General features: G+C 33.6%; 7 protein-coding genes and 5 non-coding genes across 21 annotated transcripts; 10 read left to right on the top strand and 2 right to left on the bottom strand.

Moving 5' to 3' along the window:
* Positions 1-838: 838 nt before the first annotated feature.
* On the bottom strand, positions 839-11,366 carry LOC129305700 (uncharacterized). Of its 2 annotated transcripts, XM_054945688.1 has the most exons (15): positions 10,971-11,366; positions 10,341-10,475; positions 10,102-10,181; positions 9,810-9,893; positions 9,576-9,663; positions 9,012-9,172; positions 6,964-8,902; positions 6,536-6,846; positions 5,372-5,687; positions 5,046-5,201; positions 4,267-4,405; positions 2,951-3,027; positions 2,271-2,410; positions 1,891-1,999; positions 839-1,474 (listed from the first exon to the last, which is right to left on the bottom strand). In XM_054945688.1, exons 1-15 carry the CDS (start codon positions 11,136-11,138, stop codon positions 1,280-1,282), a joined length of 4,098 nt encoding a protein of 1,365 aa, XP_054801663.1. In that variant the 5' UTR covers positions 11,139-11,366; the 3' UTR covers positions 839-1,279. The 2 variants fall into 2 exon arrangements, with proteins under 2 accessions (XP_054801663.1, XP_054801664.1); XM_054945689.1 differs by lacking the exons at positions 10,341-10,475; positions 10,971-11,366 and having other exon boundaries at positions 9,810-9,868.
* Positions 11,367-16,818: 5,452 nt separating this feature from the next.
* Positions 16,819-20,921, top strand: LOC129304654 (uncharacterized). Of its 3 annotated transcripts, none has more exons than XM_054944379.1 (3): positions 16,819-17,048; positions 17,662-18,597; positions 19,457-20,921. In XM_054944379.1, the coding sequence occupies exons 2-3, from the start codon at positions 17,674-17,676 to the stop codon at positions 19,595-19,597; spliced, it is 1,065 nt and encodes a 354-aa protein (XP_054800354.1). In that variant the 5' UTR covers positions 16,819-17,048; positions 17,662-17,673; the 3' UTR covers positions 19,598-20,921. The 3 variants fall into 3 exon arrangements, with proteins under 3 accessions (XP_054800354.1, XP_054800352.1, XP_054800353.1); XM_054944377.1 differs by lacking the exon at positions 16,819-17,048 and adding an exon at positions 17,086-17,254; XM_054944378.1 differs by lacking the exon at positions 16,819-17,048 and adding an exon at positions 17,091-17,254 and having other exon boundaries at positions 17,662-18,585.
* Positions 20,922-21,210: 289 nt separating this feature from the next.
* Positions 21,211-26,319, bottom strand: LOC129304653 (eukaryotic translation initiation factor 3 subunit C-like). Of its 3 annotated transcripts, none has more exons than XM_054944373.1 (4): positions 26,162-26,319; positions 25,198-25,265; positions 23,301-25,088; positions 21,211-22,419 (listed from the first exon to the last, which is right to left on the bottom strand). In XM_054944373.1, the coding sequence occupies exons 2-4, from the start codon at positions 25,219-25,221 to the stop codon at positions 21,430-21,432; spliced, it is 2,802 nt and encodes a 933-aa protein (XP_054800348.1). In that variant the 5' UTR covers positions 25,222-25,265; positions 26,162-26,319; the 3' UTR covers positions 21,211-21,429. The 3 variants fall into 3 exon arrangements, with proteins under 3 accessions (XP_054800348.1, XP_054800351.1, XP_054800349.1); XM_054944376.1 differs by lacking the exon at positions 26,162-26,319 and adding an exon at positions 26,086-26,105; XM_054944374.1 differs by lacking the exon at positions 26,162-26,319 and adding an exon at positions 25,838-26,062.
* Positions 26,320-30,029: 3,710 nt separating this feature from the next.
* Positions 30,030-31,797, top strand: LOC129304567 (IQ domain-containing protein IQM6-like). Its single transcript, XM_054944266.1, has 7 exons — positions 30,030-30,426; positions 30,504-30,618; positions 30,727-30,792; positions 30,873-30,961; positions 31,091-31,178; positions 31,259-31,492; positions 31,588-31,797. The coding sequence occupies exons 1-7, from the start codon at positions 30,131-30,133 to the stop codon at positions 31,738-31,740; spliced, it is 1,041 nt and encodes a 346-aa protein (XP_054800241.1). The 5' UTR covers positions 30,030-30,130; the 3' UTR covers positions 31,741-31,797.
* A 3,371-nt stretch (positions 31,798-35,168) lies between these two features.
* On the top strand, positions 35,169-37,229 carry LOC129306792 (40S ribosomal protein S28-1). Of its 2 annotated transcripts, none has more exons than XM_054947522.1 (2): positions 35,169-35,296; positions 36,807-37,229. In XM_054947522.1, the coding sequence occupies exon 2, from the start codon at positions 36,808-36,810 to the stop codon at positions 37,003-37,005; it is 198 nt and encodes a 65-aa protein (XP_054803497.1). In that variant the 5' UTR covers positions 35,169-35,296; position 36,807; the 3' UTR covers positions 37,006-37,229. The 2 variants fall into 2 exon arrangements, with proteins under 2 accessions (XP_054803497.1, XP_054803498.1); XM_054947523.1 differs by having other exon boundaries at positions 35,196-35,301.
* A 1,209-nt stretch (positions 37,230-38,438) lies between these two features.
* Positions 38,439-43,081, top strand: LOC129306791 (uncharacterized). 3 transcript variants are annotated; one of them, XM_054947520.1, is made up of 3 exons: positions 38,439-39,547; positions 41,737-42,477; positions 42,558-43,081. In XM_054947520.1, the coding sequence occupies exons 2-3, from the start codon at positions 41,742-41,744 to the stop codon at positions 42,737-42,739; spliced, it is 918 nt and encodes a 305-aa protein (XP_054803495.1). In that variant the 5' UTR covers positions 38,439-39,547; positions 41,737-41,741; the 3' UTR covers positions 42,740-43,081. The 3 variants fall into 3 exon arrangements, 1 of the variants encoding a protein (XP_054803495.1); XR_008592258.1 differs by lacking the exons at positions 41,737-42,477; positions 42,558-43,081 and adding exons at positions 40,567-40,883; positions 40,965-41,723 and having other exon boundaries at positions 38,445-39,547; XR_008592257.1 differs by lacking the exons at positions 41,737-42,477; positions 42,558-43,081 and adding exons at positions 40,630-40,883; positions 40,965-41,723 and having other exon boundaries at positions 38,452-39,547.
* Positions 43,082-45,790: 2,709 nt separating this feature from the next.
* Positions 45,791-49,582, top strand: LOC129306322 (40S ribosomal protein S5-like). Of its 2 annotated transcripts, XM_054946849.1 has the most exons (5): positions 45,791-46,003; positions 46,094-46,197; positions 46,596-46,867; positions 48,985-49,278; positions 49,407-49,582. In XM_054946849.1, exons 2-4 carry the CDS (start codon positions 46,096-46,098, stop codon positions 49,241-49,243), a joined length of 633 nt encoding a protein of 210 aa, XP_054802824.1. In that variant the 5' UTR covers positions 45,791-46,003; positions 46,094-46,095; the 3' UTR covers positions 49,244-49,278; positions 49,407-49,582. The 2 variants fall into 2 exon arrangements, with proteins under 2 accessions (XP_054802824.1, XP_054802823.1); XM_054946848.1 differs by having other exon boundaries at positions 45,792-46,003; positions 48,985-49,423.
* On the top strand, positions 47,188-47,270 carry LOC129307515 (small nucleolar RNA Z102/R77). The gene has a single exon (XR_008592408.1). It is a non-coding gene; the product is annotated as a small nucleolar RNA Z102/R77 (small nucleolar RNA).
* Positions 47,389-47,471, top strand: LOC129307513 (small nucleolar RNA Z102/R77). Its single transcript, XR_008592406.1, has one exon. It is a non-coding gene; the product is annotated as a small nucleolar RNA Z102/R77 (small nucleolar RNA).
* Positions 47,596-47,677, top strand: LOC129307510 (small nucleolar RNA Z102/R77). The gene has a single exon (XR_008592403.1). It is a non-coding gene; the product is annotated as a small nucleolar RNA Z102/R77 (small nucleolar RNA).
* On the top strand, positions 48,037-48,119 carry LOC129307511 (small nucleolar RNA Z102/R77). The gene has a single exon (XR_008592404.1). It is a non-coding gene; the product is annotated as a small nucleolar RNA Z102/R77 (small nucleolar RNA).
* LOC129307512 (small nucleolar RNA Z102/R77) lies at positions 48,599-48,682 on the top strand. The gene has a single exon (XR_008592405.1). It is a non-coding gene; the product is annotated as a small nucleolar RNA Z102/R77 (small nucleolar RNA).
* Positions 49,583-67,030: the final 17,448 nt, after the last annotated feature.

A 67,030-nucleotide genomic window follows, 5' to 3' on the forward strand; every position in this document is an offset into this window, starting at 1 on the left:
ACAGGTTTCAACTACCGAACAGCTTGGGTCTTTTTTTTATTTGAAAACAACCCCCAGCCCAAAACCAAATGCATCTCAAACCCAGTCCAGCCAACACTTTTTTTTAATATAAACGGGCGGGTATAGGCCACCCGTAGCCTTACCCATCACTCGCCCATTTATTGATATACGGGCTTATACCCGCCCATACCCGTTTATTTTTCTTAAATAACGGGTATGGATTAACCCATTTAATCACTGGTCGGGCGAGTATGGGCGGGTATACGGGTTACCGGATAAATTGCACAGTCCTAGGTGAGGCCCATAGGGTGGGCAAAAACGTATTTCACGGAGACTTCATTACAAATTTATAAGTATAATTTATATATAATCTATAATAATTACTGTTATCAATTATTAATTACTAATCAAAATAATATGCAATAATTTCTTTAACATTTTCAACTTATTAACTTATCATTCCATTCAATCTCTTTTCCTTTCTCTATGTTGTTTGATTTGATTTTTACGTTTGCTGGTTGTGTGGAACATATGAATTACTGAGCTCCTCAAGCTTCCATTTGTTATGAATCTAATCTAATTGCTCTGTGTTTTATGCTTGACGATTAATGGTATTGCACTTTTGCTTACTCAATTCAATGTTTCTTGTTACTGTATTTTTGCGGTCAATTTATATGAATTTTTCTGCTCCCTTTCCTTCTAACAAACTTTGAAAATCCACCACAGCAAGTAACAACGGGCCAAGGAATGCCGGGTGATGAAAAATATGACCTCAATGCGAAGCGCCGAGTTTCTTTTATTAAGAAATATACAAGGATTGTTTCTATCACCCAAAAAAAAAAAAAATATATATATATATATATATATAAATATATTTAAAAAAATATGCTAGTCACTAATTTTACTATTGTACAATTTCTAGCAACAAAGCAATGTGAATGCTACTAATACATGGAAATACAAGAGATTATAGCTTAGAGGAAGAGGACTGCAACCTTGCACAAGCATTGTATTCCCCTTGCAGCTGTCGAATCTCTCACTGACAAGCCACAATGTTGAATAGAACTCCAGTCCTTTCCACAAGATTATTAACTTTGAACAAGCATCCGTCGGAAACGTAAAGTGTAAGCGTAAGTCCACAGTTGACCTTACATTACGTCAACTGGTTTATATTCCAGGCCAGACAAGAAATGAACAGAGTATCCAACTCTTCCACTGAAGCTTGGAAGCCCTTTCATGTCCCATGCGGGAAAAAAAGGTCGAGGACATAAAAGGGGATCTAGTTGAGTGCATAATGAACTCGCTCAAGAAGTTGGACCACCTGGTTGACCTGAAAATGTGAAGGTGGGAGTGACTTCAATCTTGATTTCACCATTTCCGGTGGTTCAGAGGATAGAATGGCCTCTTGCTGCATACTTGTTAGCTCCAAAAACTGAGTCAGCATGTCACCATCAAGCATCTTTGGTGTTCCAACCTATCCATAAGATGATAACAAGAGAGTAAAATTAATGACTGAAGGTACAAGAGTAGACTCTTTTGTTCTTGGAATTAGAGAATAGAAACAAAAGTTTGAATCTGTCATAAGGTGAAAACCAATCCTTCTATTATCAAGTTTCCTGAAATGCTTGATAAAAAACTAAACCCGTAATCATAGTCACGAAAATATGAGGGAGATGCAAGAAAGTAAAATACCTGAGTTGAACAGGTATGGAAAAGAAAACGTATTTTAACAAGCTGAACGACTTTATAATCAGAACATGGTCACAAGAAGTCGAGGGCGAAGAGAAGTACCATGAACAGACTTTCTCAAGCAACTACAAATTAGAGCCAGAAAGAGGCCACACCAAAAACTCAACTAAAATTAAGTAAATGAATCCAGTTAGTGCTTACTGGATTTTCACGGCCACGAAACTCAAAATGATTGTTTCCTAAAATAGGTGCAGTCAATGGATGGACAACGAGTCTAGCTTGCACAGCTTCTAGGAGCTCATATTCTTCCCTACAAAAAGACAAATGATGTTTCTCAGACATGCCAGGCCTTTAAATTAAAAAGCGACGCTAATCTGCACTAGAGAATCGCCCCAAATTCACCAATCCAATGAAAGTTGAAGACTGCAGATGTGAATGTGTAGGGTCTAAATATCTGTACAGAACTCTAAGAGAAAAGAGTCGCATAATATGGATTGAGGAGGGTAACGTTTATGTTCTAGTTACAAAAATTATTCATCTTAATATTAGTAGAGAGAGCAACCGCCAAAATTAATTGGTACCTTGACAAGCGAATGAAGATCATAATGCTTCCTAACAAAGTAGTAGCAACTACAGTATGTTGTAATGAATCGACATTTGTCTTAGGGCCATCACCACCTTGCAAAATATCATCCGCTGGAAGTCTGTATGAATATGAGCCCTGAAATAACCATAAGCTATAAAGGTGATTTCTGCGCAGCAAATGCAAAGGGTGGGAGACAAGAAGGGCAAGGAGGAAGAAAAAGCAACATATGGGAACCAAAGAACAAATAAGCAGCAGCTTGAAACCGATCAACCACAGGCATACAATAAATGAAAGCAACATCCTTTTTCCTCATTCATTCACGTTTACAATACAACACACATGGGCCAAGGAACAAGTCAAAACATGAGGCTAGGGTGGAAGGGTAGCAATGACCTGCCACCAATCATTGTAAAAGTTCAGAAACATTGCAGTTTTTTCTTTTCTTTTATTTATTTTTTTTTTTTGGTTTGAAACTTTAGGTATTTCCTCTAGAAGTCAGCATACATTGATGAAAAACAAGTGTGACCCAAAGATATGTCTTCTCCTGTAGAGGAATCATCTTTACCAAATCAGGCGATGAATTTCAGCATATTGGATCTGCAACCTATATCTTCAAATTTCTCCAAAGAAATGCAAATAAACAACTTTTCATGCATGAAATTTTTAAGGATTTACCTTCTGAATGCTCATGGCTACCTCACCCATATAATAAGCACATCTTAGCTTCAAGTTGCATTCTGGACTGGCATTGTCTGAGGCAGGAGCACCATAACAAATAAGGTTACAACCTTGTTTCTTTCTTTCTTTTTTTTTGGGGGGGGGGGATTCAACAAATAATTAATCCAAGAGCTTCTTCAACAATAAAGTACAGTAATAGAATAAAAATATATTCTTAAAAATTAATAAATAAGGGATCACACTAATGGAGACCAAGGAAGTTTGAGATTCCCACTCCGATATTGAGTAGAATGGGAAACTCTATTTAGTACATAAATGGATTCATTCTCTTGCCTCAACAGTGTTTTTGGAGGAGAACTCTCCACCCTGTTTTGGTGCCCATAACAAGGTAAGACAAACACCTTCAGCAACGATTCAAACAGCACATCCTTTATAGGAAAAAGGGGAGGCTCCTATTGCTTTACATACAATGCAGAAACGTAGCAACCATACATAAATTATAAGGTTTTTAAATGTTTTCCAACAAACATGTAATTGTTGAACTAGTAAAACAGATGATTACTCTGTCTGGATTAACTTTCATAAAGGCAGTACTGTATGGAAACAATTTTAACTAAAACTAATACACAAAAAAATTTGATAGCTTCAAGCTATCTGCATGCAATTATATTATTTAATCAACACCAATCCCTTCATAATAACCCTTACTTAGCACCCGTTTATTTTAGTTTTTTTTTTTTATGAAAATATCACCTTTTTAAAGAAAAAGTACCCTAAGAATGTTAAAATGTTTGTTTAAAGCTTTTAAAAATAATTAGAATATTAAAAAAATCATATTTCTAATCATATTTCAAATAAAAAGTGCTTTTATGATTGTAACCAAAGACAAAGTAACTTAAATCAGTTATTCAGACAATCTGAAAATTACTTTGTTTTTGTTTTTGTTTTTTTTTTAAGGTTTAAACAAATGGACCTTTAGTTAGTTATAATGGTTAGTAACAACTAAATGCTCAATCGGCTAATAACGACACTAAATAACCTCCTTTATTAACTGACAGTGAAAACTGAGTAACTACTAATCCTACGTAACACAATCAAAATGTTAGGGTAATCCAGTATTGGGCATAATTCTATCACAACCATAAGCAAGCCATGAAACACTTTGCCGCAAAACCAATTAGTTCATATTTTAAAAGCCTGAGGCCTGAGAACATAAAAAGTTCAAAAAGATAGACAATGATTCACACAATAAAAGGTGGTAATTGACAGCTAAATACATGACTTGAAACCCAAGCGGCTTAGTTCAGCCTTACCTTCCAGATGATCAGAACATAAAACAGAAATGTTGCCTTTACGATCTGATACAACAGCAGTATCAGAATCCAAGAGAATGCAATCAGCGACTAACCGCTGCAATGGATCGCAATAAAGTTGCTCCAACTTTCTTGCTTCCTACAATTGAAGATGCAAGTAATTATATATTATATGTAACATGAATACATGATATTTATTAATTGACTCCAATATTGCTTCTAACATCACCCAATTTTTTATCTCATTTTTATACAGTAATTGTACATATCACATATCCTTATTTTGCATTTTAGTCAAATGTGACTCTGCAAAAAAGAAAAAAAAAATTCATTATCTATCTCCGAAAATTGATGTCATGCCCTTTTGTTAAGTCTTGACTTTTTTTTTTTATTATTACCATGTTTAATCTCATTCTTCATCTTATTAACATTCTGTGTCTATTCTTTGTTCTTCCTATTTGCATTCTCTGCCCCAAGTCCTAGCATCTCATCATCTCCCTTTATCTTCTTGCAGCCAACATCCCACTCCATCACTAATTAAAGCAGTATCGTGACTAGAGAACCATGATCCAGAATGTCCAATCATACACATCACAAAATATGGAGGGCAAAGAGCTCCAAAAGTAAAAAAGTTTTATAAGAAACAGAATACAGAAAAGCATGAAGATAAGTTTCACATAAAATAACCACAATTAAACAAAAAAAAAATACAGAATAGACATCCAGTCTCTGCATTTTCCTTCGTTGATTTATATGAGAATAAGGTCATTGTCACTCACCTCATGGTAAGAATAGAAAAGGATACCATCACGACAATCACCAACAGCAATTCTAGTAAAATGGGCAGTCAAAGATGTTATCATAAAACGCGTCCTTCCAACAGCAAATTTTCTCACTCTTTGAGGATTGTCGTTTGGAAAACCACAAACATAGAACTGGAAGGGGGGGAAGAAAATAAATTAATCAGCAGAGAATGGGAAAGAAATGTTGTAAAATAAACATGTATTGAGCATACATACAGAACTTTCTGATGTTGAAAGAGAGAGATTGTGATATGATAAACAAGACATAATGAAAGAAGAAAAGCCAAGACTTTACAACTTACAGCATTGCCAGCAGAAGCCAAGAAGTAGCGATCAAGATATGGACAGATGGCAAGGACCATTCCCTGCCATGTAGTTGCATAAGCCAATCGCAACTGCCACACATCATTTTCATCATATTTAACACCATCAGAGCTATTATCATCAGGGCTACTCCCAAGGCTACTGCTTGATAGCTGTTCAGGGGCAGATCCAACAATTTCACAGAACGGAGAAGTTCTTTGTGATAATGACCCTGCCTTGGAGCACAATATCATTGAACCACTATCTGAATTTTGCACATGCTCAAGGCAGAGAACAAGAAGACGGCCACTGGTACTGCCAAAGAAGGATCCAAATATTACATAGCTACCATATGACAGAAAATAAAAGACTTTATTGACATTCTTTCTCCTACAGGTCTGCAGAAAAATATAGTAGGGACCTCTTGTAAAAGTAGGCAACATGAAATTTGTTGGCAATGTACTAATATTTTCATACTTAACAAGATAAAAAGATAAAGGAAAACAGGGTAAGATAACAAATTTACTAAAAACGATAGCTTCATACTATAGGCAGAATTGAGGAGTTAAACTTTTTGACTAAGCCTATCTTGGAAGCCAAACGACTACTTATATGCATCTATTGCTAAAATGCAGCTAAGGATGCCCTAACTTTAAACATGTTCATTATTTGAAGATAATGATAGCAGCATTGTGACAAAAATATTCAAAGCTGTACATGCCATATAGTGAAAAGTCTGGGTGTCCTTCAGTTTTAGATCTATCATGGAAGGAGAATGGAACATAGCACTCCTTGTGAACATCTCTTCCAAACAAGACTTTCATAGATCACGAGTAAAAGAAAATTCAGAGGTCCTATTTTGGTTGGTGAAGCATGCTCTGGAGATAGATGTATCCCAATGAAGTTTACTTTTGCATGTTCAAAATCAATGGGATGTGCTCGTATGAGCACCTGTGTGTGCGTACACATCTGTATAGATCATTTTGGCATGGTCCCGAAGAAACATTTTGCAAGTTGCTGAATGGAGATTCAGGCTATTTAACTTATACAACCCATAATGCAACTTAGAAGAGGTAAGTCATTGGCAAGTCAATAATTGGAAGGAAACCAAACTTGTCAATTAGATTGTGACTAAAACGAGGAATAAAAGATAGATGTGAAACCTCTCAGCTTCACCGTTTGGCATTATGGCAGGACCAGAAGAAAGACTAGTTCCAACCACGAGCACCTGATCACCTCCAACCTTTACTAGTTCCATGGATTTTCCTATTTCTCCAAGTTCAAGTTTATAAGAAGACAGTATTGAACCACTTAGGGGATCGACACAGCATATGTCAGATAAACATGTATCACAATTCAATTCAGTTCTTAACACAATCAATATCCGGCTTTCATTGTGATATAAAACCTTCCGTGGAGTGCCCTCCAAATGAAACTTATGAACGTTGAGTCTCTTGCTATGCACCATCTCCACCTAATGCATCACATAACTAAAGCGCATAAATAATGACAGAACAATGAAGGCATAATAAAAAAAGAGCTAAAAGAAAAAAGAAAGCAGTAAATATTACATAAGTATGACTTTTTTTACCAGATGTAAACAGTTATTGGCAACAAATAACATTCCTTTTGGACACTCAGCAGAGAAGACAGGAGTGACATGTGTGGAAGGCTGAAATGAGATGGAAGTATATGAAAGACTGTGTCTTGCACTATGCAACAACCACGGCCTATCACTTAGTGCAATTATATCAGCATCAAGTGTGTCACCCAGAGGCACCAAGAAAACAGGAGTAATACCAATGCGACGGATAGCAATCAATTGAAGAGTGGCAGGAAAGTCCTCTTCCTTGTTAGATATATTTTCCTCAGAATGTACCAAATTTATATTAAACAAAGCAGCATCCATGTTTAATAGTGGTGAAGCAGGTCGATCTGATGGCCACTGAAAGCGAAGAAGCATCCCATTCCTTAATCCAGCAAGAACATAAAACCTATCAACACAAACAAGCCGTACATCCTGAGGTATACAGCCACTTATAGCTGTACCCATTGTACTCGTATATGAAATTGTCCCACACGCTATAATTGTAACCCCTCTGTCATGTGTAAAGGACAAAATTTCCACTGAAGGCCTATGTGTGCCAATAACAAAATAGTTACCAATGTCGCCACTAGGAAAGGAAGCAGTGAAGTTGCTATGTGTTGAAATGGATAAATCTGACTGTTTTTGCTCAAATTTTTGTCTAGGAATGGAAATGCAAGATAATTCATTTTGCAACTCCAAATGTTGCATTTCATAAATTTCATAATGATAAGCCGATACCAACCTAACCCCAAGGATCAGCAAAAAACAGGGATTAGAGGTTGATACAACCACAAAATTATGCCCAACAGCCCCTAAATTGATATTTACATTGCCTGGTGACCAGGATGTGCAAATAGGAGAGGGCATAGGAATGCCTTCATAGTGTGCAGTCTTTGTAGGCAAACATAACCTCACTGCACATTGGTGAATCTGAACAAGCACACCATCACTCACAAGGCCACAAGACAAAGTACAGACATTAGGTTCAAAACCAACAGAATCAGTCACATCAGTAAAACTTAAGCCAACTGACAATATTCTGGTCTCTTCAACAAATGATAGCACAAGAAAAGAATGATATGAATCAATAGCTTTCATATTAAGTGTCCAAGTACCAGTGACTCCTTGATATATAGGAGCAGTCCTCAAAAGCTGTTCTACACAGATACCACTTCGGATAAGCCTTAATGACCCCTCAGGTGCCACACCACAGCAGGCAAACATTTGATCATGCTTCTCATCATGATGATCCACAACTACCATATCCAAGATTGGGGCAATGTTTTGGACAGGACAACTATAGCATAGCCTTCCATCTTTGAATTTCAAGACCATGCCATCCCCCATTTCTACAAGTGCAGCTAAATATCCACCCACGACCCACAAAAGTTCCTTACAGGCTAAACCTTTGTACAGACATTCTGAGAGATTGACTTTAAGGTCATCAGAATCGAAACAAATCTCAATCATGAAAAATTCTCCACTATCTAAGCAAAAGATCATCTTAGAATCTTTATTATTTTCAGGCTCCCAACTCCATGAACATATATACTTGTAACAAGAATTAGAACAGCCACTGTCACTGTCTATACACATGGGATCAAAATCACTCAGCACCAAAGAAGCGCAAGCAGCAGCATTAAAGTGCTCATCATCAACGTCTTGTAATTTACAAGAATCATCTACAAAAGTCTGGTCTTCCACAGCACTGGATAAAAAATTTAAGCTAGTCCTGTAGACACAAAGTGGGTTACAAGCATCTCTGAGATCCATTAAGAGAATGTCCCCAGCTCTGAAAAGAAATGCAAGTCCATGATAATTGGGAACCTCAACAATGTCATGTGCTAGAGGTCCAGCTTCAACAAACTGAGAAATAACATATACTGCACGTGCTTTAATATTCCATTCTAATAGAAGCAACTCATTTAGCGACTCTCCCCTCCTGTAGGATATAATTTTTTGTTAGTGCACTTCATCCACGACACATAATAACAAAAGAGATTTTTCCAATCATAGAACCCAGTCTTAAAATAAACTCTTAATTATCATACCTATTTAGAAGAATAGCTAGTACAGGATTATGCTCCTTGTTTAGTTGCCTAGAATCTTGTGATATAAAGCACATGCTCCAAATGGTACCATTTATGCTGCGTCTTTGGATGCTTCTATGAGAATTTGCAGCCCCTTCACTTTCAGCAGAGTAAGTTATTCTCTAGAGTTACACAACAAGAAAATCTCATAAGAATTCTTTTTTCCTGAAAAAGAAGAAATGTTCCAACCAAAGTAGACCCAAAAAAAAAAGGACTTACAATAAAGGAGGATAAAATACAATGCTACAAGTCTAGGACGTTGAAAAAAACGAAGAAAAAAGATGCCAAAAAAATAATAATAATAATGAAAGACACAAAGCTGCTGACAAAGCCAACTAATATATTTGAAGATATATCAAGCCTTATCAACAAAATAGCTAAAAGCATGCCCAGAGAGATTACTTTATCCAATAATGTATGTCTGTGTTCTGGAAAGAATCCCTATCCTATACATAAAAACATGTGTGCTAATATGCAATCACATCTAGATTTTCGAAAATGGAAAATGTTACAGTAGTTCTGGACCTCATCAATGATATCACTGCTTTTAGACATTGACATTGAAAAGAGAGCTAGCTGATCTTCATATGCACTGACAGCAAAAAAACAACCACTGCAGAAATGAAACCAAGAGTCAATACAACCAGTATAGAGTGAAATTGAAATATGCTTACAAATAAAACATAAAACAGATCGTGGACATGACCAGAAGGCAAGTATGGATGCTTTCAAAAAATTTCTGTCCGGAAAAGGCATCACCTGGTATCAACTGCTAGCATTCTTCCAGGAATATGCCTTGTGCTTCCAGCATTAGATAGCTGAACATGTGTGACAGGAAAAAACCTAAATTGATGCATATAGAAAGAAGGAGGAAGCTGAGTAGAGAATAATTCAAGAACTTCACAAATTCAGTAGCAGCTAACTCAAATATTTCCACTTTGAATCATACAAAGTGGTTATTGGTTATTGTTACAAAAGGCGGTCACTGAATTTCAATAGTATATTGCTCAAAACCAACAAATTACCAAGAAAAAGGGAAGACAAAGCAAACCTGTGCATTTCATTGCAAAATGTAAGCAATGTCAGCTTCCCAGAATCAGATATAACAACCAAAAGGTCTTTACCCCACATCTATAGAACAAAGAAGGATCAAAAAAGATTCAATCTTGGTGGGAAAAAAATCTCAACAACTGCTTTGATCCAACATAGATAGTTGTTTTTCAGGGAAACAAGCAGCTCTACTATCAGCCCTTGGTTAGTTAAGCCAAAAAGAATTTCCACTGCACACACCTTTGGATCCCACGCATGAAAATTCCCATTCCACGGTAACATGGCCAGATCTTTAATCGTGCCAAAAACGGGCTGATCACAGATAGATTGTACAACCCCATCCTCGCCAATTATCACCAATTCTAATGACGTTTCCTGAAAGTACAAATCAATAGCAACAGCATGATACTAATCCAATAATACTAGTCATAACAAAAGCATAAAATAGTAAGATAAAGCTAGTTATACGAGCGGGAAGAAGTCCGTTCCAACTTCCAACCCAGACCAAGCATTAGATATACAGAGTTTACATCCTTGATTGAGGAGAAGTATTCATACAAGAAACAAAACACACAAGGAACAATTTTAACAATCAGTTGATTCTCCAAGTCATCACTTTCTTCGTATAGCATAGTGACAAGCAGTGAAGAGTGTGCCAGCAATGAATTAAAAGTCTTAAAAGGGTCCAGTCGGAGCCAAAGTTAACCAAATGAACAAAAAAAAAAAAAAATACTCGAGAGGTTCCATCCCTAAAACCCACCCCTCACGGAATGGAAGCCTGATTTGAAGCTTGATTTGAATAGTAGCACCAGGAAATTCTACAAATTAGTTCTACTAAAAAAAAAAAAAGAACATGGATAAAAGAAGAACCTTGCCAAACACAACGTCCCTGGAGGAGGGGGAACGGATGTGACCATATAGGACCTGAAGAACGACACTTCCTCTGAGAACGCACTTGGCAAGGTAGTGGGCGGTGCTGGAGGAAGACGATGAGGGCCCGCACTTAGCAGACGAGCACTCTTCCTCCGAAACAGCCATTGGCAATAACTTAGAACTCACCAGTGTGTGACGTTTAGGTTAATCTTAACGGTTGTTTCCGAGAAAACTATAAAGACGACAGCGTTGAATGGTGTTTGGTGGTTCTTCTTGCTTCCATTGGAACACTAAAGACGCATGCTACATCGTGTAGGAGGCAACGAGAAGACTTGAAAAGTGCTTCGCATTTCTCACCCAGGCGAGATGGGAAGAATCATTGATGCATTCACCACCGGTTTTTCATTTTTAATTTATTATCTATCTATTGTATTAGTCATTAATTTCTTCTAACCTCTCCCACCGGCAACACGACCTGAAAAGTAAATGCATTAGCCAATATACACTCGATATTAGTCATTAACCAATATACACTCGATACTCCATAACGTCTATAAAATAAATGCATTAAATTAAATTATTTATAATTACAAGCAGTCTGACTTATCTTCAACTAGAAAGCAATACTGTGCAACGGCATTAAGAAATAACAATTTTTGTATTAAAACATTATAAAGTGAAAATATTTTACTTCAAAAAAACTCATGAAAAATAAATTTATAAAATGACAACACTATAATAACCGCCAACTCCATCGTAATTTTTTTTTATCATAATAATAGGTTTGTTCAATATAAAATGATAGTATTGCAAGAATTACAAGGTCCTTGGGGATTGGCTTAAACATGCCAGTGAAGACATCAAGAAAATCTCACCCACTACTATCATTAAATATTAGTGAATGAAAGTAATATAACATGGCTAAGGATTTTTAAAATTGATATTCTGGAATATTTTTCTATATACTAGATTGACAGTAGTATTTGTCTTCAAGTTGTTTTTAAAATCATGAATCAATCTCTTGCGTCTTTCAACATTTCTTACCTTTGAGATAGCAACATATAACTAACCACGAGGGATTACTGGCCGTTTAGGAAGATATAAACCAATGTTGCTGGGAGGCTGTCCCCTGGCTCCTGTTAATTGTTGTTGCAAAGGATATGATAACAAGAAATTGCCTCCTCTTTGCCGTAAATGGGAGTCTTGAACCTTTCATACCATTCAATGAATTAGAACTTCACGTCCAACATTGGAACGTTTTCATGCTCGGCCTTGATGAAATTTTTGCTTCAGAATGTTATCCCCAACCCAGTGCCATTACAAAGTGCTGAAACTTTATCAATGTTTTTTATAAGCATTACAGGGACTCCTGCCTTCAGTGTCAACTTATGTGGTGGTAAACCTGAATTGCTAATGGTATTTAGAAATTCAAGGGTGTATAGATCCTATAAAGTATCTTAATCCTGACATGTTCTACAAATAAATCCAAACTTAAGTATTCAACAACTTCTCCAGATAGAATAGAGCATGCATAATCATTTATTCTATCAACAATCTCAATGATTGGAATCAATATAGCTCGATTGATAAATGAGTGTGCATCATTTAAGTGTAATAACAATCCTGGATAAGCTGAAGACATAATATACACCTTTTTGTACATCATTGTCCATTTCATTCTCAAATCTTTTGGCCTCATTTGATTCATCTGAAATTGAAGTTATTAGTTTCTCTTAATGTTTATAGGATTTAATTATTTGAAATTTTATATTAAATTACAGCACTATAGATGTATACATTACAAATAATCCTTGCATGAAGAAGATGAAGGGCCAATTGTTCTCGTTTCATTTCTAAAGCCTTTTTTTTTTAATTTGCCCTCGCAGCTTTTTTTTTTTTTTAATGCAAGATGGATTTTAAATTTGACGTTGATGCCTCTTCATTATTCTGAACAGAAAATGCAATCATCATTGAGATAGAACCAATATTAAACATTTGTTTTGTGAATAGATTGATAGAAGATGGAAATAGGAATAAAAACGTATAATATAATAATATATACACGTATGACATATAAATAACAACAATAATAACAAGGTAAAAATGCATGCCATAACTAAGATTTTGAGATGTAAAATTCACTCACAAGATTTGAAAATATCATGGATGATTGATTGATTGTTTGATGTATGGAAGCAAAAGACACATAGTCGAGTTCATAATTAATTAGAAGTTTAATATTATTTATTAATCATATTACTAAATGACATCTTTGCCAGAAAAGGTGTTGGTGAGATTATAATGCCTCTATATATTAATTCTAAGGTTGTGGTTATTATAACTGATTACTTTTTTTACCAGCATATTATTACTAACTACGTTACTAATTTATTAAAAATTAAATGTGGATAAAGGAAAAGAACACACTATTTATGTTAGATAATTTATCTTGTTAGAATTTTTATGTTTAAATATCGATGATTTAGCTCTAGCAAATAGTGAATATTATAAATTTAAATTTCAAACAACTGAGCACAAAATTTAACAGCTTTTTTTTTTGAAAAATTATAATCAAGTCACATAGAAGAAACTTAAATATAACTAGATCCCACAAAATAGATAAATTATTCTACAGTCCCTCAGTTCTTTGGTGTAAATAATTTCATAAGTAAAATTATTCATTTGTTCTAATTGAATCAGAAGCAAAGAACAAAGAAAGAGAAGCCATTTTCGCACAGTGAAGGTAACGAGTTGAGCTCTTGCAATCGTCTTTGAAAAAGTAAGCCAAGTATGATCATTCTGTAGCTAAAATACAAACCCATTGTTATCCTCCCATCTCATATTACTACATTTTCGATCTTTTAAGCACGTTTGGTGTTTGTGACTATAAGAGTTCATCAAGGAAGAAAAGCCCCGCTTTGACCTTCAGTTTTATTGTTATTGTGACTATACCGAATAAGGTAAATGATAAGATCGATTTGCATGTGTTCTTTTCTAATCATTTAATTTAGTCTTTTATTATTTGTTGGTCGAATAAAGTCATGTGGGTTATATCTTACTCTCTCTATGAGTATATTAGTTTGGGTGGTCTCTCTTTACGTGGTGTATCTGTGGTGAGCAATCACAAGCCTTGCATTTGTAATGATGTATTCGAGATTAATATGCTATTTAGTTGAGTTAATAAACTCGTTATCAAATGGCAAGATATACTATTAATAGTCTAAGCATAAGTTGTCAATATGTTATAAGTTGTTATCAATGTGTTTTGTGTGGTTCAAGTTATAAAAAGTAGGTTAAGTTAATGAATCTATTACAAAATGGCAAGACGTATTGTTAATAGTCTAAACGTAAGTTGTTAATATGTTATGAGTAGTTATCAATATATTCTGTGTAATTCAAATTGAGTTGAAAAATTTGTTATAAAAAATAGCTGATAAATCTATTATGAAGTGGCAAGATATGCTATTAATAGCCTAAGCGTAAGTTATCAATATGTTATATATAGTTATTAATATGTTGTGCGATGCAGGTTGATCTGACAAATCTATTGCTCACTTACTTTTTTAGGGCCACAATTTCTTTTTTGATTTGTTTATTTAGAATGACCTCCAAAAGATGAAAGTTAAATGTGTGTGGTGGGTTTTCAATCATCGTAACGATGAAAAAGAATTTACTATCATGTTTATATTATCAAGATCGAACCAAAGAAAAAATGAAAGATAGAAGGAATATTTAAGTTGTGCATATCATTTTAAGATAAAACTTTTTTGCACTTTATGTACTTACCTTGTTGCACAATATTTTGAAATTTTCATTTTAAATGTACATGAGTGTTACAGACCAACCATTTATACTTGGGGAAAGGGTAATAACAATAAGGCAAAGAGAAATTACTACTTCATGCTCGTTCATTGACAAAAAAAAAAGGAGAATAAGACTTACATCCTTATTTACAAGTTCACATATAAGATATAGTACAGCTTTAGAAACATCTTTCATGTCATTACATGATATTCACAACTTATTCCAAAAAAAAAAACAACTGGGTTGCATGGATATTTAATAATTCTATTTGAGTCTAATAACTTTTTACAAAAAATACCATATGCATTTGCAAAAAAATAACAGCTACATAAATAAAAAAAAATGCATGTCTCTAACATTAATTAGCACATATTCAAGTTCTTCCAAGTTTTGAAAGTATGATTGGTCTTGTAACACCTTCTACAACGATAAAACTTCTTGTTTTAAAATTGATATTCACATCCTAGGCCTTCTAGTCTTTGATTGTTTCAAGAATATTCGAGTTAACATATTTGTGACTGTTAAACCTAGACGTGGATTATCATATGTAAATACTAGCCTCAAGCATTGTCCACTTTCTTTACTTGCTTTCATGTCCTATAACTGATGATAACGTTCTTCTCAACTTTTCTTATATTAGCCATTCCTTTATTGTTCTTGTTCTTACACTCTCCCTATGTATTTCATAACAGATTTATCAGCTAAATCTGCACCACACACAACATATTAACAATTATTCATAACATATTAACAACTTATACTTAGACTATTAACAATACACTTTGTCATTTTATAATAAATTTATTAGCTCAACCTGCTCTTTATAATAGATTATTAGCTCAACCTGAACTATACATAACATATTAATAGCTACTCATAATATATTGATAACTGACGCTTAGACTATTAACAACACATCTTGTCATTTGATAACAAATTTATCAACTCAACCAAGTAATACTATAATCTCAAATATACCATTGCAAATGTAAGGTCTGTGACTGCTCATCACAGATATATCACATAAAGAGAGAGAGAGATCACCCAAACTAATATACTCATAGATATATATATATATATATATAACCCACTTGGCTTTATCTGACTAACAAACAATAAAAGACTGAATTAAATTATTAGCAAATAACACATGCAAATCGATCTCATCATTTACTTTGTTCGGCGCAGTTACAATAACAGTAAAACCAAAGGTCAAAGTTGGGCTTTTCTTCTTCGTGAGCTCCTACAGTCTCAAACACCAAACGTACTTACAAGATCAAAGATATAGTAATATGGGATGGGAGGATAACAGTGGGCTCACATTTTAACTACAAAACAATCCTACCTGACTCACTTTTTTAAAGATGATTACGAGAGCTCAGCTCATTACCTCCATTGCGCGAAAATGGCTTTTCCTTCTTCGTTCTTTCCTTTTGATTTAGTCAAGGCAAATGAGTAATTTTACTTATAGAATTATTCACACCAAAGGACTAAGAGATTACAGAATAATTTTTCTATTTTATGGGACCTAATTGTAATTGTTTCTATTTTTTTCTGGCCAATGGAAAATTTAACAATATTTAAACCATTAGAAAACAGAAGGAAAAAGTAGTCCATACCTTTTAAGTTTTTATATTAACTTTTATTTTGTTCGAACTAACTATTTATTTATCTATTTCCATCTATTTACTAATTTTATTTATCTTATACTTTCTGTTATTTATTTTTCTTAATAATTGTTTTTTATTTATCCAATTCATTAATTTTATTTTTCTTTTACTTTTTTCTTCACTCTATGTCTATATCTCCGATTCTATACAATATTTTTGTTACATTTTTTTATGTCATATATGGATTTTTATTTGTTTTTATAATATATTAAATTTAATTGTTTTAATTTTAAAATTTGAATAATGCTTTCTTATTACTTGGGAACTTAACGTAAATTACAAATGATCAATGTCAAAAATAGTTACCGTGCATTGACATCTAATTCCCCAGAGACGTAGGAAGTAGTCCAAAGTTGCTTGGCAAAGAAACATAGCTGTAAATGGTGTCCTGAAGAATCAGAAACCGCAAATAAAGCACCTGACATGTTGAAGTTTGAACTCTCTCTCTCTCAAACGAAGTATACTATATGTTAATTCTTTATTTTAATCCGTGATCATATATAATGCTAAAATGCAACAGTAAGGAGCATACGACGGGCTGAGCACCCGAGCTCCACCGACCTTGTTCGTAGTCGCAGAACAGTTTGGGCATATTTCTAGAGCCCAAATTCCATATATATATATATATATATAACTTCGGTAACCTTTCGATTTCGTGAGTGAGAGGCGAAATTCAACATCAACGGACTGGTTAAGTTGGATGCAATAGCTTCGTGATGAATAATGACGGTTTAATTTACTGATCAATCGGGTTATTATGTGATATATATTAATATCCTTTAAGAATCTGGTCTTCGAATGCACAAGGTTGGTTCGTTTTAGCTTATGAACGCTTAGAGTGAAGGAGGAGGTGAAGTGGGGGGGGGGGAATTTGAGATCCATTGGATGTTTGGAAACTATATGTTAGGTTTCCTTTGATATCTGATGACAACTATCGGTAGCTGAGGCGAGATTAATTATGTTCTTGTTTCCTCGTTCTGGCTCCTGAGACGATGATGTTTTCCTGTCTGAAGTCCATTAGATCGTCAATATTGTGCACTAAATGCTGAAATCTTTTTTGTATCCTATCTCGTGGAAATCTTTTTTACATCGTTCGTGATCTAGAATAGAAGTCACTGCTAGTATTATAAAGTAATTTTATGAAGAAATTCAAAATGATGTCAAATGTATTGGAGGGCATAGAATGACGCTTTTTGTCTGAAACTTGTTTGCAGGTGTTATCAGGCATGGACCTGCCTACAAGTGATGTGGATCCTGGGCTTGAGAAGATTGAAGTTGAGAAAAAGAAAAGTCCCTTGTTCCATTGTGATCTTTTTGATACAGAAGTAGTTTACAAGTTGGCTCAAATGTTACTTCCAGGATTAGCCACTGCCTGTGTTGATAACACATCAGGAGATCTCTTCAAGACTCCTGGTTCAGTGGCTGTTGATTTGAGAAAAGAAATGATAGATTATCTTACCCAAAGAAGTGAATCGTTTGTTGCCGAGTCTGTCATCGTAGAAGGTGAACTACGGGATCATCCGTTTGATATCATTTCATGTTTTGTTGATGACTTTGCAAGTTCAAAAAGAAACTTGTTTAGTCGGGTTTCAGGATGGCTGCTGAGTGAATCAAGAGAAGACAAAATAGATGATTTTTTACAAGATATGGAAATGGATGGGTTTTGGTTGCTAGAAAGGAGAAAAACACTTGCACAAACTTTGCTTAAAAATGTTGACTTGAAGAACTTAATCAAGTGCGGCATGAAATTTAATTATGCACAAGAGCTTGCCAATCACGTTCAACATTGCAGCTTTAGATCTACGATCTGCCAAAATCAGGGATGTGATGCCAGGTTGTGTGCAAGTCATTTGGAGAAGCATGATTCAACTTGTCCTTTCAAGATAATTCCATGTGAGCAGATTTGTTCAGGCAGCGTTATGAGACGTGAAATGGATAGACACTGCATAACTGTTTGCCCAATGAAGCTTGTAAGCTGTCCTTTCTATGCAGTGGGTTGTCCGTCTGCGATTGCGCAAAGCAGGATTAATGAACATTGTTCTGACAATCTTCATAGCCACTTGTTGTACTGTCTTCAAGGCATCCACAGAGAAGCATCTGAAGAAGATCTCAAACAACGAATGGAGCAAATTCTCCAGGTTAGTTTGCAGGTATATTAATGATCAGGACATAAATTGTGTGTGATAGAACTTAAAACTTAGTACCGAAGCACATTATTATAATTTCAGAAAGGCTAATTTTAAAAACAAAAATCTTTAGTGTTTTAGAAGACTTTAAGAGCTGAATTAGAAATATATAATTTTTATATTATATATTAAAAAATAAAAATATGTTAGAGGAATTGTCTTTGCTGAAAGTTTTCATGGCCCGCTCCATTGTCAAACTGAAAGCATTCTACTTAAATTCTTTGTTGTCTTATTAAACACCATTGAGAAAGTCTAATGCAAAACAAAATCCTTTTTCAGCCTGTTAATAATTTTGATACAGCCTATGGTTCCACATATCTTTTACTGTTCCTGTGAGCAAACCAACATTTTGTTTGGTTATTTGAAAACATCCTTGTAAGAATTTTGATGAGATAAAGTTTTGTTTTCCACCCAAAAAAAAAAAAAAACACAGATCAAGTTTTACGCATGCCTCAATCAAGCTCTATTCAATTTCATTTCATAAGTTAGTTCCTAGGGAAGGAAATTATGGGAGATGTTTTCAAGTAAACAGAGTAGTACTAGAAATATGTATTTCTCCCCTGCTGTTGATATGCTTTGTTTGAGAAAATGCTTTCAAGTAAATAGTGTAGTTCGCTGAAAAGTTTGAGAAAATGAATTTATTTTTCCCACGCAGTTGATATGTTATATTTGTGCCTGTACATCAATGAAACGTGCAATTGTAGCTTTTAGCATTATTCACTATTCAGTTGCCATAACATTTGTTGGGCTTGTCACATGCTCTCTGGAAGAGATGTTTCAATCACCTTATAATCAACATTAGGCTTGTAATTTCTTTGTATAGGCATCATCAAACAGCCAGTTAGCTGAGGCTCAAGGTGTGAGATCTTTACAGTTGATTGTAAGAGATATCGAATCAAAACTGGGGGCCTTAGAAGTCGGTGCCAAGAAGAAAAAGAGTGCAGTCAATATTGCCGTGAAATAAAATAATGAAAATATTAATATCATAACAAGAGGCAATGAGCAGCGCTCACAGACTTCAAATGAGGTAAATTCATCAGCTAAAGTTGAAGTCAGTGTCATCATGAAAAAGAGCTGTGCAGAGAATAATCCCAAGAATGTAGACAGTGAATGTAGTCGCAATAAAACCAAGGGCGGTAACCAAAATACAGACTTCAGAGATGGCAATTTTATCAGTTGAAGCTGAACTTAGTTCTTTGAACAAGGAGAATGAAGAGATTTATAACAAAAATGAAGTGATCACAGATATTAACACATCAAGTCGATTGGATAAAGTGGAATGCTGAGATTAACATTAAAGACAATTGTGTTGAAGATGATCATTTTGAGGTTAAGGATAATGAAGATACCATACAGACTTCAAAATAAGTGTAGCGCAGTGCCGTATGGGATGAGTAACGAACAAAACTATATGAATTGATAACTTAAAAGGGTTCAGACTTCAAAGGTGGAACATTTATCAGATAGAATGCACTCAAAGCTACATAAAAAATGATGGTGCAGAGAATGGACATGCAGCAAACACATTAAAGTTGTCTGACAAAAGTGAAGGCTGACTTCAAATTTATATGGAATCTTTACATGTTCGAGAGTTTTTGTTATTATTTTTTATTTTGCTAGTGAATGACCACACATGCCATTTCACAATAGGAAAAAAAAAAAAAAATCGAGAGAGAGAGAACTGTGGTTACTTCTTGCGATGTCGCAACTTCTTGGCTGCTATGGGTAGAGCGTGGTTCCTTTCCTATTGTTGATGAATTATAACATACTTCTGCATGCAAGTATCGTCTGAAGGTGTTCGGTCGTAAAAGGGACATGCAAGATGTTCTCAAGAAAATCCGTTCTTCAAGCATGTTGGCTGAGGACTTTTTTTAAAAAAAATATATATATATAATTTTAAGTCCTTATACTTAGTTTGCATTTTATTATCGATCTCTATATTTTTTTTCTTTTTTCTTTTTGGTGTTTTTAGTCCTGTACTTTTGTTTTTCATAGTACAAGGACCTAAAATTCTGTTTTTCCTTTTCTTGCTTTAAATGTACAAGCTAAGTTGCTAAATGAAGACTGCACAGAAACAAAACCAGAAAAAAAAACATCAAGCAAACCGAAAAGCTATCAACCCCTCTCAAATGCGGTCCACACCTCTCTGCTAAACACAATAGCCTAAGCCTCTGCACCGGTTGGTTCATCAATACATGAAATGCCACTAGTAGCTCCGGGCTATCAGTGATGCTTAAATTGTGAATCTATCATTCTGCCAAGTGCCAATGAATTATGTTATGTCGTCATTAAGGAAATGAGATTTCGGTTGTGAACCCCACCACACTAACGTGAAATTCAAGACCCTTTTTTTTTGGGAATAAAACTGAATACCATTCATAACAGAAAATCTGGAACGACAAAAAGACTACAAGAGAGTCCAAATCAATATCATACACCCCTTACATTAGTTTAAGGTGGTGGATGATCAAAGATGCAAAAACAACTTTTCTCAAAATGAGCTTTCCTAGCTAGAATTCTAGACCCTATTGAAATCTGTCATCAACTCGCTTTGAATCTAAAGAAACACAATCAAAATGACGAATAACAAGAAGCAACAATTTGCATAGTATTGAAAATCATGCCTCTCACTGTGGCCTCAGCAAATACAAATTAAGCATTAAAGGTAAAAAATAAAATAAAAAAATCCATTGCAGTAAGCAACAGAATTATCAAAACTAAAAGATCCGGATCCGGCTAATTTAAACGCTGCAAGCATAAAACACATACTGTGGTACTAGGTGGTGCTTCAATACTTTAAGCGCGAACTCCTTTAAGGCTAACCATGCGAGTGGATGCATCCACCTGCGCTCCCCTAAGTGCTGAACCCTGAGTTGTCCTCCCAGAACCACCATAGGCAGAGTCTTGATATCTCGTGCTCTGATAGCCTCCACCTGCTCCTCTTCCTGTTCGGTCCCTTGAATAGCCATTTTGGCTAAATGTTAACGGCCTTCCTCCACCAATACTATATCCTGCACGTCCACTACTGCCTTGCCTTGTCTGAGTAAGTGACAAGTCTTGCCACCTACCACCAACAGTAGATGTTGCAGCAGCAGCAGCATAGTCCTGACTATCTCGCCGCCTTAGGGGAAGATCCAACCCACCACCACCTATCCTTGCCTCTATTGCTCTTTCATTACTCTCCACAAGAATAGACAACTTCTCTGTCAACTGGAATGCCAAAGCCTGCAATCTAGAGTGCTTCACATCCTGGAAAATTATGCAGCCAGTTGGTTGATCCCAGCTTGCATGGAGCTCCTCATTTATCATCATCCTACTAACAATGCTATGGGTGTGAGGAACAGAGAGGTCAAACATTTTCATGAGCTGCTCAAGGCTCAAAGAATCATAGGATGAAGAGAAGGTAAAGAGGTAAGTCCTTAGTGCCTCCTCCTTGATTTTTTCCTTGAGCATTTCAAGCACCTGTTCATGATTTCTAACAAATTTCCAGACATCCAGCGACTTGATGATATCATAACTCCTATGGAAGTCTCCCTTGCTAAGGGCCCTTGTAGCAGCCATAACATGATCTCTAACATTTTCAGGTGGACCTGTAAATGTTTGCTTCTCGCTAACCTCAAGCAAGCGACGGAAAGTCTTGCTAATAACTTTGCGCTTTGCATCATAGTCATTAGCTGCCATGTTAGGAACTTCCAGAAGCATAGCACAAATAAGATGTACCAACTCCAGGAGCTCAAGGTTAATGTGCATGTGATATGGCATCTGGCGTCTCCTTTCCAACCTTTCCTGAAGGGAGAAAATTGTTAACTGCTATGCCTCTTCAATGGCAATTCTCATAATGCAACAATAAAAGCTAGTCCAGCAAAAATGAAGTGGTAGAAAAATAGTTTTACCAGCAGTAAAGAAAACATTCAGTAGCATAAGCAACACATGACAACACTATGATAGTAGAAGAAGCTTAATATTATGAATGTTAATGAAAGTCTTATTAGACTAATAAGTAATAAGTAAACAGCGCCCTGGATGAACTGATGACATATTTTCACGTAGAAAATGGTATACAGCGATGATGGAAGTCTACAATCACCAAACATTTCCTGCATTAGCACAGATCATGACCACACACAGACACCTACCCTATGCCCCCAAACAAATCAGGTTCCCAGTTTACAGTTCCCAATTATCCTCGAGCTCAACTTCCTTCAAAATGTCTATAAGGAATATAAATTAAATAATCCAATCCAATTGACTTGTATCCCAAGAAACAGATCCACAACCAATAAAATATCACAATACTAAAGTGACTGGAATCTAAGGCGCACAGATTTATATATAACTGATTAACAATCACATGCACAAATATCTGTCAGCATCTTTATTAGCCCCATACTCTCGATTAACACATTGAACCCAGAATAACATTGCAACTGAGATATCACACTGTACAGAAACTAGAACTACCACAAGAAAATGAATAATCAATAACCAATTACATAAAGGAAAGCCCAGGGAGAATATGCAAATAGCAAATACTACCAGCAATAAAACATTAAAACTATTAACAGGAAAAAAAAACAACATTGATATAATTAGTCGCCATGGCCAAAACATGAATAATAGTCACAGTAACAAAATAATCAAACGGAAAAAATGGGCATGTTCAACACCTGCTCTGGAGTCTTCTCATGATAGCGACTTTGTGAGACACCTTGTGCAAGCAGCTCCTTCACCCTTCCACCAGAATATAACTCAGAGAGACAGCCATGAGCCTCAGAAATCAGTCCAACCCGAAAAGCACAGAGGCCTAACTGTGACATGGCCCTGTTAAAAAGTATCTGCGTTGATATATCCATATGCTGAACGCTATCCTGCAAATGGCTCATAAGCAGCAGATCACGTGCAGTTGAGAACTCATCCAGAAGGGCATGGTGATATATATCACAAAGCATAGCACGTGCCTTTGTCCGCTCATCCCCGTACTTATATATCAAGGACACCAATAAGTCCATTAGCGTTCTACTATTCTCTGGGAAGGTGGGTTTTCGAGGAACAAGCTCAGGAGTAACAACAAATGCAGTAGGAGTCCTTGTATCCTCAAACCCTTTAGACTCATCATCCACCTCCCCATTATTGTCATCTGCCAGTTCAGCCAATTTCCTCATGGCATCATAAACCTCCTGTGGTTTGTAATAGATGAGTTCAACACGTCTAAGGGCTACCTTTGACGAAGCTTTAAAATCTCCAACTCTTTCAAGATATTCCTGGACGTCCTGAGCAAGAGCCAGAAACATGGGCTCATCCCTAAGTCTCTCAACATACTCACGAGTATGGGGATCAATACATTGCAAACTCTTGAAAAACTCAGCATCAATTCTTTCTAGGAATGCAACTAAGTTGCCCCATACCCGAATTGGTCCATTGTAGTCAGTGCCCTTCTGAGTTTCATTCTCATCAGGCTCCACTGTATCATCAACAACTATGTTTGGGTACTGCACTAGAATATCAAGAATGACCAGCATATTCAGCACGCATTTCTTCCACACATTAATAGGCATATGCCCATTTAAACCAGGATTAACATCAAATTGAGCAGAAACAACACTGAAAAATATTTCCAGCTTCTGTGCTGGCGTTTTGGCAACTTTTGTTAAGAAGGTAAGCTGCTCAACCTGCTCAAACCTTCCAGTTCCCCTCCTGCCCCTAGCTGCCACAACCTCTTTGAACTTCTTGTTGACCATGTCCCACGAGATCTCACTAGGGTCTTTCATAAACTGCCTATCCATAAGCCTGTCTTTCTTGCTAAGTTTTTGGTCCCAAGGGGCATCAGTTGCATCTGACTTCTCATCATCTTGATCGCCATCTTCAGAATCTGACTTCTGTATCTTATCAATCTCCTCAATTACCTCCTCCTCACTTTCATCCTCATCCTCACTCTCCTCTTCATCTTTGTCCTCCTCACTCTCAGGATTTTCTCTATATTTAGTAATCAAATCCTCATATTGCTTATTATTCTTCTTCAATTTCTGCTTCATTGAGTTCAATGCTTTAGCATTACTACTACTCATCTTCTTTTTGGCATCCTTGTTTGCCAGAGCCTGTGCCAGGAAGTCTTCCAACATCACAAGTGCCTTTATGTAAAGAGTAGGCACCTTCTCAGATTCAGTGATACGCATGACTTTCTCAAGCTGCTTGCTTATTTTATCAAAGCTCTCTTGCAAGCTCACCCAGTCATTAATCTTCATAGCATTCTTCATCTGATCAATTGTAGATGACATTTCTTCAAATCTCTTGTCTTTGGCTGACCTAACAACACGCTTCTGATCATCGGAATCATCACTGTCACTAGCATTACCCTGCAAGTATCTGCTTTTAACAGCTTGGCTAGTAGATTCACCCGCTACATTCTCAACATCTTCATCATAGTCACTCTCCTCCTCCTCGGAGTCACTACCACCCTGTGATTATAAACAAAATACACTTGCGTCAACAAAAGTGGTAATGTTGTTCAATTCCAAAGGATAAGGAATCAACAAAAATGAGGCAGTCAAACATAATTTTAACGACCTGTGTCCAGAATCTAGAAGCCATCCTTGGTCGACAGCAACAAGCAGCAAGTGAATATAACCAAGAGTCTGCAATGATGATAAAAAACACTACCCGGTAAATACAGCAAACAGATAAATTAATAATAATAATAAGAGCTCAACGGCACGAAAAGAAAAAAAACATCGACATATTTATAATTTATAATTTATAAGTATGACTATAACTAAAAATAGATCCATTCAACATATAACGCACAGTATCTGGAGAAGAGATACCCTATAACAGACGTGAAAGTTCAGCTACCTAAAAAGTTGGCTCAGTAGATGGGAAGGTACGAAGTCAGATAATGCACAGTTTCATGCAACAGTTCGTAAGCCTCCTAGAAACACCCAAAGGCACTTGATTACTGCTTAACAAATCGTTTGTGTTACTTGACCACTTTCTCGTTTGCCACCTAATTTGTGTTCTAGCGTAATTCTAGCGGCGCTAACTTCAAATCGCATCTAAAATCTGAATCAGAAAAATAATTGTATTTTATTAAAAAAAGATGGTATACTTTGAAACATCCTTCGGTCGATCACAGAAAAAGCACGTCTATATCTTCCTAATCATGTTTCGTAAATAAGTGACAATTAAACGGAGGACATAGAAAGTATACGACGAATTCATGAAACCGAATATCAAGACGGAAGAAGTAAACAGGTGAAATCTGCAAACGGATCCAAGAGATGAATTTTAAGCGTGCAACGTGCAACCCGCAGCTGTCTCATTCAACTACATTTGTTCCTGTAATCCATAGCCTAACAGAACGCAGCAGCGAGAGACAGCCCGCCCATACAGCCAGCGGGGAGGACGGCACTACTGGCAAAGATCTTCCGGCGAAATCGCCGCAGGCGCGAAACGTACCTAGACCTGCTCGCCCTTTCCTTTACAAGGAAGCGATTATATGCCTTAACCCGATAAAGAAGTTCTATTTTTGTACCTGTATGACGTTAACGTGTCTAATAGAATTCCTCGGCTGAAACGAGGCGAAGATGTAAAGAGTAACTGCTGTGGTGTTCGCTTCCCGATGCTGCGGCGGCCAAGCAGGGAAAGAAGGGTCCGGAAGGTGTTCGGGAAGGACGGAAGAAGGCGAGGAGTAAAAGAGGTAGGGCACAAATAATAGGCCTGGCCCCGCTATTGGCTATTGATGAGCCCAATGTACAAAAAAGAATCAGGCCCAGGAAAAGTAAATTTTTCATAATACTCTCGAAAATTTTCATATATATGTGTATATAAAAAAAGAAGATTTTAGTTATTTTTAATTTTTTATATTGATTATTTATTTTTGTTTTAGTTTATAAAATTAATATTTTTGTTATTTCCCAGGCATCCCCTGCATCCGACAATCATAAAACTAATATCTTGAAATAGTTGTAAAGTTAAGATTTGAAGTTAAGATGCGAGATAATTTAATAATTAAAAATAATAATTTTGTTAAACTCAAATTGTAATAATATAGATAGATTAATTATCATTTTTATTTTTAAAAAATTACACTAAACAGGTTGACACGATCTTTTGTTCTAAATATATATTTTTTATATTTTATCTATATCATTAAAATATTATATATTTAATAAATTTTTGAGTTTAAATATTTTTCATTTAATCTAAAGAGTGCAAAATACTCAAAGTAGGAAATACAAAGTTGCAAAATTTACACAGACTACTTGTAATTTTTCCTAGAGTGAAAGGGTGCAAATCAATGTAATGTGGCTCTGCTATTGTGTCAAGGAGTCTAGTAGCTATTTAAGGAATTGTATTATCTCAAACGACATTCTTCATACATACTTTCAATATGCTATCTTTGCCACACCCACTTTATTACAAAATTAATTAATATCTTATCTATGCATTTATGTTCTTGGCAGAAAATGTATGGATTTTCTCTCCTTACGTATAAACAAAATAAAACATAGAAAGAAAGAAAAAAAATATTCTTTTTAAATCGCACCCAGCTCTTTTAATTTTCCCTAACAATATCCTGAATATTATGTTTAAATTAAAATTATTACGATTATTACAAAAAAATTTAGAATCATGAGTTTTTATCTTTGATTTTCCTTACTTGATTGATTGTGTCGGGATTATTGGTTTTGATCTGGGACTTTAATTTTTAATTGGTTGTTGTTGTCGTGCCTGCTGGTTCATGGAAGAGATAATAGAAGAGGGGGATCATGCTCCACCTCTTCGATTTAAGACTTTTCATGGAAGTAAATGGATGCTAGATCATTGCCTTGATATGGGGCTTTGGTTCCACTGCCATTGTGATTTTGATTCACAGCCATCTTGACATGCTATTTCATGGGTTCACAATTGATGGTGGGCTTTTTCCTCTTCCTACACTGGTTCATGATATTTGTGAATGGGCTTCCAATGATGGAAGAGATTTCTTTTTTTGGAGGACATTTTGATATTGTTATATTATAAATATATATTTTAATTTAAAAATTTACCTCACACAAAGCTTGTTTTAAATTAAAACCGCTTGTCTGCCTCACTTCCTCTACATCTTTATCTTCCATTTCCTTTTTCACTTCTACTTCCATAATGGGACATAAATTATCATTTGAAATTAGTTTACTTAAATGATTTGCACTGCCCATTGAGTTGGGAGGGTTAAGATTCATGGATTGCTGATGCTTCAGAGTGTGAATCTATGAACAAGGGAATTCATTTGATCATCGTGGCCTTTTAGCCACTCAAAGAAAGTAAAACGATGTGATAATTTAGAGGGAAAGTATTAATAAAAACTCTTTGGCCAAATTTATTTTGAATTAAAATTCTTAAATTTCTGAAATATTATTGCAATTCAGGGATCCTTATTTGATATCAAACATCTGAATAAAATGACAAAATTACCCCCTCATTTAAATTAATATCAAAATTATTTTATTTTACTTATTCACTGCATTACTTCACTCATTTAATTCAATTACTTACGAAATATTGTTCATTGCCCTACTTCACTTGATTTCATTCCAAATATTTAAATTATTTCAAGATAACTTGTTGGTTCCTGTGTTATATATTATTTATTTACTCACGAACTGTTGTTCATTGCCCTGCTTTTATTTAATTTCATTCTAGATTTGTTCCTATAATGTACAATGTTTATTGACTTACAGAATGCTATTTATTACCTTCCTTCATTTGTTCATTGTCAGACTTTTATTTGATTTCATTTTAGAGAAAATAAACAAATAATGTTGGGTAATGAACTATATTCCATAAGTAAATGAATAAGTGAAGTAGGGTAATTTTAAGTTCTAATATTAATATAAACAAGGGGTAATTTTGTTATTTTTATCAAAAATTTAATATCAAATTAAGAATCCTAAACTATAGTGATATTTCAAGAATTTAGAAATTTTGATTCAAAATAAATTTGTTTAAGGAGTCTTTGTTGATATTTTCCCTAATTTAGATGACATGAATGATTGGTTCTGGAGCAGGAAGCTTAAGAAGAATAATTTGTTTTTTCTTCCTCTAACCGAGGAAGTAGCTCAGGTGAAGTGAAAATTCTAGCACATATTTAAGAGACAAATTTCTGATCCGTAAAAACTTCATGAAGGATAGGTTGAATCTTAATCCATTAATGCATGCTGGTCAAAAAATTTAAAAAAAAAATCCTCTATTACATGTCTGGCGCAATGCAATTCTACTTTTAGCAAGTAGCAGTTGGTTTTGTATAAATTTGAATAAAAAAGGAAAAGAAACCTAATAAAACATGAAAATGAAAAAAAAAACACACAAATACCTGTAACACGAATTTGGTATAAAAGTTACGATTTTATTTTATATGCTAGACCAAATAAACATGCATATAAAATACATGATCGTCATCTAAACAAATGAGCTGAAACGCGAAACATATATGACCTCCGGTCATTGTTATTTTTCAAGTTTTTTTACAACAACAAAAAATTATTTTTATTTTAGAGTGCGTGTTTGATTATAATGAATATAATGCCAGCTAGTTTGAGAGAGTTAAACTCATTAACTACTATTAATCGAAAAGGAGGAGAGGGACGTCTTCCATGAAAAGTGTCACGCACAAAACGGTAGCATGGTAAGTTCATTGAATCTGTTGACACGCCATGAAACCACGACACATTCCTTGAACAAAATTATGCTCTACATGATCGAGACGCGGTACAAAAAGGCTGTCTTTTCTTGAACGATAATGCCAATGCACAGTACAAAGACATACAGTACGTGATGAAGATAAAAGAAGTTCATCAGAAAACAAATGTAGCTTAGCCAAAGCCCAACGGCTCATACATGAACAAACAGAAAAGTAGAACGAGCTGTACCGTGTGGAAAGTGGGACAAAGTTAACAGCAAAATCGTTAAAAGAAAAATAGGATCAGAAGTCCCACGTGGTTGGACGCTCGCCGCCTGTCAGTCCACTTTGGCACCCACCTCCTTTTTAATTACACGTCCTTCCTGTTCACCTTCCTAAATTCTAACTCACATCTATATACAAGTCTTGTTAGAATCAGGCATATGATGAACTGCATTAAGCATTTGCAAAAGAGGAAAAACTAATCGGAATCCTCAGATACTCCAAAACAAGAATCCAACCTCTCTGATCTAACATTGGTACGTACCTACCTTGCCCACTTTGTGTACTCCCAACCTCTGACAAATTCAGCGTATCTGCATGCCACAAAACTTGTTGCTGATGAGTTGTTAACTCGAAAAATATAGTTGGCATATTAATTTTTGATAAGATGAGAAAATCCTTGCCTTCATGCTGACTTTGACGATTTGAACAGTCCCTTCCAAACCTTTCTGTCCAGATCTATCAATTTTGACGGTGAAGATATACAGCATCATTTCTTATCAGTTTCAATTGCTGTGTCTCAGAACCCACTTACAAGGGATCACATCGATCAAGAAATTGATGATGGTTGAACTCGAAGGATCACTCAGCTTCAAGAGCCACGAGTTGGGGAACATTTTCTATTTTAGATCTCCAAAAATAGATATAAATAATAGCATCCTTGATGAACCAGCAAGCAAAAAGGACACAGATGCCTTTAATCACTTGTCAAGATCAAACAGCAACTCATCCGAAAGTAACTTGCATCAGCCAGAGATTGATAGAGACCAAGCTGCATTAAAGTTGCAAAGAGTTTACAAGAGTTTCCGAACAAGGAGGCAGCTGGCAGATTGTGCTGTTCTCATTGAGCAGAGATGGTTAGTTCTATGCACTTTTATTTGCACGGGAAATGTTGGCATCTATCTCCTTAAATTCTTATAAGTTACCTGCATAGGTGGAAGGTGTTGGATTTTGCCGAGCTGAAGCGGAGTTCTATATCATTTTTTGACGTTGATGGAACAAAAACCGCCCTTTCACCTTGGTCGAGAGCAAGAAAGAGAGCTGCAAAGGTAATAATACCTAATTTACGCATGATGGCTTGTACTTTAAGATGTTATTGTTGAAGTCCGAGCTGCAATAGCTGGTGGTTTTTTTTTTTTTTTTTTGTTGTATGGCAGGGCGGGAAGGGTCTATCCAAGGATGAGAAGGCTTGTAAGCTTGCTTTACAGCATTGGCTAGAGGCAGTAAGTCTTATCACAAAGGCGATATTGTTTTCAACTCAATATTATCCAGTTACAATTTCTAACTAGGTCTCTTTCAACAGATTGATCCTCGACATCGCTATGGTCACAATCTTCAACTTTATTATCTTAGATGGCTTAATTGTGATAGCAATCAACCTTTCTTCTATTGGTAAGATTTCCTCAGTCCCAGAGGAAGAATAAAGAAGGAAGATTGAATTATTTCGGTTCCTGTTTAGCAACTAAGATTTCATATTTTCATTAACAAAGAATATACGTATTTACCAGTATTTTAATATAGGCTTGACATTGGCGAAGGCAGGGAGGTGAGTCATGAGAGATGCCCAAGATCAAAACTTCAACAGCAAAGCATCAAGTATCTTGGTCCAGTGAGTTTCACGTTTCCTTCAAACAAGTCCTTTTCAAATCTCGAAATGTTGAGGAATTTCAAAAGTTTTTTGTTTTGTAGGTGGAAAGAGAGGCTTATGAAGTGATAATCAAGAATGGGAAGCTAAACTACAAGCAGAGCGGGAAATATGTTGAAACCACAGGAGATGATGCTAAATGGATTTTTGTGCTTAGTGTATCCAAGACTTTGTATGTTGGACAGAAGATTAAGGGGAAGTTTCAACATTCAAGCTTTCTGGCAGGTGGAGCGACACTATCTGCTGGAAGATTAGTGGTGGAAGATAGTGTTCTGAAGGTATGATAAGGAAACAAACCAAGATAATTTCATTGTATTTCTTTGCCCTGTCTGCGTTTGGTACTGACATACGACGTTAATTTCCAAATTGAAAGGTAGTTTGGCCTCACAGCGGCCATTATCGCCCAACTAAAGAAAATTTCCAAGAATTCATGTCATTCCTCGAGGAGCATAATGCCGATCTTACAGACATGAAGGTAGAAAATGCAAAGATACTTGATTTATCGAAGGGTGATATAGTGTATTAGCTAGGAGGGGAAAAAGCATAATTACATACCCGCTCACTCTCGTCATTTCCATTGTAACCAGAAAAGTCCATCTGAAGATGAAAAGCCTGTTTGATTTTCACTTCATCAAACATTTTTTTAATTAAAACTTATTTGATAAAAATTAGTTTAATAAAAGTATATTATTATAATAAAATTCATATTTAAATATATTTTTTTAAAAGTTAGTTTGATATATTAAAACTTGTTTGAATAACAATGAAATATATTTTTAAATGTATAATTATCAAAATGAATATTGATCTATAATAATTTATAATTTTTATTATATAAATATAATATATTAAAAAAATTTTATAAGGTAGTGGTAGAATAAAATGTATTTAACAAATTTTTAACTCTATTCTTATTAAATATATATATTTAAAAAATAAAATATTATAATGTTTAATAACTTTCCCAACATTTAATAAGATAAAAGAATAAAGATAAATATAATAATTATTAAAATATTTTATAAATAGAATCAAAATAAATATTATTTATCTTATAAATAAAACAAAAGTCCTATAAATAAGTTAAAAAAACTTTTGAAAAGTGTTCAAATTACATGTTTCCAAATTTACTTTTAAGTCAGTTATTAAAAATTTAAAATCCTTTTGCAATGTTAATTTTTACATATAATTAATCAAATAACATTTAGCATTTAAAAATGGAAAAGGATTTTTGAAAAGTGAGAAATAACGAATCCATACCTACCCGAAAGGTATTCATCCAAAAAGAATAAGAATTCTCTCCCCTGAGGCAATCCTTCACATGGAGAAGTGCCACGAGAAAGAGAAAAGGAAGGATTTTGAATTTCGCTCCATGCGATGCTTTACGCTGAATCAAATTGTCACCGCCCTACGTCAAGAATGTCCAGAAGAGTAGGATCTAAAACAACTAGAATTGAAATACCGTATGGAAGTGACGTGTCAGCAATTTTTGAGGAGGAAGATGTCTCGTCAAGCTAACATTTTGAACCCTAGAATCGACGTTAGGCAATGGGTATGAAACAGCAAAAGAATCATTTACTGATGAAGAGAAATTCAAGGCTATGAAGTCGAACTAGTTTGGTAATGAAGATCAGGAGAGTGAAGAACAAATATTAAAAAACATAACTTTATATCTTTATATTTTACTCATACTTTATTATTGATTCCTGCATTTTTTTTAATAATTTAGGTATTGTACATTTATTTTTTAATATTTTAGATTCCTTGCACTTTTATTTATGGAAGAATTTAAAATATTAAAAAATAAGAATGCAGAGATTTAAGACATTGAAAAAATGCAAGAACTAATAACAATATGTAAGTAAAATGCAAGCACTCAAAATTATATTTTTTCAAAAAATATTAATTATGACATGAGAAATCGCTTATCTCAGCTTGAGTTTCAAAATATGAAATGGCAAAAGAAAATAGAAAAGGAATGGAGATGCAAGGTATCAAACCCTATACCTCTCGCATGCAAAGCGAGTACTGTACCGTTTGAGCTACATATCCAATGAGACAAGGGCCAATAAGTCATACACTTAACAAACACCGCTACAATCTCACCATGTAACAATAAGCAAATTGAGTCGCTGGTATAATTGGAAGCAAGCTGTAACCGGTCTAGAATTGTTCATGAGATGGGATATGACAAGACTAGAACCCCCTTATCTCGTGTCTCATCTTAAAAAATTATCAAGATTAAAATTTTTCCCCTATTCTGTCCCGTCCAGTTCCAAATGTTGTCCCGTCTCGTTAGGAATTGGGACAAAATTAGGATGAGATTGACAATGTGGGAAAAAATCAAATATTAACATTCATTAATTAAAATTTTTAAATTACATAACTTATTAACTTTAAAATTAAAACAAAACGAGTATATAAATCATAATAACTATTAAATTACATCAATTACAACTACAAATGTACAACTTGAAGTCAAGTATACATGAGACATAACACATCGTGATAGCAATTTTAAGTGATCTCTCTACTATAAAAGCAACAACAACAAACAAACCGACACAACATCAAGTCATTATTCTTTTTCTTTAGTTGAACTATGTAAGCTAGTGACTCTTTCTAAAATAAATTAAAAAATATGATATAAATAAAAGTTATTAAATAAGTAGATATAAAAATAAATTATATTATTAATATAATTAATATACTATAAAGAAAGATATTAACATGTACTACTTCTTTTATATCATCAAACTTTTCAACATAAAAAAATTTTAATTTTAAATAAGAATAGCAAGTATTGAAATTGTAATTAATATAAGTATAAATTATATAAATATAATTAATATATTAGTATAATTTTAAAATAAAAAATAATATATATATACATATATCTCTTGATATAATATTGGGGAAGGGAAGGGACGGGATGTCCCAAGGGCACTCCCTTCTCCCGTCCTAATTATTTTTGGTTAGGAATAAAATTTATTTAAATATAATAGAGACAAAATTAGATCAATTAAGATAGATATAAGTTAAACACCTTTAATAACTATTGTCATTCACTTGGCTAAAGCTTTAATAGCGGGTCTATGGTAAGAAAGTTTGAAGACTGGTACGTAAAAATGGAGCAGTTTGACAAAGATAGCTCACTATTTATTATAAAGTACACTAACTATTTTTTGAAAGTTGTTTGTGAAGATGTTATTAAAAAAGTTGTTTATGAAAAAATAGTAAAAAAAAAAAGAAAAAGAAAAAAACCCCGGGGGGAGTATTTAGCGAAATTTATTTCAATCCGTCCTACCATTTGTTCTCCACTGGTCGCAAAATTTAAATCATGTTTCCGTCATCTCACCTCCACTCGACCTTTAACAAATTAAAATAAATTAAACATTTTATGTGTTTGATTCAGCAGCATAAGAATGTGCAAGGTGTCCTGGTTAAGTTTAATGCTTTATGTTAGAAGCTTGCAAGCAATTCTAAAAAATATCATCTAAATCATTTGATATGATAACGCCCTGCCATCAAAACTTATTGGTGCCTTTACACTTACATACTCTCCTCTCGTTCATGAAGAACTGCCAAGGCTTTGGACCTTAACACCTCCCTGATATTTTTTTTTAAACATAACAGATGTAAAAATTTCAAAATAAAATATTAAACGTACGATTTAACGGGAAAGTCGACATTTATTTGTAAAGATCGTAGGCATATGATCTACCCACAAATTTATAGGCATGGTTTTTTTTATAATTATCGGATACATTTATCTCGGCGTGATGAGAGAATAGGATCACAAAGGTACAGTTAAATTATTAGTTTTTTTTACAGATTAGAAAGTTCTAGCTTTTTTGTGGCCAATTTTTTTAAATATTTCAAAAATTATTGGCTAGTGATCCCGGCGCCTGACTCCCTAGGGATAAATTCGTCATTCAGAGAATCGTGTGTCATATAATATTTTATTTTAATTGTTGCCATTATTTCGACACTTAGGGTTCCTTTTGTATTCGATACGAGAAGGTAGCCGCGCGCACAACCCTCGCTCTCTGTTTGTCACCCGTCATCTTTAAAACCCTCAGGTACGGTAGGGTTCCTTTCCCCGTTGTTGAACGCAACAGCCCCATTGTGTTTCGATGTTATCTACAGTATTAGTTACAATTTCCTTGCTTTTTGAGAATGCGGACTACATATTTCTACGCCGTCTTATGTGTTCTTTCATTAGTTTTTCCGCCAGTCAGGGTGTCTGGGAAGACTTATTGACGTCTTGTAACCTATGATGATTATGTATCGTTTGGTGGGTGAAATGCTTGATGTTTATGAGTCGACGTTTAATACGCGGGCACTGGTTAACTTTTATTGCGTCCACTCATGAACTGGGATATCTAACTGTAGCTACATTTGAGCGGGTGAAATTTTATTGCATTTTCTTAATTCACTGAGTATAGGATCCACATCCAGGTAATTGTTTGCTATCCCAGCGTTTGGGAGCTTCGTGGCTTTATGAAACTCTCTATTGATTGTTTTGCCTAAGTTTTGTGCTTTGCTCTAAAGTAGTGGAATTCTGTTACCAGATAACATTACTATTAAGACATCAAAGATAATTATTTGCACCAATTAATGTCTGTCAGCCTAATTATTTAGCAAATCTCGTGTCACGTTTTCTTTTAGTGGATTCCTTAATTTTTTAAAGGATATTTAACATTATTTAGGTCTATAATGTTCTTTTCATCAGCTACGCTGCTGGGGCATGCCTTGGGTAAAATTTCTACTGCCAATACTAGACACAACCTGTGATAGTTCAAATTTCAATGAACACTTGGTAGAAAATAATGTATACATATCCTGAATTTTATGGTTTTAAAGGCGTATTCTGTTTCTGAAGGTGTCGTTGAGATGGTATATACAAAATGACAATATTCTTACGTTATGGTTAGAATTCAAGTAGCGCAGGTGTGTGTGTGTGTGTATTTTTGGGTAGCTTTTAAACCACTTATTCGTCTATAATATTTTCAGTTGCCCTCTTGAGTTAATTGTTCCCATAACTTTCTATTTACACAAAGACTGACATTCCTCCCTGGCTTATCTGGAATATTGATATTCATTTATGCAAGCTGCTAATTGGAGAATTATTGTGTGTCTAAAATGGTCGTTCGCATCTTTCTTATTAGTTTAAATATCATGAATTATAATCTTGAAGGTGTATTATAATTCTAAGGTGGCGGCTCACATGGCATTTTCAAAATGAAAACAGGCTTTTAGAAGAAGTTGCTTGTATGTTTATATGTCTTTAGAACCATTGATGAGGTTCTTGATGATTTCTATTTTCCATTGGTCACATGAGTTACATCGTTCCCATTATAAACCAACACCTTAGCTAACATTTCTCTTGGCGTGTCCACTATGTTCAGTCGTCATCTTTTTTCTCATTTCCAAACTACATGAGTAAGCATGCTTTGCTGAAATTTGAAGATATGCGATATTATAGGAGTCATGTCTTGTGTACATCTGTAGTTCCACATTTTTATGCATATCATTGATGCAATGTCACTGTACCTGCTATCGTTTTGTATCTGGTGCTTGTGTGAACAGGATGGAATCTCAGGTCAAGCATGCTGTGGTTGTTAAAGTCATGGGACGCACTGGATCCAGAGGGCAAGTGACTCAAGTTAGAGTCAAGTTTTTGGATGATCATAACCGTTATATCATGAGGAATGTGAAAGGACCAGTGAGAGAAGGAGACATTCTTACCTTGCTTGAGTCTGAAAGGGAAGCCAGAAGACTTCGCTAGGGGAGTATCACAATTAGTTTTTTTCCCTTTTTTGAATGCTCAAGACCTTACTCTTTTCTTGTCCAAGTTCTACAAGTTATTCATACAACGACTGAGTTTAAATGTTGTTGAACCTCTGTTTGAAATTTCCATTCTGCATTAGTTTGCGCCCTTATTATTGTGCTTGTTCATCGCAGTATTATTGAGCCTCTGTTTGAAATCAACTGGAGACTTTTTCATCTTTAGCATGGTCTTTCCTCTTTCCTTTTCCTTCGCAAATTATTATCTAGCCTGGTCTCCTCTCCATCTTCTCACGTCAACCAGGCTCCCCTTCTATCACACCTCTTTTCTTTATCACTTTCCATTCTCATTGTGTCATAGAGCGCCATAAGGTCTCTATTAACCTAAAGATTCAAAGAAAAGAACCAAACGATTAAAACTAAAAATGTCATTAAAGGTTTACACTGAATAAATGAGCATGCCTTGTCTCCAGCGCAGTTCCTTGAAATCAAATGCAGTCCCTGTTGCATCTGATCCAGAGAATTAAAACGGAAAATGACCATTTCCTAGTTTCACTCAACTGTCCCTACCCAAAGCTTCGATGGTTATCTATCCATTCAAGGAAGATAAGATATTTGAAAAAGTTCATTCCTGTTCTAGATATATTTTCTATGCACGCGCATAAAAATCTAACCTTTTTTTTTTTTTTGAATGAAACACGGCCCAAAAAGTAAAATACCAGTTTATTACTCGTAAATTACAATTGCAAGTAAAAATAATACTTTAATTGATTTTCATGTTAAAGTCACGTTAATAATTAATGGTTTCTAGAGTCTAAAGCTATTGAATTTGTTAAATTTAGGAGTGTTAAACCTTGTGCCCATGCTGATCGGCTCGATTCATTCCAGTTGTACTAAAATAGGACTTTGTAGGGTGGAACAAAAAAGAATTTGAAATGGGATAAAATACTGGATTGCCTTCAAAATATCTTGCCTCATCCTAAATATTATATATATATGCATGTGTTACTTTTTTGTCTTAAAAACTGATAAGCATTAAATATATTAATTATATTAATATAATTAATTTCAATTCAGCACAACGTAATGGTGAAGTTGACCTCTAGGCTAAGAATGCTCTGGATGCTAATCTGGGTTTTTATTTCTTCTCCCCTGAAGATTTAACTACTGGAGATTTGTTCATACCTCTACAGTGCATAGGCTTTTGGTGTCTTATTCTTAATTTTTTGGTTGTTGTTGTTATGTTTGTTTCTTATAAAAAATATAATAAATATAAGAATAAATTATATTAATTATAATTTGAATTTGAATATTAGCAATCCTTATTCAAAATTAAAAGTTATTATATTAATAATTTTAATGACATATAACAAGTAGTACAAGGTAATTTTTTTTCACAGTATATTAATTATATTAATATAAATTATTCTTATATTTATTTATTTAGTAATTTTTATTTATATTATATTTCTTGCTTTGTTTTTATAGGAATCGGCTTCCAATATCTCAACTAAACAAGAATAACATGACTTAATGTTGTACTTAATTTATCTGTTGTTACTCTTGTAACCTAGAGCTCACTTGTAGGTGCTGTCATGATATGTTATATATTATGCATCTTTTAAATTGTGATTGATGAATCTCAATAATTAACTTTAAATCATTATGATTTTTGTGTTCGTGTTAGTTTGAATTTAAACTTAATAAGTTATGTGATTTAATATTTTAACGAACGCTACTATCTAGATTTCTTTCTCATGTTATCTGCTTTATTGGTCCTATATCGATTCCTAACAGGATGGGATATAAGATATAAATTCAATCTTAGCCATTTCCTAAAACAAAACACGAGAAAAGAATATAACAAAACTAAGTGTGCATTTGGATTTGATTACGTTTACATTCCAAAAGTAAATTTTAACTTTTTGAATGTAAAATGTTGTTTGGCTTTCTTTTTTTAGACAAGATGTACTTTTTAAACTGACTTTCAAATACGTTTGAAATGGAAAAATTTGCAAAGCTACTCCCAGTTGCTTCCAAAACGTGATCAGTTGGATGGACATTTATTGCTGGTACCTAATTTGTTTATTGACCATGATGCCCCTCACTTTTGCAGCTGATACATATCACGCATACTCTCCTCTCGTGGTCCTCATTTGTGCAGCTGATACATCAGTGTTCTTCGTCCTTTGCCGCTACTCTGTGTCCGCCGATCGTCCGCCGTTAGTCCGCCACTCGTCTGCTGCTAGTCCACCGTTTGGCCATCTCTTCTCCTTCTCTCCTTCGCCTCTCCTCCACCATCACAGATCCGGATCTCTTCCTTCCCTAAGCTTCTCCTTCCTTCATCAACGGTGGCTGCATTTCACCGTTAATTTCTCCCCATCTCTTTCACAGATCAAGCTCATTTTGGGACTTGGGCGGCATTTTGGAGCTGAGAGAACTCCGACCAGCAGCTTTTGCAACCTGTGGAGTGCAAAGGTGAACATTCCGACCAGCTCGTGGAACTCCAATCCTCTTCTCCGATCTGCTCTTCGATCTGCAAGGTATGATAGCCTCCAAGTTTTTTTTGTCAAATCTGGAAATGGTGCTGCGTTGTTCTGCTCTTCGATGTGATCTGTTGCTTTTCTTGTTTGGACTACCGTGAAGCTCTGTTCTGATCTATTTCTTTTCTTTTTTGGACCACCGTGAAGCCACTGTTCCCGTCTGTTTCTTTTGTTTTTCAAACCACTGTGAAGCATTTCGGTCTGTTTCTTTCATTTTTCAGACCACCGTGAAGCATTCTGGTCTGTTTCTTTTCTTTTTCAGACTGGTATGAATTTTTTTAATTGCCTTCTTTTGATAGCTTCACATAACAAGAAAATATAAGCAAGCAAGAAGATTATTTATGACTGCATATTGTAATTATTCTGTTCCGGTCTGTTTCTTTCATTTTTTAGACCACCATGAAGCATTCTGGTCTGTTTTTTTATTTTTCAGACTGGTGTGATTTTTTTTAATTGCCTTCTTTTGATAGCTTCACATAACAAGAAAAAAATAAGCAAGCAAGAACATTATTTATGACTGTATTTTGTAATTATTCTGTTGATTTGCTGATGTTCTGAAATATGACACGGTGTTTTGGAAATATATTCTGGTGACTGATCTATTGATTGTTCTATGTTGCTTTGTTTTTTTAAATTTCATTTTGATAAGAATTTGAGCTAATTTATTTTTTGAAAATTGATGAAGGGATGAGAAAGACTACAAATTTCTGGTCAAACTTGCTTATTTTAATACATAGTATTGAATTATATGATTTGAATTTTTGAGTGAGTGCAGAAATTATCTTATGGCTGCTTTTGAATAACTGCCTCTTTCAACAAGTATATGTGGCTAAGATAACAAGTGGTTAATTAACTATGATCGAATAATCTTTTTCTCTTTTTGTTTCCAAAAAAAGGATAGTAAAATTTTTAAGAAGGATAAAAAAGGATAGTAAAATTTTTAATATTTTAACTCTAACTCAATTATGGATTTTTACTCCTCAAAATTCATGTGTATTGAGAATGTGATATTTTAATAGTAAAAATGAGTAAAGAAAAGGCACTATGGACTACCGAAGAGACCGAATTGTTTATTAAATTAGCTCTCCAGCAAGTTAAGAAAAATGAGCGTAAAGGCTCTACCTTATCAAAGGAGGGTTGGGAGGCGCTAATGCAACAGTTCAATGTTTTGAGTTCAAGAAGTTATGATAAGAAGCAGTTGAAGAATAAATGGGACAATTTAAGGAAAGATTGGAATATATAGGACAAGCTATTGAACAAAGAGACCGGTTTGGGATGGGATAGTGAAAAGAATATTGTTTCAGCACCAGAGGAGTGGTGGAGTCAAAAGATTAAGGTATACAATTATACATGGCATGCTATACATTTCATATTTTATTTTATAGATGTACTAGACTCAATTCCTGTAAATGTGCAGGAGAATCCTGAGTATAGGAAATTCAGGCATAGACCACTTCCATATGCACAAGAATTGACACAGTTGTTCCAGCCAGTTGCAGCACAGGGCACTTACATGTGGATACCTGCGGCTGATGATCCACAAGATGTGTACAGGCCTCAATTGGATTTGACCGAAGGATCAGGAGACAATGATGATATAAGAAACATTAATGGAGGAGCTCTCCCAGAAATTGGGCAGGTTAACTTGAATAATGCATATAGTGGTGGTACTAATTCAGGGAGCAAGCGAAAGAGATGTGAAAGTGGTTAAAACAAAAAGGGAAAACGTCTTGTAACGATGATGGTTGATTCAGTGAGTTGATTGGTGTCCACACAAGAGGATAGGGTTTCAATATTGAAGTCAATTCTTAATTCCATAGAGGGTGGAACAAAACCAGTTGACCAAAATGTGTTGGAGGTTGCAAAGAAACTTTATGGAATCGAGGAGATTGCTTATGATGAGGTGCTTTTTAGACAGTGTGATGTGGCTTTGCTAGATAAGACCGCAAAGGACATGTATATTGGGCTTAGGGACAACAGAAGAGCATTAGTGGCCTATTTGAGGTGCTTGGGCAAAAAATGAAATTAGATCATCTTAGCTTACCTTCTAATGTTTTAAAATTTAGCTAGTGTCGTTCATGTTGTTAATTTATTTTGAAACTGACTGTGTTATTTGACTCTTGTGTTATGTGTTTCTTACGTTAAGTCATGAACAAATAGTGTAATGGTTGTTTAATTATGCTATGCAGTTTTTATGGATGACAGTACGCAATTTTGCTTATTACAATTACTTGTACATGCGGAAGACGATGAGATTGAGGCTATTACTGCAATAATATCCAATTACTCAACAACTTTATTGAAAGAGCCTTGTAGAACCAGTTCGCAATCAGGTCATGCATGGGTGCAAGAAATTTTGCAAGGGCATCCTCAACGTTGTTATGATATGTTTCGTATGGAAAAAGATATTTTTCTTCAACTTTATGACGAACTAGTGCAACATGGCCTACGTCCAACCAGAAGAATAGGGATTCATGAAATGGTTAGTATGTTCCTAAATATTGTTGGACATAGAGTGGGGAATAGGATGGCACAAGAACGATTTCAACATTCAGCAGAGACTGTTCACAGGCATTTTAGAAATGTATTGCATGCTTGTGAGAAGCTAGCAAAGGAATATATCCAACCAAAAGATCGCACTTTTCAAGATATTCATCCAAAAAATTTAGGTGATCTACGATATTGGCCATTCTTTAAAGATGCCATAGGAGCAATTGATGGCACACATATCCCGTGTGTGGTTAGTGTTGAAGAGCAAGGGAAATATATTGGAAGGAAAGGTATTCCAACACAAAATATAATGGCCGCATGTGATTGGGATACGTGCTTCACTTATGTCATGGCTGGATGGGAAGGGATTGCTCATGATGCTCGTTTGTTTGACTATGCTCTCACAAGGCCGGACATGAAATTTCCACATCCACCCCAAGGTATATTTCATATTTATCTAATTTAAACAATTATTTTAATATTTTTTGGGATCTTATAATTTCTGTTTTTTTATTAGTAGGTAAATATTATTTGTTAGATGCTGGCTATCCAACTCCACGTAGATATTTAGGTCCTTATAGATCTCATAGGTACCACTTCCCAGATTTCAGGCGTTCATCTGGATTTGCAAATAATAATGAGATTTTTAATTATTATCATTCAAGTTTAAGGACTACGATTGAAAGGACTTTTGGGGTTTGAAAACATAGATTCGCAATCTTACAACATATGCCTAGCTATCCATTTGTGCAGCAGGTTCGTATTGTTAGTGCAACAATGGCTATACATAATTTTATTAGAAGAAAATCTGTAACTGATTCTGACTTCAGGCATTTTGAGGATGAAAATATGGTTAACACTATTGATGATACTGATGAGCCTGCATTTTCAACAACAATTCCAAGTGCAATTTCAAGCATAGCTTCTGATAGAGAAATGAATAAGGTTCGAGATTTTATTAGAGATCAGATTGTATATTATAGATTGAACCATTAATCATGTAACTATTCAATATTAATGAATTTTTAACTATTTATTACATAATTTTTTTCCAAAATTAAATTTTATTTTTTTATTCTTAATATTTAACATTTTAAATTTTATGTCATTTTAAATTTGTTTCACCTTTTTTTTAATATATTACATTTGTATAATAAAAATTATAAATTATCATAAATCAATGTCCTTTTTGGTCATTACATATTAAAAAGTACATTTGAAAAGCATAAATTTTTATTAATCCAAACAACTTTCAGTTTGTCAAAGTGACTTTTGAAAAAATATATCCAAATACAAATTTCGTTACAACAACTGACTTTCACGAAACTGACTTTTGCTAAGTGAACTTTTATCAAACTGACTTTTAACAAACTGAAAACCAAACGCACACTAAGTTGAACCGAAGTTTTAGAGTGCTAGTTCACATACCAATCCCTGGCCCTGTCTCATTACCTACGCACGCTCCCTTATTAACCAGTTTCCCAAATGATTGTGAATTTAGGCTTTTCAAATGAATGATTTTGATTAATAGACGTTTTTTTTTTAATTTTTATTACATACATTTTTAATGAGAGTTGGAACTTGAAACTACCTTTTAATTTTTCTGTGGCGCCCTTGCCCTTTTGTTTATATTTTCTTATTTTTTATTACATATGTTTTCTAACATTTCAAATTTCATATTATTTTTATTATATATATTATTTAGTATATAAAATTTTATATTATTTATATGCTTCATAAATTATTCACCACATTAAATTTTATATTATCTCTATATTTTTCAACAAATTAAATTTTATGTAAAGAAATTAGATATCATAAAATGCATGCCCATTTTAATGGTTATACATTTAAAAGTAATTTTTATTATATGTGATCCAAACATTTTCAGTTTATTAAAATGATTTTTTAATACATATATTTAAATATAAATTTTGTCATAATAACCAATCAGGCTAATTTCACTAAAAATAAGAAGTTTTTTTATTAATCAACAATATTGATCTGGCACTGACTTTTCTTTTTGTGGAAAAAGAATTTGGGACTCGATTTTCCTTCACTGACCTTTTCCTTCACTTCTGCTCCATTACCTTAAAATACAATTGAGACCGTCCATGTTTTGTTCAGATTAAATTTTTATTTTATATTTTATGGAATTACATTTTTTAATAAATCTAGTTTATCTCCAATCTGTACTATTTATATTTAATTTAAACGGTTTTATTTAATATTTAATTTTTATAAATTAATTATTCTGATATACTTTAGACAATCCAAACTTAGCTTCTCTTCAAAATAAAAATTTTAAAAAAAATTATTAATTAAATTTCAACTACTCAACGCATATCTAGATAATCAATCTATACCAAATTATAATATTAATTAGATCATTTAGATTAAATGTAGACAATCCAAGTTGGTGATAATATAAATTTATTAACAAGTTTTATTTTTATTTTAATAAATGTAAAATAAAATTGTAATCTATAATGACTCTAGATAGTCCAAATTTCATTTCAAGGTGTAAAAGTGGTGGGAAATGTTAGTGGATAGTAGAATAAAAAATAAAGGTCTGACCTGCAAGTCCCATTTAAGTAAGTGATTGGACTTGAAAAATGAGTGATTTTTATGATAACCAACCTTCAAGCTTGACCCTTATAAGTCCTAAAAAATGGCTCAGGCTTGAGCAGTGCTCTAAGTCTTGTCACAATTTTTTTTATAAGAACTAAAAACACATCATATAATTAGATAAATTTTTTTTAAATGTAGAATTTTTTTAATTTCAAGAGTAGGAATGTTTCTTCTATTGAAAAATCTAAATTATATTATTATTTGGAAGAAGCCTCCTTTGATGGTTACCAATTTTTAGAATTACATGCATTGCATCGGTCGACAACTAATCAACAGTGATTTCCTAATCTTTTAAAGATAACGTGAAATATTCTAAGTATTCTAATTGTAACAACACGGTCCCCAATCCCTTACGCTGGTGAATGCAATGTTGGCACGTGTCCCCTCATGGACCCACATGCGACTTTTCCTATAGTAATATATGAGTTATTTCTCACTTCATCAAATAGATCTTTTGGAATCTTCATAAGGATTGAGTCTTTAACCTCTTCTATCTTAGTAAAGTTGTGGCCAATCCTAATACTACAGAGAGGTTGGGGGCTCAATTCTTAAAAAAGTTCTAAAAGACCTCTTTGATGGGGTGAAAAATAACCCATATACTATCATGGAGAAAGTTGCATGTGGGCTCGTAAAGGGACACGTGCCAACACCGCATTCATCAGTGTAAAGAGCTAGGCGCCGTGCTATTACACTATTCACTATAGTAGCTAGTGAATCATCTTTTAATATAGGTTTCCGTGTTTTAACAAAGTATCGTTCTCCCTTCCTTCAAGATAATGTGTAAGCATTAATTTGTACCCACAATTAAATGATTTTGTACCATTTTATGGTAATTTTTATATTTTTTTTTTCTGACACACACACATAAAATAATGATACAATGTAGTTAATATTTATGGTAAGTGATAATAAAGAAATTGTAGGGATAATTGATATTAAACTTTTACTTCAGTCTTTAATAAATGAATTTATATGTGAGGGATTTAATATTTTATTTTATATTAAATTTTACAATATTCTATTTAAATTATAATATTAATTTTTTTTAAAAGCAGACTTACAGGTAGCCTTAAGCTTTTTAAATAAGAACCGAATGTTGAGATTAGGTTAAAAATTGGGAAACTGAAAGGGCTCAGGCCCGCCGTTTTCCATTTCTAGCGGGGAGAATCGGCGTCCAAGAATTTGGTTTCTGTGTTTAGGGTTTTGGTCTTAAATCTCAGTATAAATAATACCCACGCATAGGTTTTTTGTGCTCAAACACATAGTTGTCCCGTTAGACGCCCAAAGCTCCAAAGCCTAGCCGCCTTACGCTCTGTGCCTGCACGGGAAGCACAAGTGCGTTTTCCCGTCCACTTTATCCCTTGCGTTCTGGCATCTGTTTCTCTCTCGCTTTTGTTATTTCACTTGTTCCAATTGTTTAAACAGTTATGGCTGATGCGGCGGCAATTCCTCCTGAAGCTACCAATAATATAGATCCGACGCAGATCGAGGTCAAGCTCTTTAACAGGTGGACCTTCGACGACGTTCAGGTGTTTAATTTGACGTTTTTCTTTTCCGACTTACATTTTGGTTTTCTACACACAATCGTCTACATTGTTCTTCCCAAGGTCCCCTGCCGTGCTGGACTTGCCTGCCATCTTACCCATATTTTACTTGTTGTATCTGTTCGATCGTAATTTTCCTTTTTTGCCGCTTTTTAGCCATTTGTCGTTGCTTAATCAAGTTGCATTTGTAAGGATTAAGTTAGGATTTTATTAGATCCTATAATTCTTTCCTCAATGTTGCATTGCTATTGGGATGATTGATATAATTAAAACGTGTCTCTCAGAATTCCATATGGTTGTCACACATTAATTCGTCCTATAAGGTTTTTTGAGAAAATTTCTTATTGATTATTTCATTTAGTTGCTGTTGATGTTTTTTCCAGGTTATTGACATCTCTCTAGCTGATTATATTGGAGTGGCGGCATCCAAGCATGCAACATATGTTCCTCACACTGCTGGTAGGTACTCAGTCAAGCGTTTCAGGAAAGCGCAGTGTCCAATAGTTGAGAGGCTTACTAATTCTCTCATGATGCACGGTAGAAACAATGGGAAGAAACTAATGGCTGTGAGAATTGTCAAACATGCCATGGAAATTATCCACCTGCTAACTGATCAGAATCCCATTCAAGTTATTGTTGATGCTGTGATCAACAGGTATTTGAGCATGTTGTTGAATGATCATCTTCGTTTGGCTTAATATTGATGACTAGTGATCGTATCCTAGAGGCTTTTTTCTTATATTTGTCGTGAATAATTTTCAGGGCTATTATAAAAAATGAAGTAATTCTATTTGCTTGTTCTGTTAGCATGATTTCTGCCACATGGAAGCAATCTTGCATTGCTTCTATGCTGTTCGCTGCAACTTGATTGACTTGACTACCTGACTTTTTAAACTGTATTTTAGGTTAACTTGGAAGGATTAAATGATGATATCTAATGCTATATTTGTTACCTTTTACTCTATTGATGTCGGGGAATGGGATGATGATTGTATGTTTCCCTATTGGTTCGATTACCTGGATGATGGCATTATTGTATTAGCTCTATTTGATCATTCTTCTTAGGAGCTTTAATAGACTTTTTTTTTTATTTAGGCAGTAATGAAATATATGCAATCTGAAAACAAAATCTTTCCTTGTGAAGTTGCCCGTAGTTATGTTTGTTGAACGGTTGGAGAATGGAATGATGATTAGTTGTTTCCCTATTGGTTTGACTGCCTGGATGATGGCATTATGGTATTAACTCTATCTGATCATTCTCCTTAGGAGTTTCGATAGACGTTTTTCTGATTTTTTATTTAGGCAGCAATGAAATATATGCAATTTGAAAACAAAATCTTTCCTTGTGAAGTTACCTTTAATCATATTTATTTGACTGTTGGAGAATGGAATGATGATTATTGTTTCCCTATTGGTTTGATTGCCTGGATGATGGCATCTCTGTATTAGCTCTATCTGATCATTCTCCATATTTGCTTTGATATGCATTTATTAATTTTAATTATGAATGTAATTAAATATTTGCAGTTTGAATTAAAATCGCTTCACAAGTCAAAGCTATGACACAAGCTTTGTTAAGCATTGATGTTTTTTATTATTCAAGTTTTTGGTGCTGTAATTGATGAGTGATTGTAATATTATGCCCCCCAAGGAGTTTGTTTTCTTGTATATATATTTGATTATCGACTAAGTTTAAATTTTAATAGTGTTGTGCATTACTTTTTGTGACCTCTGATGCAATGTTATGTGCTGCGTTTAGCGCTACAACTATTATCCATGTTATTAATAACTATGATTTATACTTACTCTTCTTGGAGACCTGGAGAATGAAATGACGATCAATTATTTCCCTATTGGTTTGATTGCCTGCATGATGGCACTTTTGTATTAGCTCTATCTGATCATTCTCCTCACTTGCTTTTATATTATTTATTTTCCTATATATTCCACCACATCCATGCCCCAGTCTCTTTCAACCCCGTATTAAAATGAACGGATAATGTTGAGCTGTCTTAATAAAGATAGAGAAAGACCAAAGAGAACATTTATGGGGGTTGTTGAGGGGGACCTCTAAATTAACAATATTCCTAAAAACTTGATTGGTTGTAGAGCACAATGCCATTGTGGAATCCATGTAATTGATTCCACCTAGTGGGATAAGGCTGCTGCTTGTATTTTCCTTTATATGTTCAAATATAAGCTATTTGAAAAATTAAGATACTTGTGTGGCGGATAATGGAGTATGTTAATTGGTGGAAAAATTGTTTCAATGTTTTTTGTGTTTAAAGTGGCGAATGGTTTACTGCGTTAAAGACACTGATGTTATAACAAGTTGGTATTCTCTAAGCTCCTGTTTTGATAGACCTACTCGTTTATTAGACTTGGGGAATGAAAATGATGATTAATTGTTTCCCTATTGGTTTGATTGCCTAGATGATGGCATTTTGGTATTAGCTCTATCTGATCATTCCCCTTGTTAGCATATGCATTTTTTCCTGTTTCTATTATTGGCATGCTTAGATTTGTAATTTGGAACCAATTAGCTTCGTCAATGGGCTGTTGATCGATTTTATGAATTTGATTTGATAAAAATAGTGTGAATTTGAATGGTGGCCTGTCTCTCTTGTACGGCGAATTTCATGCATGTTATTTCTCTTATATAGAGCATAAATTCAGATCCAGACATGAAATTTACTAAGCAGCGTTACACTGATTGAGCAGCTCCGCACCTCGCTTTTTGGAACTTGATTATGTTTTTCCATGTTTGTTCAGTGGTCCTCGTGAAGATGCAACTCGAATCGGATCTGCTGGTGTTGTGAGGAGACAGGCTGTGGATATCTCACCCCTTCGCCGTGTTAATCAGGCCATCTATCTCCTAACTACTGGTGCACGCGAAGCTGCATTTAGAAATATCAAGACTATTGCTGAATGCTTGGCTGATGAACTTATCAATGCAGCAAAGGGGTCATCTAACAGCTATGCTATCAAGAAGAAAGACGAGATTGAAAGAGTTGCGAAGGCAAATCGTTAAGCCACCCGTAGAATTAGTCTTGATTATAATGACCCGTAAGGTTTTGTTTTGAGCTTCTTTGTACTTCATTTATTGATATGGGCTAATGTAATTTTTTTTTTTAATTTATCTTGGAGTTTCTCCTTGTTATCGACCGACGACCATGTATTTTATTTTGATGTAGAACTACGAATTTTTGGAGCCTTTGGCGTCGGCCCGCACCCCGCACGTGCGAGAACGAGTTTTCTTGCTCTTCGAGCATCGTTGCATTGTTATTGGGGAGAATTGTTGTGCAGAGAATTATTTTAAGGTTTCGCTTAAGACAATTAAAGGTAAAAGTCTAAGATTGACTAAGAATTATTTTTTGAGGAGTGTTTGGTAATTTATGTTATAAGATGATGTAAAATAAGTTATGAACTATAAAATATGGTGTAAAATAAATTATAAACTACAAAAGGTGGAGCATCTAGCATGTTTTCGTTCATTTGAGTAATGTCCCCTTATTTTTGATGGTGCGGCTCACATTCATCTGTTTTGGTGTCATTTTACTCGTGCTTTCTTTTTTCCTTCCTTCACCCTTCACTCTCAGCCCTCCCATGTCCCATTGAGAAGCAACGTAGATCATCAACAGAGGAGGAGGGGATGCCCTTGCTCCTTCCCTTGACGACGATTCTCCTCCAGCCAACTGGGCCCTTTTGCCTTCTCCAGCGCTCTGCCCCCACCTTTTGAGAGCACAAAGCGTGCTATTGAAATTCACCGCCACAATTGATCGACTTTGTTAGAAACTGGAAGGAGGGTGTTAGCCCTTGTGACTACAAAGAAACGATAAGTTTCCTAATTCATGGAGGCTTACGTGAGAGCTTGCTCCCCCCTCCGATTCAACCCCTCAATATCAAGTCGACGATCAAATGACATGTTATGGGTCTCAACGTGGTAGTCAAGCTTGAAGAATGATCCGAAGATGGAACTTGATTGCTTGCTAGGTTGCATCATTGAAGAGACAAAGTTTGAAATGGGTTTCACTTGGACAATGAAAAACAGCATCATGCTAGCCGGAACCACCCAATATTGTGGTTGATTTGTTGAGCCAGCAGTATTTGGGAACATCAAAGGGACAAGACCTCTTGGAGCAACATCACCACTACCTCCACCTTTTCTAGCTCCATCAACGTTGACTCAGAGTTCATCTCTGCGTCTTCATCCTTACTCCTATCGTCTTCATTCTCGAAGTCTATACCCTTAATAATGGTAAAGAAGAAAGAGGGATCAAATAAAGAGGAGACGCGTGGCTTGTTAATTTAAGTAAAAATATGACCTAGAAGGCATAAATTTTATAATCTAGTGAGTAGCATGAGCATTAGAACTGATTTGTAGTATTTGTATTTATGAGTGGTGGGAATTATTAATTTTGAAGGTAGAAATTGAGATAGTATTTTAAAAAGGTTTTAACTCAAAAGCTTGAATTGTTAGAGTTGAGATTTGTTATTTGGGTTTTTTTAGTACGAGTTTGGTTTTTTGTTATTCAAAAATTAATTTTTTAAAAGTTTATTTAACAAAAGTTAATTTATGATTTGAATACATTTTTTAAAAGTCATTTTGATAAGTTAAAAATTATTTGAATTATATATAATAAAATATAATTTTGAATGTATAATTATTAAAAAGAATATTGATTTACGATGATTTTTAATTTTTGATATACAAATGTAATATATTAAAAATATTTAATAAATACATTAAAATTGTAAATAACATAAAATTTTAAATAAAAATATATAAAAAATATAAAAAATTATTTTGAAAAATATATTTATAATAAAAATGTATAAAATATTGTAAAATTTAAAAAAGTTGGGAAAACATCTATGGTAAAATAATGATAAATAATAGAAATTAAATTATTTTTATGATTAAAAACAAATTTTTTTAAAAATGGTAATTTCTTTCAAGAGTAACAGATCAAAACATTTGCTCCCAAGAAAAAAAAAACATTTGCTAAATAATTAAATGAGTACTTGGCCTGGACTTTAAAGTAAAAAACATGCCTAGTTTTGTTAGCTGGCAAAGCAAAGTTTATTTGATCAAAACTAAAAGTAAGCATAAGTTACGATGGTTAAATAGATTTTCAAGGATGTTTCAAATGTGTTTCTGATTTAATGATGTTTTATCCAAACAACGTCTTACTTTTTAAAAATAGAAAAGTACTTTCTAAATGTTGAAAGTTACAAAACGAAACGGCCCTTGATTTTTTTTTATACATCAGGCTTTTGAGACGCCTTTGTGTCAAATGAGTTATTATGGAAAGCGACTCAAGTGCGGAGCTTGATATGCTGAATGATGCTCGCCACAATGGTCAGTTTGATTGCAAAATCATTCCTATGACTCTAGATTGCACAGAGGACGACTGGCAAGTTATGCCTAGTTATTTGCCATACTAAAGGGGGAAAATGATGAACCTCTATTCGGAAACCAATAGCTTTTTGATGAAATTTTTTCTATGATTCCATTCATTCGAAGAAAAACAAAAGATGAACATCTGGAGCTTGGGAATAATCAGGATCCTTATTATATTAAAGTAGAGATATCAAATACCTATATACATTTGGGATGACTAGATGAACAGTAGTTTTTCTTTCATTTTCTTTTTTAAATACTAAAACAGTAGTATTTCTTAGTTTGCCTCATTTGGGGTGATAGACCCCATGGCACGGATGACATAGCATTAATGATAACGAAACTTGAGAATGGTAATCATGAGTATGGTGACATGAAAAGAGCCCAATACTTCCAATCTAACGTACCTAATGATTCATTACAATATATTGGAGGTCCAATGACAAGAGCCCGAACTAAAGCCATGAAGCAAGCTTTATTCAGTCTTGTGCAAGAAGTTCAAGAGCTTGGAGAGCATTGGGGCACTCCTCTCAAGCCCAAAGGAGAGGATCTATACGTGTATAATGTACTTAAAATCCAAACTCATGAAGAGTCAAGCTCAAGAGATGCAGACTTTAGCCCAATGCAAGGAAGACTATAATTTAAGCCTCTTGCAAGCAAGGAGGTATGAAATTCTAGTGAAGAAGTCAAGGGTGGCGTGATTTTAAATCATTTATGATCCCTTGATTGTTTCCTAAATTATTTCTTATTTTAATGGTCATTTGATTTGATTTCTTATTTTGAGTTTAGTCAAAGGTTAGAATTAATTATAGTATTAATTTCTAAATTTTGTAATCCCATAATTTTAGGATCGCATCTCCTAAATTATGTGGCTGAATATTTTATCATTATTTTATATTATTTCTCCTTTTAGTATTAGGAAATTAAGGTTTTAATTTTAGAAAATATTCTTTTCTATGAGCATATATAAATTAGGCATGCTCCCTCTTGTAAAGGGGACGGAAGTTGAATGAAATTATTCATTTTTAGAGTTTATAACTCTTGTGAGCCTTAGTGCTTTGTAGTGGCATCCCGTGTGAGAAACAGAAATGATCAAGAGCGTGATCAACTCTTGTGGTGTCTTCAAAGGTTGAGGTTTCTAGAGGCGGGTGCTCTAGAGGATCTTCTTCTTGATCATTATCCTATTGTTTACTTCATATTTTTCTTTATTTCCGTCATAAATTTTGTCCATTTCTTTTTGTTCTTGTATTTTTTTTGTGTTTTAGGGTTCTGTCCCTAAACTAGCATGATTCTGCTTTCACGTCCCCTATCATGGGGTGTATTTGAAATTTAAAATTTACAATATTTTCATTAAGGCACCTCCACATTAGGTTTTGGGTTAATTTTTATGCTTTCTTTTTCCTCGCTCGAGGCATCAACATTCATCTCCTCTTGTTTAGGGGATGTTTGGCTTCAAAAATTGGAGGGGATTGGGAGGATTGGGGTAAAATTTGTTATACCCTAAGTAATACGCCCTTCGTAATAAGTTTAAAAAATGCAGAAACATTTCTCTAATACTTAACACTAATAAAATAAAGGGTAAAGTTGTCCGTATATAATTATTTTTTCCTCCCCTCCCATCTTGAACCAAATAAGGTAACATCAAACCCCTCCCCTCCCTTCCATTAAAATCCCTCCTTCAAACCAAACACACCGCCACTTTTGGGTCCATTGTTAGCTTTGTCTATCATCATCATCTACTCATTTAGCTACATTGTTTTGCTTTGGTTCTCTTTCTTAATCTTTCCATTCTTGATGTGGTTAGATTTAATTGAACTATTGTTTTGTTACCCCCAAGTAAGAGGAATGATGGCCACTCCCGTGATTTATATCCTTATCCATCTTTAGTTAAGTATGTTGGTAAGCATTTCTCGCTAAAGAGGCATGTGGATTATTAGGATTTTCATTGACGTGAGAATCATCGCCCACCTAAGAGGTTCTTCTTTAGTTTTTCCTCTTTAATTTCCTTCTTTTTTTTTTTTGCTTTTCTTCTACCCTTTTTCCTTTCATTTTCTCTGTTGTTGTCGTTGGCATGTTCACAATTGGCATTGCTTTAATGTTATGACAAATTTCAACTAGCCTACTTTTAGTGTAACATCCTGGGTTTCAACTTTAGAAATTTCTAATGTTCATAAAGGTGTTTTAGTAAAATTAAGTGAATTTCTAATTAATGATATTTTTGGGATATTAATATAGTTTTTGAATTTTTGGACAGCCTTAGAAGAAGGCTGGATCAAAATTTATGCAGGTTGTGGCATGGAGAAAGGTCCAAAATGAGTCTAGGATTCTCTGTGCCACGTGTCGCGGTGCATGTGCAAAATCTACATTTATCAGTTTGAGAAATCAGACAAAAAATGAGATATGGGAAAGTGAGAATGCGAAGGGGGCAACGAGTGACGACCGGTGGTTATTAGGGCTCAACCTTAAGATTACTTTGGAAGCATCTAAAGCAAGATTTAACCTTGGGTAAGCTTTCTCCACTTCTCCTTCTCCCTATACTCAAACTTTTTTAATGATTAGGGTATTTTGGGGCTTTGATTCAATTTTTCTTGGATAATGGCTGAACCCATTGCCTTAGTTAAGGTCTTGGATAGTTAAATCAAGCCTCTAAACTTATATTTATGGATTATATAATGATTTAAAGTTGTTGGTTAGGGTTTAAATGAACCTTAGGTAGAAATTGGAAGATGGAGGACAATATGGGTAATGTAATGGTGTTATCTATGTGTTTGGATATTAAATAGGATTAAGGGAGTGCATTGGAAGAATTGGTGGGGTAAAATTGAGATTTTAGGTATAATAGGTACCCAAATTTATGTTATAAGTAAGGTGATTAGTGCATGGATTGACAATTAAGGGTGTAATCTTATAAATTAACCTTTGATCAAGCATTGTGGTGCTAGTAGGCATGTGTGGAGCTATTTGTTGACCATGGTAACTCTTTTAGTGACAAAAAAATTGACGTAACCAGATTGTCTAATCTCCCTTTTTGTGTGTTTGGATGGTAGTGTGTTAGATTTTAAAGTTAATATTTTGGTTTGGTACTAGCATAGTAATAATATGAAATTATGATTTTAAAATTATGTGAAATGGAATAAAAAGTTAATTTAATATTTTAGTATTTGGAAGTTAAATGCTACTTTTATGTATAACTATTTGTGAAATTCTATAATTTAAGTAGAAATAAGAATAAGTGATAATTGATATTTTATGAATATGTGTTGGAAGCATTTAACATGTTTGGCATGATCATAGTGAGAGGGTGAAAGTTCACCCTAATGTGTTATTGGGACATTGTTTGAAAATCCATATGATACACTAACACCGTGGAGGCCATTGTGCTCAGTATTATATTGTTTGAAAATTCTAGTACTATAAGTAGTAAATTAAATATCGACACTCCTAGTATTCGTGGACAAGGAGAGTCTGTGGTCTATAGTAGGTGAAGGCGCTTTTAATCAGAGCTGCCTCCTACCAATGGTAAGCTTGGGCTAGTCCAGTCACATGGACTTAATCCTATTAAGTAGTTAACTTGTAGACTCAGTTGGAAGATATAAGGAGGGTATAAGGTAATGTGTGGATCATGCATATCATAATATAACTGTATTTAGGAATTTATGTGAATTGATACATGTTTTATTATGCCATTTCATATACGCACAAACTGTTCTCATACATGAGTAGCTGATTAGACTATTTGGTTACTGAGTCCTCGACTCACCCCGTGGTTACATTTTGCAAATGAGGGCTCTGATAGGGGCAAGGAAAAGAAAGGTGCAATTGAGCATCGAGGGGACTACCTAGTGATTATATAGTCCTTATCGTTTATTTTGGTTTGTAATGAACTGTTGAATGCATATGCCAACTTTTGACATATATAGTTTTATGATGCACTTCCATGATTTCTGTTGTTAACTATGGGTATCTCAGCCTGGGTGTATTGTATTTGTATTGTAATAGCTGTGAGAGGTTGAGATACTAATGCAAGTGTTAGCTTTGTATTGATTTATGTGTTAGATTAGCCATTGGATTGATTATGGGAAGTTATTACCTTTATGGAATTTATGTTAAAAAGTAAGGTTTTGGTGGCTAAATCTTGTCTAGACTATTATTATTATGGTTTGAATGTGTATATAGGTTATTTGTGTTTCATTTGAGTTAGTTCAAATGGTTCTATAGTTATTGACACTTAGTTTGGGCACTTTGGTAGTGATTTTTAAAAGAAAATGTGTCATTTTAGGTTTGAGTATCCAACTCTCATTTGGCTTAGTGTTTTGGTGTGAGGCTAATGCCAATAGTTAGGTGGCTCTAAAAGCTATGTGTGAACTCTTTAATTGCTCGAATCGAACATTGGACGATAAAATGACGTATTTTAGAAGTTGGCTAGAGAGCTGTTATGATAAGGGACGCACGCCGCGATGTATTGTCCATCGCACTATGACATGAGGCATAGAGATGGACGTTTCCTTTTATGTAGTCCATAGCGATGATGATGCACTGCACTGACGTACTGTGCCTTTGAGGCTAAAACTTTCAGTTTTGCTTAATATTTCTATGTGATGACTTCTCATACTTCCGTTATCTTATTTATTTGGTTTTGAACTATAGTTTGAGCTCAAACGATCTTATAAAAAGGTTTTTTTAGAACCCCATTTTCTTAAATATTCTAACCTATAGGTTATGATAACTATTTATGGGATTAATGTAATCTCAGTTATCTTAACATTGTTTCATATTTGGTGTTCTGTATGCTTGATGATGTCAGGGATGACGTTACATCTAGGCTCTATATCTATAATGAGGTAAAACTTGCATTATTTGCTTTATATTATGAATCATTTACTCTTTATTTATTGTTTCTTTTACAATCTATTGGAGTGTTCATTTCATTATTATAAATTTCATTGTGCATTTTTTTTATTATGCACCTTTATATTATGTGCTGTCAGGAGCCCTTGCACTTAGATTAGTTGGCGGAGGTAGTCTTTTTCGCTTCCCATTCAACTTTATGATGTTACGTTGCTATTTGTCTGGAATTTTTAAAATTGTGCAATGATAATTGTTAGTATATTTTCCTTCTTTGATACTGAATAAACTATAAAACTCAAGTATAAAAAAATAAACTTGGTAGGAATTGGATGATTTGAGGTAAAAGTGGGCATGAATAAACCAGAATTGCTCCATGAGGATTTTAGTATTGTCATTGATGTTGTTAGCTTCCCCTTTGATGGCCAGGTGTGGTAATTACAACAATAGTGTTACAATAATTGATTTGGTTTTAAAAATTACCTAAATGCTAGGGAATCATGGCGTTATTGGGAAATTTGTTGAATTTTATAGTAATTAAGTTATCATAAAGCATATTGTTGATTTTTTATTTCTTATTTTTTAAAATGTATTTTTCATTTGTCTTAGCTAATTAGAGCGCTCTTGATTTTTTTTCCTTAAAGGATGGCATAGGTGAGCCGTCATTAGTTGACAGGGCCACTATTACTAGCATGTTTTATAAGTGTGGTGCCACTATAGGCTTCTTCCCTATATATCATATTACTTTACAATACCTCTCAAGTTAACCGGAAAAAGTCTTGAGATAATGAGTTGTAAGTACTATTACTTTTTATCAACTTATTTTTGCACAGGATATGAAATGCTTATGACATTTGCTTACCTTCATTTTGGCTTAAACATTAGTGGCCATAATAGAGGCATATCTTAAGGCAAACAAAATCATATGAATTCTGGTTTGCATATAAATTCTTCATATTTTCCTAAAATAATATCCATATATGTTTGAGGTATCCCATGTTAACATGCTTTTCTTTAATTTAGCCTGAACAAAAAATAGTTTATTCATGTTATCTTATTGATGTTGAGCTCTGTATCTCGAGACCAAAGAGGTGAGTTATGTGTCCTTTTTCATTTTTCCTTTACAATTTTTTTTTTCATTTCTAGATTACTTTCTAATATCTTTATTTCTTTATATTGATTTTTATTGCCTGAATACTTTTAGACCTTATGATCAGGTGCATTTGAAAGAAATGAAGGCTTATCGGCATCCTTACCTTGATAACAAAATTGGTTTTAAGGTTAGGGATGCTATGATACAATAATAATAGAAAAGCTATTTTTTTCATATTTTGATATTGCGCAAAGGAAATAGTTTCATAGTTTATAACTTGAATGGACTTTCAACAATTAGTATTAGTAATGAGCTAAAATTATATGTTTCCCTTAAAAAAATCTTTTGGAACTATTCTTGGAGAATTTATACTTCCCTTTTCACTCTCTTATCATTATACAAGGTATATAGGAGGCTTCATAATAGAAGAATGCAATTAACCTATTTTCTTCACTTATATTCTCATTATGAACATTTGAAGGTTGTAGATCTTCAACTTTCTAGTTTATATATTCATTCAGAAACTCTTAGAATAAAAGTTTCGTTTCTAATAACATGATTGCTTTAGTGTGATAGGACACATTATTTACACATTTTATCTACTCATTTAGGATCTGTTTTATATGTTATATTCCCTACTTTGGTGCATTCATGGTCTTAAAAGCAAGAAAATTGCTCAAAGGGCAAAGTTGTGCACTAAAGGTGTTTTGGTCCAAAAAATATACTTTTGAAAAAATATACAAAAAAATTAGTAAAAATGTGTTTGATGCTTAGGAGAGTGAATGTAAAATTATATTTTGAAAATTCAATGTGGTTTAGGAGATATTAATTAAAAATTATAAAATTAGGGTTGTTGACTTTGTTAACCTAATTAGGGTTTTGTGCATGTGTGTGTGCATTGGTTTTCACGTGGGGTGGTCCTTAGATTTCATTTTATTATTTATCTCTTATCTAAATAATTAATTTCATTTTTCTAAATATAAATTATTATGTCACATGCATTTATTTAATTAATTTTGTTCATTATGTGATACATGTGCACTTGAACTTGTATTAATTGATCAAGAAAGTGCAAGAGGGGTATTTTAGGCATAAGTGGCATCCTAATTGGCTTATGGATGGGGTAGATCAAATTTTTTAAGTGCAAAGCACGGTAATATTCATATGAGCATATAAATTATCACCCAACCTGATGAGGAAACATGCCATTCAACTTACTGTCATTAACATTTTAGATTAAAACACTCATTCATTCACCACATTTCACTCTCTCTCATCCTCCCTCTCTAGTTCATCTTGTTCTTCATTTTCTTTTTATTATTCATCATTTTCCAATACCTTAACCTCTATTTCCAGCTGTTAACCCTCCACAAAACCTACACCATTATTCATTTTTTACCTTGCTTGTCCCTTCCCTTCCATTCTCATAAGGATCCAAGTTCAATTTCTTCATCCAAGCTTCTATGGAGTTTAGCCATATGGTTCTCTTCCTAAGTTCTTGAAGATGAAGATGGTTGGCTAAGTTTCTTGGTAAAATCTTAAAGAGATGAAGATGGAGAATGAATCTAAAGCTTTATTTGGCTAAGTTTCTTTTGTTTCTCATTCTCTTCTCTTTTTCCTTGATGATTGGATGTCTTAGTCTAAAGTTTAATCATCTTGGCTTGTAAATTCTAATGTGAATTTGATCTTGATGTAAAGAGAAGAGGATTGTGAGGTTAAATTCTTTCTTTGGCTACTATGGACAATTTTGGCCTTTTCATGTTAGATGCATAATCTTGTGTTTTTTATTTAGTGAAATAAATGTATTAATGTTGCATAATCTTATGATGTTAATATATGTGTTGTTGAGTAAATTGATATAATCTTGTAATTGCTCACTTCTTGCTGTAGCCATGGCATTTGAGGGGAGAGTTAGGTGATTTACTTAGCTAATCTTTGCACCAACTGGTTAAGTAAACTAACAACTTTAATCTAAGAATTAGAGAATTTAGCTAATTAGGTTAATTGACTTAAGATAATCTTCTTAGGTCAAGACAGCTTTAGTTAAGAGGAAAGAAAAGTTAAATTTAGCCTAATCACAAGAGGATAATGATTTTAAAATCAACTAATCTCTAACATTCCATATTCTTAAAAAGGAAAGTCCACACCATTCATTTTAGTTAGCATTTTTTTAACTACTTGTCAATTAGGTAATTAGGTAATCAAACTTCTAACTCATTAAGTCCTTTATTCCATTAGATATCCTTTTAGTTGAACTCAAACCATTCACTGGGAGATGACTTAGGTTGGCCTTATATTATATTAGGATTAATTCTAGTTTTATTTTAAAGGTTAAGCAACAAACTCAATCATACTGCTATAATTGTTTCATCCATTTACTTAATGATAGAAGTTCCAAGTGTTTTTTACTATTGATACTTTTAGCAAAACTAATATTTTTTCAAGTAGAGTTAAATTATAACATGTTGATCACTTTCACTAGCTTTCACCAGTAACCTTATAGTTTTCCATCTTTTTGAATGGCCATTATGTTGGATCCAGAGTGGCTACTTGAGCATTATTGAAACCTTTTGGCAGTTTAATTTTATTAAAGTATAAGTTCTATTGATTTTCATTGCCAAGGTGAATTCCTTTGTTGACAATGTCGATATGTCATAGTGGTGATTCTTTTGCTTCTCTTAAAGTAGTAGTTCCATTTATTTTTAGATCAAAATGCCTTATGGTTCTGTTTAGGCTATGCCAAGAACATGATGGCTTTTAGGATGTTTGAATTATAATAATTAGTTAATAATATTAGTTAATAATAGCCACGAAACAATCTATGGAAAAACTTTGTCCATTATGTTTAGAATCTATTATTTCTACGGTTTCTTCTATGAAAATATACAATTTCTCTTTTTTTTATATACAATGAAAATATACAATTCTAGAAGTTGCAAAATATACATATAGCTTCAGTGTGGCTTTCTCATGCTGTTGGGCTTGCTCTTGTGGCTACTCAGTTGAGAAACTTATAAAACAGTTATTAAGGTATTCAGGTCATTGCCTTAAATTTAGAGCAATTATATATCCAAAGGTGTAGCAATTGGAGATTGTTGAGTATGTTAGTGATTTTATCTTAGTTTTTATTCTCATTTTATTACAGCTTTGTGAACTATCTTTATGGAATCTATTTTCACATTACCTTTACGTAAATTTTGAATGCAACATTGAAAAGGTATAAAAGCTTGGCAATATATTTCAAATGGATTTAGGAGTAAGGACACTTGATTCATGAATCTTCTTTGCCTAGTATCATAGATTACACGATCTTTATGAGTTTTCTATGAAGAATTCTAATGCATTCTCCCATATTTATGACATACTTCAGCCATTCAATTGTTGCTGGATGACTATGATACTATATGTTTTAAAAATAAAAGAACTTGTGGTATTTTATTTGCATTGATTTTCTTTTGCTCATTGATTTCATTTTATTTTTCATTTTAAGAATATAAATATGAAGAACATTAAGTATTTTCTCAGCCAAAAAAGCACCAGAAATACTTTGTAAATACCGTATTTTGTCCATACATTTAACAAAATAAACAAAAATACAAAAATATTTGTTTGGTTCTTTAGTAGCCTTTATTTTTAAATATCTTTGTTTTCATCCTTTTTATAACAAAAAACAAAAAATTATAAAAACAAAATTTAATTCTTTTTTAAGAGTTAATTTTCAAAAAAAAATAAAAAATAAATATTAAGTATTTTTAAGAATTATATTTAAGAAATAATCAATATAAAAATTAAATTTAATCTTGTTTAAGGATTATTTTTCAAAAAAAATAATAATAATAAAGAAGATCTATCTTTAAAATCAATTTTAAAAGGGTGGGGGAGAAAATCTTGTTTAAATTTTAAAAAATCTCTCTTTAAACTATCCCAACAATCCAAAAATTATGGAAATCAACTTCCTAAGAATCAGATCTGTTTTCAATTTAAGAAATATTTAGAGTAATTTTTGGAGAGGTGGTTAGGGGTAGAGAGCAATGTAGAATTTGAGGTAGAAAGAGTTGAAGTCAAGAGGACAATTGAGGGCTAGAGGAGAGAAGCATAGCACAGTGCAACAAAAGGAAACATTGAACGTTTAAAGGGGAAGAAGGACTAATTGGAGATGCCCATCTCTATTAAAAGGTTTGAAGCCAATCTTGAGTTTCATTTCATAAAGATTTTGATTTCTAGACTACTTATATATATATATATATATATATTCTATTTTATAAAGTTCATATTGCTTTTGGGCTACACAAAATTGTAAAAATGTTGCCCGATTGAAAGATAATCCCTTTATGGTTTAGGATATTTTTTGATTATGAATTTGATAGCCAAGAATTGTGTTCAGTTATGCGCATGTGTCTTACTCATGTTTGAATGGAAGCATAGATTAAAAGGTTGAAAATACCTCCTTTGATGCTTATTGAAATTGCTTGCTGTAGGTTAATGGTTGCTTTAATAAGAATATTGGGTTCATAGTGCTCTTGATGAACTGTGTGTGATTATGGGTGTGTATAAGATACCAATTGAAAAAAAATGGCACAAGAAATTAGGCACCATCTTGAATTCTTATATATAAGTTGGTGAAATCTGATCCTGCATTATGGACTTAGGAGTTTAAAATTGCTACTATGCTCGTTTCATGGTTTGGGTATCTTAGAGGTTTTTCAAGAGGTTTGATTTATGTGGTTGTATGATGTTGTATCTTTAACAATGGGAATGTTACTTGAAAAACACCTTATGAAATACAAAAAAATAGGGAGAGAGAAAGAAAACCTAATGAGAGTCTTTTATTTGAATTAGATCTCTTACATTTTTATGATTGGTTTTAAATGATTGGGTGTTTCTTTGATTTTGCTATTTTTGATTGCCAAAACATGTAACTCCCTAAAGCTTTGGGCCCATTAATGTTTCATTGATTAACCATAACAAATGGAATTCATTAAAGCCTGCATCGCATGCCTTTTGCTTTTAGGGTGTTTGAAATCTAGAGAAACTTTGGCCTCAAACAGTGGTCACATGGTTTGGATAATTTAATCCTTATATCTAATTATATGTTAAATAATAAAAATGTATATGCTTTATTATACTTTTGGCTTTTTGATGTGAAAATATATGTGTAAATCATTAATGCTTAAGATGGCAATTTTTTCTATTGGTGGCTCCCATTTAAAATGCATGCATTATAGCGTAAATATGATTGTAATCAAGAGGCTTTTATTATCTTTTGTGGGGTGAAAATCACCCAGGAGGTGGATCTATATTTGTGGATATAATATTGCTTTTCTTTTAACTCTTTTAAAATCATAAAATTAGAATAAAAAAGAGAGGATATATTTGTGTTTTGTTTATTTACGGTGTGAGATTTTAAGAATTTTTGTAGGCAATTAGAATGATCTCATTCCATGTAAATTAATAAAATTTTGCAAGTATGATAATTAAACTTCTATATATTAACATGGGTTTCAACGGCCCATCATTCAAATTAACTCTTTTATGATTTTAATAAATAAAAATGTTTAACAATATCGCATGAAATTTAAAGAATTCTTGTATATACTCGGATTAATTGTCTCATCATGTGGGATAATAAATTTTTATAGATATTGTGATTATTAATTTGTCTATAGTAAATACATAAATGAATTTTGTAAAAAAAATTATAATAGACATTTTTAAAAAATTAATTAATTAATGTATTTATATTATAATCATGTTTACAAACTTAGATCTTTTAGTCATGTAAAATTTTTAAATCTTCGTAGAATTTTAAGATAATTGTATTACCATGTGGGTCAATAACTTTTCAGGTATAACAATTAAGATTTTTTATAAAAATATAAATTATATATTTAAATAAATCAATTAAATTAAAAAATATATTTAAATAAATATTATCTAATCCTTTTTTTGCATGAGATTTTTGAATCTTCACAAATATTTAGGATACTCATATTAATGTGTGAGTCAATAAAACTTTACAGGTATAATGATTAAGATGTTATATGCATAATATACACTTAAAAATTATTAATACACACACACGCGCGCACTCACACATTTAAAGAATTAATAAGCAAATAACTTAAGTTATTTAATTCTTTTATCATGTGAAATTTTGGAAGCTCTGCAGATATTTAGAATAATTATATTACTGTATGAGTCAAAACATTTAAATTTTTAAAAAAATGCTAAAAAGAAAACAATTTAAAACTCTTTTCCTTTTTCTTATTTCAAAAATTCATAATTTAAAAAATAATTGAAATTAAATTATTTTTTTTGCAAGTCAAAACATGTATATCCAAATTTTAAAAAATTATTTTCTTTGAAATAGTAACTTATTTTTTTTAATTTATTTCTCTTCAAAATCATAATAATAAAATACAAAAATAAAATTTTCACCATAGACTATGCAAGCTTTGATCCTAACAATAAGATATGTATGCCTTAGACTCTCATCCTAGGTCAAGTCCGCCTTATAAACAAATAATACTTTTTCTTTCTTATTTATATTTCATTTTCTTTTTTAAATTTATTTTATTTTACCAGGTGAATAATAAAAAGAGTAATTAAAATAATTTTAAAAGGTCATACTAATTACATAATTGACTAAGGTAATCGTTCTACGAAATAGGTGTTCTGGGGTATGTAAAACCTTCTCCACTTACAATCGACTCTTGAACCTATCTCTAATTATAAAGATTATCCTTATCACCTTTAGTTAGTTTTCAAAGATTTTTTCTTAAATATTGGTGGTGACTCATCTCTTGTGAGATTGGGTCTCTCACATAAAGGCTGACCTGCCTCCTCCGTTTCCCTCACAACAAATAGGTGACTGCCGCGCAACATAATTTGTTCTTATTTATAAAAGAACTAGCTTTCTAAACCCTCCATTTTGTGCTTAGCACGTGAGAACTGTGTCTATTAACATTGTAATCTCCTCACTCACTAATATATAATTAACTCAAATTCTCACTTAATTCCATGGTTAACTCAAAGCAATCATCAAGTTTGACAAAATATGCAGAATCAGAGGTATGCATTGTGGCTTATTGAACTCATGCCATGGCTTGTGGGCCTTTATGGCCCATGTACCGTGGCTTGTTGAATATTGCACTGTGACGCATTGCACATCTCATGACAATAAAATTTTGTTGTCAACTTGACAGAAATTAGGGAAACTTTTGGCACTCTTCAATTCTTTGTCTGACGTCCGATTGATGCTATTTAGATGTCTACATAAAGCTTTTTTCAAGCTTTAACTAATGGCTTTGATTTCATACTCAAATTATTTTTCATTCGAGAATTGGACATTCATTTTAAAATTCTCACGTTTAAAATAAAACTTGAGTGTCCAATCTCAATACTGAAAGCCTAAAGCCAAAAACATCACCCAAACCATATACAATTGACAAAAGTACAACACACCACAACATTCACAACACTTACAAATCACATTTTTATTACTTAATTCCTTAATCTCAAAAATAGAAGTGGGAGCCCAAATTTCACATTTCATCAAATAATCCACTGAAATCACATATTATACTCTATTCTTACTTCCACTAGCATTTTAACCCTATTATAGATATCATAATTCTCATACATACATCCTAGAGCCCAAAATATGCTTTATAGTTCACAAAATACATAATACAAGTAAGTTTCAAATGAATTAGTCCTAGTTGGCAATATTAATCATCATATACACATACATACTCAAAAGGTAAAAAAGGCCAATTACTAGGATATCAATCTTATGCCTTCATTGGTTTTTCTTTGTCTAATCCTCTTGAACTATTTCTTATAATATTGAAGATAATGGAGTAAGTATAGCCACACAGTAACTAAAGTCCAACTAACTCATGCAATGCATGTTAATTAGTTTAAATATGAGTAACAAGTTACAATTCAATTTTCAAATCATGTAACATACTTAAGAGCATAAATCCATATTCTCAGGCATAATAGCACACGCTCAAGAATTAATGCTTTGTAACACAACTTTCATATAAGAAAAGAATTAGCCACATGCTTAATTAGCATATTTTCACATGGACATAGAGCCAAATTCACAATTTTCATCATTAAGGTCACAATATAAACAACTAAGTGCCCATTTTCACTATATGCATGATTACACCTCCCTTATACCCTTTTTATTTCTCTGACATGAAACCATGGGCTATATACACATTGGATTCGTCTATATATTGAGACTACCTTAGCCAAAACATTTGTGAGAGGTTACCCAGCTAAAGCTTTCCATCTTCCTTATGGATTACGACTTCCCTCATTTCTCACACTATGGGGTGCCATTCTCCCTAAATCAATTTCCTCAATGAACAAATGGATGACTGGCTGGGTTCAAATCCTTTGTTAAACCAGTGAGATAGTATCTCATTAAACAAATGGGATAAAGTACAAAATGAATCTAGGCTAACCATTGAGCTCAGATGGGAGCCTTACTATGTAGATTTAAATCTCTACTCCTTTCCCTAGGCGAACTCCCGTCTTTCATGATCATGCAATGCATAGATATGTACTATCTCATAACATGCATATTATTCACTACTCAAGCATGGTCAATCATCTCCTTGTACTCTCATTACACATAATTACAACTAAACATTGAACTCCACATTATACATAATTATTGAACTTTCTAGAGCACATAATCATTGAATTTCACTTTCAATTAGTCGTTGAACTTTCTAAAACACATAGTCATTAAACTCCATTTACAGTAAATTATTGAACTCCACAAATTCAAGAATTATTGACTCTTCAATAATACACACATTTATTGAACTTCTTATAGTACACACAGTCATTAAACTTTCCAACACACAATTTCATTGAACATTTTCCTTCTTAATTCATTGAACTCCTTGTGACAACAATCAATAAAAATCCACTTACAACTCTCATCTTTGAATGTCAAGTAAAGATACTTCATTAAACTTTACTAGGTTATTAAAATAGATTTTCAAGTAAGACATGCCACACTTGCATTTCATTCATTTTCATACAATTTAATTATCAAACATTAATCAATAAACTAATTAACACACAAAAGTATAAGATAGAATTTTCTTGGTTACCTCAGACCTTTGAGAAATTAAAAGTTTCACCCCTTAAATACACACTTTCAAAGTTTCCACGAAGCTTGAATGGTGTCGATATGATTACTCTACAAACATTTACAATATAGTTCATCAATATCCTTTTTTTTTTATAGTTTTCACTATTAATTAAAATACTTTTTCACTCTTAAGATTCATTCTCTATTGATATAAAATACCTATAGGGTTTTTTAGTTTCCTTTAACTCACAATGTGTCACGACGTATGGTATAGAGAAGTCTTTCCCTAGGCACATCAACTTATATGCACAGCGACGGCTCATCCATACAACGCGGTGTGTGGCACAGAGCCTTA

Source organism: Prosopis cineraria, unplaced genomic scaffold (genome assembly GCF_029017545.1).
Source record: "Prosopis cineraria cultivar Desert tree isolate PC_DT_omini unplaced genomic scaffold, ASM2901754v1 PC3, whole genome shotgun sequence".
NCBI classification, from domain to species: domain Eukaryota; kingdom Viridiplantae; phylum Streptophyta; class Magnoliopsida; order Fabales; family Fabaceae; genus Prosopis; species Prosopis cineraria.

Excerpts from the sequence above, each read along its gene's own strand:
- LOC129306791 (XM_054947520.1), top strand. The coding sequence starts at position 41,742 with ATGGATGACAGTACGCAATTTTGCTTATTACAATTACTTGTACATGCG. Across the intron at positions 42,478-42,557 it reads ATTTCCACATCCACCCCAAG|GTAAATATTATTTGTTAGAT; the intron begins GTATATTTCATA and ends TTTTATTAGTAG.
- LOC129305700 (XM_054945688.1), bottom strand. The coding sequence starts at position 11,138 with ATGGCTGTTTCGGAGGAAGAGTGCTCGTCTGCTAAGTGCGGGCCCTCA. Across the intron at positions 10,182-10,340 it reads TTCATGCGTGGGATCCAAAG|ATGTGGGGTAAAGACCTTTT; the intron begins GTGTGTGCAGTG and ends TTTGTTCTATAG. Across the intron at positions 2,411-2,950 it reads TAGCCATGAGCATTCAGAAG|GGCTCATATTCATACAGACT; the intron begins GTAAATCCTTAA and ends TGGTTATTTCAG.
- LOC129304654 (XM_054944377.1), top strand. Across the intron at positions 18,598-19,456 it reads TTCTCCAGGTTAGTTTGCAG|GCATCATCAAACAGCCAGTT; the intron begins GTATATTAATGA and ends TTCTTTGTATAG.
- LOC129306792 (XM_054947522.1), top strand. The coding sequence starts at position 36,808 with ATGGAATCTCAGGTCAAGCATGCTGTGGTTGTTAAAGTCATGGGACGC.
- LOC129306322 (XM_054946849.1), top strand. The coding sequence starts at position 46,096 with ATGGCTGATGCGGCGGCAATTCCTCCTGAAGCTACCAATAATATAGAT. Across the intron at positions 46,198-46,595 it reads GGACCTTCGACGACGTTCAG|GTTATTGACATCTCTCTAGC; the intron begins GTGTTTAATTTG and ends TGTTTTTTCCAG. Across the intron at positions 46,868-48,984 it reads GTTGATGCTGTGATCAACAG|TGGTCCTCGTGAAGATGCAA; the intron begins GTATTTGAGCAT and ends ATGTTTGTTCAG.
- LOC129304567 (XM_054944266.1), top strand. The coding sequence starts at position 30,131 with ATGATGGTTGAACTCGAAGGATCACTCAGCTTCAAGAGCCACGAGTTG. Across the intron at positions 30,427-30,503 it reads GTTCTCATTGAGCAGAGATG|GTGGAAGGTGTTGGATTTTG; the intron begins GTTAGTTCTATG and ends TTACCTGCATAG. Across the intron at positions 30,793-30,872 it reads TACAGCATTGGCTAGAGGCA|ATTGATCCTCGACATCGCTA; the intron begins GTAAGTCTTATC and ends CTCTTTCAACAG.
- LOC129304653 (XM_054944373.1), bottom strand. The coding sequence starts at position 25,221 with ATGGCTTCTAGATTCTGGACACAG. Across the intron at positions 25,089-25,197 it reads CTTCTAGATTCTGGACACAG|GGTGGTAGTGACTCCGAGGA; the intron begins GTCGTTAAAATT and ends TTATAATCACAG. Across the intron at positions 22,420-23,300 it reads ATGAGAAGACTCCAGAGCAG|GAAAGGTTGGAAAGGAGACG; the intron begins GTGTTGAACATG and ends TTCTCCCTTCAG.